The 69,994-nt window shown below is 44.1% G+C and overlaps 15 protein-coding genes across 15 annotated transcripts; 8 read left to right on the top strand and 7 right to left on the bottom strand.

The window, feature by feature from the left end:
• Positions 1–10,977: 10,977 nt before the first annotated feature.
• On the top strand, positions 10,978–11,605 carry LMH87_004913 (uncharacterized protein; the record flags this gene model as incomplete). Its single annotated transcript, XM_056202539.1, has 2 exons — positions 10,978–11,460; positions 11,507–11,605. The coding sequence occupies 2 exons, from the start codon at positions 10,978–10,980 to the stop codon at positions 11,603–11,605; spliced, it is 582 nt and encodes a 193-aa protein (XP_056058084.1).
• Positions 11,606–18,802: 7,197 nt separating this feature from the next.
• On the top strand, positions 18,803–19,360 carry LMH87_004914 (uncharacterized protein; the record flags this gene model as incomplete). The annotated part of the gene is made up of 1 exon (XM_056202540.1): positions 18,803–19,360. The coding sequence occupies one exon, from the start codon at positions 18,803–18,805 to the stop codon at positions 19,358–19,360; it is 558 nt and encodes a 185-aa protein (XP_056058085.1).
• Positions 19,361–22,726: 3,366 nt separating this feature from the next.
• On the bottom strand, positions 22,727–34,922 carry LMH87_004915 (uncharacterized protein; the record flags this gene model as incomplete). The annotated part of the gene is made up of 2 exons (XM_056202542.1): positions 22,727–30,427; positions 30,513–34,922. The coding sequence occupies 2 exons, from the start codon at positions 34,920–34,922 to the stop codon at positions 22,727–22,729; spliced, it is 12,111 nt and encodes a 4,036-aa protein (XP_056058086.1).
• Positions 34,923–35,941: 1,019 nt separating this feature from the next.
• LMH87_004916 (uncharacterized protein) lies at positions 35,942–37,553 on the top strand (the record flags this gene model as incomplete). The annotated part of the gene is made up of 2 exons (XM_056202543.1): positions 35,942–36,502; positions 36,609–37,553. The coding sequence occupies 2 exons, from the start codon at positions 35,942–35,944 to the stop codon at positions 37,551–37,553; spliced, it is 1,506 nt and encodes a 501-aa protein (XP_056058087.1).
• Positions 37,554–38,061: 508 nt separating this feature from the next.
• On the bottom strand, positions 38,062–40,016 carry LMH87_004917 (uncharacterized protein; the record flags this gene model as incomplete). Its single annotated transcript, XM_056202544.1, has 8 exons — positions 38,062–38,420; positions 38,482–38,710; positions 38,772–38,843; positions 38,905–39,087; positions 39,147–39,393; positions 39,479–39,524; positions 39,602–39,732; positions 39,823–40,016. The coding sequence occupies 8 exons, from the start codon at positions 40,014–40,016 to the stop codon at positions 38,062–38,064; spliced, it is 1,461 nt and encodes a 486-aa protein (XP_056058088.1).
• A 661-nt stretch (positions 40,017–40,677) lies between these two features.
• LMH87_004918 (uncharacterized protein) lies at positions 40,678–41,872 on the top strand (the record flags this gene model as incomplete). The annotated part of the gene is made up of 2 exons (XM_056202545.1): positions 40,678–41,255; positions 41,338–41,872. 2 exons carry the CDS (start codon positions 40,678–40,680, stop codon positions 41,870–41,872), a joined length of 1,113 nt encoding a protein of 370 aa, XP_056058089.1.
• A 527-nt stretch (positions 41,873–42,399) lies between these two features.
• Positions 42,400–44,239, top strand: LMH87_004919 (uncharacterized protein; the record flags this gene model as incomplete). Its single annotated transcript, XM_056202546.1, has 5 exons — positions 42,400–42,548; positions 42,616–42,671; positions 42,752–43,148; positions 43,218–44,115; positions 44,195–44,239. 5 exons carry the CDS (start codon positions 42,400–42,402, stop codon positions 44,237–44,239), a joined length of 1,545 nt encoding a protein of 514 aa, XP_056058090.1.
• A 715-nt stretch (positions 44,240–44,954) lies between these two features.
• LMH87_004920 (uncharacterized protein) lies at positions 44,955–45,341 on the bottom strand (the record flags this gene model as incomplete). The annotated part of the gene is made up of 1 exon (XM_056202547.1): positions 44,955–45,341. The coding sequence occupies one exon, from the start codon at positions 45,339–45,341 to the stop codon at positions 44,955–44,957; it is 387 nt and encodes a 128-aa protein (XP_056058091.1).
• Positions 45,342–45,501: 160 nt separating this feature from the next.
• LMH87_004921 (uncharacterized protein) lies at positions 45,502–46,143 on the top strand (the record flags this gene model as incomplete). The annotated part of the gene is made up of 5 exons (XM_056202548.1): positions 45,502–45,560; positions 45,666–45,691; positions 45,758–45,775; positions 45,941–45,965; positions 46,029–46,143. The coding sequence occupies 5 exons, from the start codon at positions 45,502–45,504 to the stop codon at positions 46,141–46,143; spliced, it is 243 nt and encodes an 80-aa protein (XP_056058092.1).
• A 614-nt stretch (positions 46,144–46,757) lies between these two features.
• On the bottom strand, positions 46,758–48,330 carry LMH87_004922 (uncharacterized protein; the record flags this gene model as incomplete). The annotated part of the gene is made up of 5 exons (XM_056202549.1): positions 46,758–47,190; positions 47,249–47,351; positions 47,424–47,718; positions 47,776–47,981; positions 48,042–48,330. The coding sequence occupies 5 exons, from the start codon at positions 48,328–48,330 to the stop codon at positions 46,758–46,760; spliced, it is 1,326 nt and encodes a 441-aa protein (XP_056058093.1).
• Positions 48,331–48,721: 391 nt separating this feature from the next.
• LMH87_004923 (uncharacterized protein) lies at positions 48,722–50,191 on the top strand (the record flags this gene model as incomplete). The annotated part of the gene is made up of 3 exons (XM_056202550.1): positions 48,722–49,519; positions 49,594–49,902; positions 49,958–50,191. The coding sequence occupies 3 exons, from the start codon at positions 48,722–48,724 to the stop codon at positions 50,189–50,191; spliced, it is 1,341 nt and encodes a 446-aa protein (XP_056058094.1).
• Positions 50,192–50,330: 139 nt separating this feature from the next.
• On the bottom strand, positions 50,331–52,753 carry LMH87_004924 (uncharacterized protein; the record flags this gene model as incomplete). Its single annotated transcript, XM_056202551.1, has 6 exons — positions 50,331–51,150; positions 51,211–51,513; positions 51,561–52,171; positions 52,232–52,406; positions 52,465–52,531; positions 52,594–52,753. The coding sequence occupies 6 exons, from the start codon at positions 52,751–52,753 to the stop codon at positions 50,331–50,333; spliced, it is 2,136 nt and encodes a 711-aa protein (XP_056058095.1).
• A 10,918-nt stretch (positions 52,754–63,671) lies between these two features.
• Positions 63,672–64,136, bottom strand: LMH87_004925 (uncharacterized protein; the record flags this gene model as incomplete). The annotated part of the gene is made up of 1 exon (XM_056202553.1): positions 63,672–64,136. One exon carries the CDS (start codon positions 64,134–64,136, stop codon positions 63,672–63,674), a length of 465 nt encoding a protein of 154 aa, XP_056058096.1.
• Positions 64,137–64,841: 705 nt separating this feature from the next.
• On the bottom strand, positions 64,842–65,771 carry LMH87_004926 (uncharacterized protein; the record flags this gene model as incomplete). Its single annotated transcript, XM_056202554.1, has 1 exon — positions 64,842–65,771. The coding sequence occupies one exon, from the start codon at positions 65,769–65,771 to the stop codon at positions 64,842–64,844; it is 930 nt and encodes a 309-aa protein (XP_056058097.1).
• A 1,864-nt stretch (positions 65,772–67,635) lies between these two features.
• Positions 67,636–68,315, top strand: LMH87_004927 (uncharacterized protein; the record flags this gene model as incomplete). The annotated part of the gene is made up of 2 exons (XM_056202555.1): positions 67,636–68,225; positions 68,288–68,315. 2 exons carry the CDS (start codon positions 67,636–67,638, stop codon positions 68,313–68,315), a joined length of 618 nt encoding a protein of 205 aa, XP_056058098.1.
• Positions 68,316–69,994: the final 1,679 nt, after the last annotated feature.

Consider the following 69,994-nt stretch of genomic DNA (forward strand, 5'->3'; position numbering starts at 1 on the left):
CTGGGGATGAGTGGGAGTTGCTCCGGCCCTGCTGCCCCTTGGATCCTGACACCACGCAAGGCATAGCAAACAGATACTACACAGAGTATAATTGCATATCGAAATACTGTGCTACGTCAAACCAGACGCTCGCGGAAGGCTGGGAGGATTGTGCCAAGGCTGCGGTGCAATCAGGGGCGAAGAATTCGACGCCCATAACCGTCGACAGTAGGTGTGAATGGGTTGACTATGGCCTGGTGAAGAAAGGCCGAGAGGCGGAGGGCCAGGGCGCGAGCTTCCGGACTACAAAATCACGGGGCGTGGTGTTTTCGCTCGTGGTGGCTCTCGTGGCTTACATGGTATAAATGAAAGTGGATCCATCATAGTTAGGTCGTTGACGGAGCCCGCTCGTAGCGGCCCTGTACAACGACTACGAGCTGCCCTGTCTAGACTAGGAAGTAATACTACATACACATTCTAAAACCACTATTACTTCCCGGTAGAATAAGTCTTCTATCATACTCCTCACTTCTTCTTCATGACATCTTCCTGTGACCCATTTTGGGGTGAGATTTATTCACGATGCACCGAGATTCTGCGCCTGCATGGCGTGACACCAGCTCAGCAATCCACGCTTCCTCTTTTTCCACAGGCAAGAAACAACAATACTTCACGCCGTCTTCAGAAAAGGGACAAGTACCGGCGTCTCCAAGGCAGCAGCCTTATAGACCAAGGTACGCCGCCAAGTCTTTCATGGAGACTGGCACGTCACGCGTCATGCACGCCGCCAATAAAATATCATAGTGCTCGCACATAATGCAAACAAATTGGTTGGTTCTACCCTAATCGGCGCTAGCTGATGGTCGTCCAGACTTTATTGTAAGCCACTACGCCCATTTGCCTAAACCCACTTGCCTGAAATGTCAAGCTTACCTCTCTAGCCAGATAGACCAGACTTCACACTGGCGAAGCCAGGCAGTCTCTTGATGGCCCTCGACTAAAGCAGAGTTACTCGGGCGCTGGAGGAACGCCCCCAATACACTCGTCCTCTCCATCACCGTCCGGGTCCGGAGTGTTGCAAATAGACTTGTAGCTCGGATGTTGCTGATCCATTGGCTTCATCACTCCATCTTGCCACTCGTACCCTAGTATTGTTAGTATGAGCGTATAGAAAAGAGCATGAAGAATAAACAAGGACAAGAAAACGGAACGTACGCAGTGCCCACAGAGCAGAAGCCTCGCCGTCGACGAGGTAGGGCGAAATGCTGCACTTGTCTGTGAGAGTTTCGACATCGCCCTTGCAAGCCGGCACGCTTCCGCCTTTTCCGACAATCTGCAGTTCTGACTTCTTCTTGGAGATGGTGCCACAGCTTTCGATCAGTTTTGGGAAGAAGACCCATCGCGTCCACATCTCTGGGTCGGCCGCTGGATCAGCTGTGCGCTCGATGGACTCCATTTTAGCGGAACCATGGCTCCCTATACGCTGATAGTTAGTATGAAGCCCTCATCATGATTCGATAGGGGAGAAAGGCAGACTGACACTCATATGTAACACCTGCTCCGAACACTTCCTTGACCACACCTTCGAGACCGGCGGAGAAGCCTTGGCTGATAGACGTCTCTTTGCCCTTGGTCAAGGCCAGTGCCTGGCCTGGCGGCTGCGACTCTCCGGCCTCGCCAGGTGCCCGTGTCTCTGGTCCAAGCAGGCCGGTACGTTTCTGCTCGCAGAAGGTCTGGCACGAGTTCATGTTGGGCCGAATCGGACCGCAGGATCCGTCTTCGTTTAGCGTGATGCCCTCGGGCCTGGGACAATCGGTGCGCGACTTTCCAAAAAAGCTGACCGGGCAATCTGTTGCGGTCTCGTCGGCCCGGGCACCGAGAGGGCTGTCGCCCACAAACTCGAGCCAGCTTCCTCTGCCGCGTTTTCTCACCGAGCCTGGCGTGTCAGGTGGGTTCTTGCCGCCAGGTGGCTTGATGTTGATGCCGGCAAAGATCCCGTACGCGGCAAAGGTGAGGTTGTTGACCACGTGCACACCTGTGAACGTCCCAAGCTTGTTGCAGTCCTTGAATAGCTGGGCGATGCCACGCTTCACCTCACCCTGGGTAATAGTGCGGTTACGCGCGCTGCCGTTGCAGATGGACATGATGGTGGTGTTATGGCGCTTGTACGCGCATTCATTCATGGCCATGGGCAGTCCCGCTGGGGTAGCGGCCAGGTTCTCCTCCAAGAATCGACCGGCTTCATTGAGATCCTTCTGCTCCAGACTGTCGCTTGTAAGTTTGCATAACCGATTTTGTATCTGCTAGACGCTTGAAAATAACGCACCCTCTGTCTGCATAGCATTCGCTGTAAGAGTCGCTGTGGCGTGGTTCTGCAACAGAGCCACATACGACGGAGCTAAGTCCAAGAAGGACGAGAAAACCACGCATTTTAAGACCAAACAGGAGCGTTCGGTAGGAGAAATGCTATTACGCTGCTGATATGAAAGAGAAGCATAAGGGATTCCTCGTCTCTAGGTCAGCGCGGCGAGTATTTATACCTAGCTTTCACGATACTGTTGGCCTCTAATCGTATGTTGACAGCTATGAACCATTTCACTAACCTGATCTGTGTACTTACGCAGGAAAAAGTACCATGCTGACGGAGCATGCATGACTATATTTCGCGCGGTGGCTTTATGCAGCGGAAAGGCGTCGCCATCGTCGATTATTATGGTCATCTTGCAGGTTCTTTATCCCCGTCGTCGCTCGCGTAGTAGTATAAGCCACGTACACTGGGCCGGCTGGGGTTTTAGAGCGTACTCTACGGTGAGGTGGATCGTGGCAAGGCTGCTGGGATGGAGATGAACTTCGAGGACTTTCTTCGTGATCTGTGCTATTGGTGTACCTTGGCGCCACCAATGCGGCGCTAATGCCGCCAAGGCTCAGAATTTGTGTGAAGTGTGACCGTTGCCAGAGTGCGCTAGGCTGCGCAGCCTGATTTGGACCCATGGCGGCGTCCAGGAGGAGCAAGCCTGGCGGAGGCCGCCATTTATAGCGTATGGGGCTGAACGAACATAGCTCCGTCCGCCGCTCCGATGGCATGTCACCCAAGGGCATGTTGTGAGGCCGCAACGAGCGACTGGTCTACTACTACTTTATATGCGCGTATCCACAATCTACGCTCTGCTAATTTGTCACTTGTTTGAGGATATAGCGGCTTGCTGTTAGATTCCCTTTCTTTCTTAATTTTCCGAATCAACTGGTAGTGATAGAGTGCCCGTTGGAAGCGGCCCTCTATGAAGGGTCTTAGCTGGACTTCGTTGTCAAGTCGATGGTTGGCATGATATTTGCTATGCTTGAGGCTTATGCTAAACCACGGCCTGCCTTACTACTCGTAACTCGAAACCCTGTCCAAGTAGTGAGCCATTCCCTGCGCACGTACCCTCCTAATTAGATCCACACGGAAGAATATTACGATTAAATGTGTTACCGTGGGCGGATACCTCTTGGCAGGAAGACAATAGTTAAGAGTCCATGGTTGACTTGCTTTACATCGCTCGCTGCACGCTGCGAAGGATATCCCGCCTCTACCCGGGGCCACAGTGGAAGTCAGGCCAAGTTCACACGCAAGTGCCAGAAGACTGGCAGCCTCTCCCACCTGTGTTGAGGAAGACCGCGTCTGAATCTAGTACGGTCGGCCAAATAAGGCGCAAGTGAGGACACCGAAGCAATAGCAGGCGGCGACATTGTCGACATCACGTCCCCGTCAAACTAAACAAGAACCAGGTTACCAGGGCCGTTTGGCCAATTTTCCTTGCTCACCGCCTAGATAGCGGCGAATTTTAAATGGTCAGCTATGGGTATGCCTTGACGAAAGAGCAGATCCAGGATGCCGAGGAGGAAATCTCGCGGGAGGAATCCACATACAGATTCGCTAGACAAGTGGACAGGCCATCCATCGGGCGTCAGTTAACCAACTAAACAAAAGCCCGACCAATATCGGCCTCTCGTCGACGTAAGGGTTCGTTGGTTCCAACATCAGCTTAGTCGACTGGTCTGGGCGAGGTCACGGCGGCAGCGTCGGCCGCGTCGGCCGCGTCGGTAGTCGCGACGCCTCATGAACTTGTCACGCGGGAGTAGCGGTACATGGAAGTAGTATTAGCAAATCGTATGTTCTTCGCTCTATAGACTTGCGTCACTATTGTCGCTTTCAGCACCGGCAGTGCTGTTCCCACTGCTGCGCTCTATGTCTTCGTCTTCGTCCGCGCTCTCGTCACCCTCGTGTAGAGCCCTATCGTCAACATATCTATACGTCTGAGGTGCTTCTGCTTGGTCTAGAAATTCGAAAAGTAGCCGATCATCACCTGACCCGTTATGCATGCTCTTGATTTCTTCTAAGAGTCTAAGTTTGGTGATAATCAGGCTCCGTTTACCTGAAGGGTCCTCAAAGAGCTGCTCAATAACGTTAACAAATTCTTGGAGACGGCATAGCTCACCACGGGCTTGGGCAGACGGCGGTTCGGTGAGCAGAGGCATGGCACCAACGGCAGCTCGGCTGGCGTGCCGCAGAAAATTCAGGACAGGTAGTGTGGGCAGGATCACGGTCGGCGTCGCCCCCCCATGCGGCGAACCACTCTCGACCGGCACCTCCCACAGCTGAAGGTCGATCGAATCCGGATCATTGAAGTTCCAGAAGCCAGATGGTGGACTCCCTGGCAAGCTCAAGTGCCGAGGTCCGGCCACCCGCAAGAGACATGCAAAGCACCTTTGAAGATCACCAGCCAGGCGCACCACCGTATCCAATGGTTGGCGAGCTACCCAGCCTGTTGTTATGGACAGTCCGCGCACCGCGCGGAAACTTTGGACGAGCTCTGCATTTCTATAGTGAAGCGCCTGATATGCTCTTTTCCACTTCGGTGAAAGAGGGAAAGCCGTTTTTTTAATCTAGACGTTCGCGTCTTAGTATAATGCTGAATCTACTCATGACCATCTACGTACCTCGAACGTGTCCGCTAAGTACCGGTATGGGTTAATGAGGGGAGCCCAGAATTGTATGCGAAAGAATGTTGGCAGATGGTTATAGCAGCAGCTCCGTCCGTGGCTTACGCTCATCTCTTTCGTCCGGTCTGGATTGAACATGACGGTGATGTAGCGACCGATGGTGTCCCGAAACAGGTTGCCAAATGGGACCGCGTCCGGGTGGCGCGCTGCGTTGTATAGATCGCGTAGTCGCTCGTAGAAGACCCGGAACGCGTTCCCGGCCCATGTCACTTTGTTCGGCGTCTCGAACAGTGTGTCGAACACATTTCTGCTCCATAGCTGCTCTTTGGGAGCCCGTTTTGCCATCCAGTTTGGTAGGCCCGTAGGGAGGTGTGGTGTGCTGTCCGGCGTCCCTGCGAGCTGCCGAATCTCCCACGCCTCGTCCAGAATATCCAGTATAGTATGCGGGGTGACCATGCGCCCAGTAGGAGTTTGAATGGACTCGAGAGCTGTCGCGAGCGAGTTTGGTCCATTGGGATACTTACGCCGTATTTGGCTGTTCTTTACTTGGTCGTATTCCTCCAATGCCTTACGCCAATACAGCAACAGCTTGCTCAGCATGTGGAGCCCGTATTCTCTTGCCACCTCCTGCGCTGCAATGTGAACCGCCGTTTTTTCGTCCGTTATGGCTATGTGTAAGCTGGCTCGGTCGTGTTCGCGTAGATGTGCTGCTTTGAGCATTAGGTCTTCGATGATGTACGCAGCCGACACGTTACTACACGCAAAAGCCCGGACACTAGACTGGGCTGCCCATTCCGGGTGCAGAGGATTGCGAGGTATGTACAATTGCAGCAGCTTCGGAATGGACAGGTGACCGTGCATCCAATCGAGCTGGTCTAGTCTGAGCCAGAGAAGGCCTAAGTCGCAGACCGTTTCGCGTAGGCCGAGTCCACGTCGTGTGTACTGGACACGCCGTCCATCTTTGATCTGCTTCAACTGCCATTGGTTCTCCCATATCCATTTGTCGGCGAAGTAGTCCCTATCGCTATTTAAGGACGACACGAGCAGTCGCAGGAAAAGCTCGGCGGTATAGAAGCACACGAGTGACCGTGAGCTCCGCTTGGCATGGGAAGATGCCTCGTCTTTCTCGCCGCTGTTAGCGAAAATATAGTCGAGTGGTTTGACAAACCGGCGCGCCATGGTGCAGACAAAGTCATTCACGTCTGCTGTTGGCAACACCCAAAAAGGCTTATGCTCAAGATCTCCCACGGACGTACAAGAGGCACCACCTACAGTTTGGTGGTCTAAAGTCCCGTCCTGCTCCCCTCGGTTAAACTTACCACCATGAAGCATCGTGAGGATGGCGTCAAGCCGAAACGTGATCTCTTTGCGGACGGCGTACCCGTTCGTGGGCGCGTCGTGGTCTGCTACAGCATCAAGATGGCGTTTATTGGCTTCCCACGCCCCCACCAGCTTCCGCCTCTGTGGCGCCCCGGTAATGGCGCTGGCACGGTCATGGCCCGCAGTGAAAACATCTTTCATCATGGTGTCTGTCAGTGCCAGGGCTGCAAGCGAAGGCGCGGCAAAAGGCCGGTAATCACTGGCAATGACAGAGAATCGTTCTTTATCACAGTTGTACGCCTTCGCATGGACGACACCTAGTTTTGGACAGCTGGGGTGGCCAGGGTCGGTTGGTTGGGGCACACGCGCCGCCACACTTCGCACTTTGGCGTCGTAGGTAGCCGCATCACGAAGGTGGTACGTGCGAAAGTACTCGGACTGGAGCCCCATATCTAGCGAAATGTCTCGAAGATCAGCGTGAAATTTCTCTAGACATCGTTTCTTCCACAAAAGTGTGACGGGGACTTCGTCCCGACCCTCTGTGGTGGACGCCGTGGCCAGATCGCGGAGCCCGATATCCAACCAGCAGGACCGGAAGTCGAGGAACATCGGGTTGAGTGCGCGCATCACATTGCTCACAAAAAGGTCCAAGGACTGACCAAGAGTCGGCTGCGCAAAGCTGTTCTTGGTGTCATGGACCTGGAATAACAGTTTGGGGTTCTGGAAGTAGGCAAATGCAGATGCGCCGTTTATGACGGAAATCCTGATTTGAGCGCATCTTGCCTGGAAGGCCTGCCAAAATTCGCCAAGGTACTGCCCTGGAACGGTGTAGCGTAAGTGGGCGGCACGAGAGCTGTCGTCTGCCGACCAGCGGTCCGTCGCTGGTTTCTCCTGATAGGATTTGCACTTGGCATTGGCGATGGCAAATGTGGAAGGCATTTCTTGTCGAAACAAAGCCGGTAGCGTGGACTGGACGGCTGGCAAGATAGCACCGTTCACCAGTTCCTCCTGGCGCGCGAGCGACAGGGTGTAGGGAGACTTGGCGGCACGTTGCTGTCGTGCTCGCTGTGGCTTTACCGGCTTGCCATCGTTGGTGTTGGGGAAAAAGACAAACACGTCCATAGGAATGCCGCCGGCGACGAACGAACCGAGCAGCGTGTGTCGTGTGTGGCCCAGGTCGACGCCATGCGGCGCGATGATCTGATTCCCCGCGATGGACCGCGTATAGGGCGGGTTGAAGGAGAGCCGGAATGAGTTGTTGTCAGGCCGGATGGCGGCGAGGCTTGTGGGGCCGAGCCAAATACTGTCCACATCCCATGCTCTCGTGATGCGCACGTCGTGTATGCGGATGTCGCACTCCGACTTGGACAGCGACAGCGATGCTGGTGGTTGGGCAAGAAGTGACTGCCATTGTCGACCCTCGGTTCGCTCGTGCTGCGGTTCCAGTGCAGGCTCGAGCCTATCTCGGATCCACTGTGTCATTTCCTGTATGGAAAAGCAGTCCCGGTCTACATCAGGCGACTGCTGATGGGGCTCTTGACCTATATGCTCCGTCAGCTCTGCAGATATGTTGGTATGTAGAGGATACATACAAGCGCAGCGACCAGACAGCGTCTCTTGGAATATGCGCAGGTAGGCATCGGATTGACGTGAGAGAAAGGTACGACCGGCGGTAGACTCAGCCGACTCAATGGCGGCAACAATCTCATCAAGAGGATGGGGAGCAACGGATGATGCTGACCCAGCTTCAGTGGGTAGTGCGTGCTGAGGTCCGTCTGGAGAGGACAAAGTCTCGACGCACGGCGTAGAATCGTCCCCAACATACCCCTCCACACTGAGATCCCAACTCTCATCCGACACAAACAAGCCGGACTCATCTCTCGCACTGCATTCTGGCTCAGAATGGTTGTCTTGGTGCTCACCCGCGCAGTCGCTGACCGTCTCGTTCACGTTTTTCGTCTCGTCGGCGGCGGACGGGTGGTCGCGTTCTTCCTCGTCATTCTCTGCGGTGGTACCAAAAAAGGTCTCGCCCGTCGACACAACAATCACCGATCGTACAAGCGTGGCGTCCGCTCCATTAGCTTCCTCTGCAGTGTGCTCATCGCCCGGGTCGGGCGGGTCGGCCGCTGTGGGGAAGGTCGCACTTGTCGATTCGACTGGCGGTTCAATCGGAGCGGGTGACAGGATACGCACTTGACTCTGGGGTGTGTTTGCCTCGTCGATGTGCTCCTGCCAGCGCGTAATGCGCTGCCTGGCCCTGTGTTGCTGGACTCGACGGGTGGAGGAAGATGTTTTGGTCGCCGACAGTGTAGGTGGAGCGTCTTCACCTCGCTTATCCGGGATAGAGACACTGCCAGTAGCAGGCCGTAGAGCAAGGCAAACAGGTGCGCTCTTCACCGTTGTTTTCTCGTGCTCTCTTGAGACTTTCGTTGTTTGGTCTGAGAGGAAGGCGTTCGGCGTAGGGCTCTTGCGCTCACGGAGGTTGTATCGTTGCTCGGGTGCTGTCAGACATGGTGGACTCTGCCTCGTCAAGTCAGTTGTTTCAACGCGGCCCAAAGCAGCACTATGAAGACCATATGTCTCGCATGACTTTTGAAGTTCGTTCTTCGAACGGCTTTGTTGGTCTTGCCGTTGACCATCGTCGGTGTCTGGGACATTGTCTTGTCCGGCATGTGTTGACGCCGCGTTGTCTCTGATCTGCTCTTCAGCATGATCGACTGTGTTTATAATGCTGATGGCAGGTTCTTGCGCCACATCGGCAATGGTTTGGTCTCGTCTTGCTTGTGCAGCGGCTTGTCGTCGACGGAATGACCGCTGTCTCTCCAATTCCCGCCGAAGTTGTTGCTCTTCGGAGGTGAGACTCACTTTTCGCCGCGTCATGACAATCCTTCAAGTCACGTAGTTGGGTACCTGTATACACGTTTTATTTTCCAACTTGGTTATTATTATAGCAAGAGAGGATAGAGATGGCTGTGTTGGGTCCTATTGCAACCGCATCCTTTTATCTAGGGTAGTGCCCCCGGGCGCAGACAGGAAAGAATGTGCGACGACACCACCGCTTGGCCATTGTTGTCTCTTTCCACCCCCTATTCTGCGCCTGTGCACTCGCCGTAAAAAGAACGAGCGGGTGCAGTGTGATAACGCGTCGCAGTTGAACAGATCATCTCTTCTTTGTTTACACATGGCCGTCACAATCACACGAGGCTGAGCTATGGACAAGGGGTCCGACCAAGCATTTCGACCAACGGGAGGTACTGTGGCTTTGACAGGGGTACCGACCATCCATTTCCATGGTCTGCATTGGCTGCCTTGCCCTCGGTGGGGAAAACGCGCTCGCCAGAAGCCGGGATGTGTAACGCTGCGGCCCGTGCCGTATCGCAGCTTGACATCTGCGTCGTCTCGAGTCAGATCTGCTTCTGCTCCATCCTACCGCACGTTAACAGGAAGATGGCATGCGCAATCCGGAATACCACTGATTTGCAGTCTAAAATCTTCGTAGAGCCGACCAAAATGTCCATTACAGCCTGCTGCAGTCAGCTATCAACTTTTAAGAGCGTGCATCTTTACCGCCCGTTCGCTGTTCCCACCTCTTGCTCTTACTCTTGCTAGTCACTTCACTTTTTTTTCTGCCAAGTTTTTTTCTATTTGCTATCTAACTGTCTAACCCGACCCCAAACCGCCCTCTAATGTAACCCTTTTTCAGGAGTGGGAGGAGACTGCCAATGTCGGCGGCCGTGGTTGTGGCAGCGAAAAAGACGAAGGCAGGGGCAGTAATCTTCATGGTGCTGCAGTAAACTGAACGGTGTTTTGAAAGATGGTCTGGAATGTGGTCGTTTTTGCGATGCTGTTGAGACTCGACAGAACAATCGGCCATTGAGCTACTCTTATAGTTTGGTCTCGTTCCGGCGCTTGCGGTTTCAGTCTTTGATGCAGGAATTGTGATATGAAAATGCTGAACGGACATGATTCAAGGAGGAATGTTGTGTAAATCGCTCGCCGACGCCATCAGGGCCGATTTGAAGATAGCAGGGTAATGTCGTTGCCAGACAAGTTATTGTTAGCGTTCTAAGTTTTAGGCTCGCACTCGCCGGTATGCTAGGAATTTTTTCTGTCTGAGCAGAGACGTTGCTGCTCAGACATTGGCAAATATTGAGCCGCGACATTGTCTCCGCCTAGATAGGAAAGGGAGAGCCCTCGGCGCGAGTGGCGGTTCCAACGCGCTGGCAACGAGAACTGTCTCTATTTAACATTCAAGGTCTTGATCCAGGAATTGCGGCGCTGTAGCAAGGTCAACTGTTGTGCAGCGAGTTCTCGGTTGATGTGTTGGCCACCAGTCCAATATACTTGAATGAGGCAGCTGTGCCGACCATTTAGTGTCGCTATTAGACTAAAGCTTTATGCGACCGTAGAGAGAATTAGCATTAAAGAAATCAATTTTTTTTCTGTAAATTGTCGAGAAAGTCTGCGAGGCTAATCACGTACGGTTTGCCGCCGGTTCACGCTCGGATTATTAGCAATTCTCCGAGCTTGTTTATTTTCCGAACCTCGGACACCACGGTGCCGGAGAATTCCAATTTCCTGAACCAAGTTCGGACATTATTTATTACCAACCTGCTCTCGCGAATTTCGCCAATCTCTCCCGGGCGTATGATGGCAAATTCAAAAGCCTCGTGAAATTATTTCAGACTGGAAGAAATGTCTTCTGAGCCGCCGGAGCAGCATGGCTCCAAGAGGCGCCGCCGCCCGGCCAAGAGCTGCGACGCCTGCCGGGCGCGCAAGGTGCGGTGCGACCAGAAGACGCCGTGCGGCCCTTGCACGAAATCCCGTTCGGCCCCGAAGTGCGTCTACGGGCCAGAGACTGTCCGTTTGTTGTCGCCGGACCCGACTCCCGAGGAGAGTGGCCCAGTCGTCGGTGCAGTGTCTCATCTCTCCGACGCACACCGTCAACCCGCATCAACAGCATCAGACACCGCAGACTTGGAGGATCTTCGAAGACAGCTTACCTACTTGCAACGTCGTATAGATAATCTCGAGTCCAAAGTAGAAGTTAGGGCGGCGAATATCATCTCTGCGCCGGCCCCTGGTCTTCGTGTCGCGCCTTTAGCGCCGAAGCTGCGGCAGACGGCAGACAAGAACAGGCTTTTTGGCGCGAACCACTGGATTCACACTGTAAAGCATGTAAGCACCACCTCATGAGACTCGTTATCCTCAGCTGACGGCCAAGATTTATGCCGGACATATTGGCGCAAAAGATGTCGAGTTGACCTTTAAAACACCTAAAGTTAACTTTACGAAGATACGGCAAGATATGACTAAGCTCTAGCTAATAATTAAGCAATTTAAGATACCTACTCTTAACAACCCCGTGCTAGATATCTCTAGCATAATTCCTTCATGGGCAGAGTGTGATGTGCTCGTATATATCTATATATCCACTTATAAGCGTATATACCGCGTGCTATACACACCCACATTCTATTAAGAGTGTTGGAATCACAAGGGATTCGATTCGTACGAGACGTATCGTGAGGGTCTGGTGGTGGTGGTTGAAAGCTGCTTGATTTGGTGAAGTGATCGCTATCTGTAGTGGAAGATCTAGGCTAGCTAATAAGTGGGTCTATTATGGATTTGGGCTAATGGGAGCCCTGCATTTAGTGACTGTAGCTAGTGGCTGTAATACTAGTAGTTTTCTTTTCTAGAGGCTAAAAATTATTAAAAACGCTAAAAACGTAATAAAAATAAATCTCTTTAGATGTGTATATATCTAGTATATCCTTTTTCTATTCTATTAGTTATAATATATATCTTATATATTGTTAGCTTTATGCCTTTATGCTAGCTTTATGCCTAGGTCCTCTACTAGTCTTATTATCAGTTCTTTAGGTTATCTTATACGACCTATCCTTATATTTAAATATTAACCTTATTCGTATTAATAAGATTCTTAAGTGCTAGGTTTAGTGATGCCTTTATTATAGTATTAGTTAGGTTATAACTGCTATTAATCTATCTAATCTTATATACTTCCCTTTACTTATACTATTAATAAAGTGCTATAATATTAATTATAAGTCTCTTTTCCTTTATAGTGTCTAGTTTAACTAGGTATTTATATAGCGAAAAAGAATCTATTAATAAGATTATTAGTATCTTAGGAAGCCTAAGTCTCTTAGTAATTATTATAAGTGTTAAATTAAGGGCGTACGTAATGTCTACTCCCTATACTATACTATATAATTCGTTTACTAGTACACTTTATGTTACTCTCTTTAATTTAGTTAAGCTATAGGCGATAATATTGCCTTTTAAGAGGCTCTAAGTGTTATCTTCTCCTTTGCTCTTAGTATCTAAGACGATAATATATCCTAGCTAGGAACTTAAATCTTTATTATTAGCGAAAAAGCTATTAATAAAGATAAATAGCTTTACTTTAGATAGGTTAAGAGGAATATATTAGAGCCCTCTTTCTATATTATTTATCTACTATTAGAGACGATCTATAAGTTATTTAAAGTTATTATCGCTAGGTTCTTTCTACTAGGCTGTAATAGAGAGATTATAGGAGGCTTTAGGTTAATAGACGCTTAAGAGATACACGCTATAAGCTCGCTATTCTATATACTCTTACTTTATCTTTAATAGGCCAAGTCTTTTAGCCTGCCCTTTCTAGGTGACTATAATATAATTATTAGCGGCGAGAGAGATATGGCAGCTATTAAAAAGTAATAGTATATCCTAGGCGAGGAATTCCTTTAGCTTTATAGTAAATCTAGTAGTAGCTAGCTTATTATCTTTAAGCTTTAAGAAGCTCTTATTACTAAGGCTAATTATATTATTTATCTATATTCCTATAAGTCTGAATTTATTACTAGTAGAAATTAGGAGGTATAGATTAAAGGTTGACGTTATTATGCCTAGTTAATTATAATAGTGTCTTAAATAGGTTACCTACTAATAGGTGCCTGCCTTAGGTATGCTATATAACGGCTTAATAACTCTTATAATTATACTATCTAGGTATTTATTATAGAGTTATTATGGTAGCTTTGTGAGGATAGTGTGTTAGAGAGGCGTTTATAACTATATATACACCTATATAATATCTCTTATCTAAAGTGTGATATCTCTTTAAGTAAGAGAAGGAGTTAGTGCTATAATAAGCCTTTAGCTATTCCTTTAGATTATTAGCGACTCTATTAATATAACAAATTTGCCTTAATTGTTATATCTATAGATTATAAGGTGTGACTTTTTATAGGGCTTATTAGTGCCCTTCTCTTTAACTTCTTAAACTATTTATGCCTTAAAGAGGCGATAGTTACTATACTTCTTCTTATTATAAACTTTAAATTAGAAGACGTCCCTATTTAGTAACTACTTTATCTCTTTAAGGTTAGACTCCTTAAATAGCTAACCTAGAGTAGTTATAACGCCTTTCTTTTAGAGCTTAATAGCTAGCTTTTAGTCAACCTACTCCTTTATAGTAAGGAAAGCTTCGTTAAAGAAGACCTTATTTATAGATATTACTTTAAGGAACTTATTAAGCTCTTTACTAAAAAAGGCTTCTTCTAGGAAGTCAGCTAAAGTGGAGGCTTTAAATGTTATTAATGTCTTATTATGCTTATTCTTACTACGGTTAGCTTAAGTCGATCTTTATGGAGATAGTGGTGCTATTAGCGGCTATGCTTCTCTTACCTCCCCTTTAATAATATTAGCATTCTTACTAGTTTCCTTATTAGTAGTAATAGGAGCCTTTTTAGTAAGATCTCCTTCTTAGAGGTATAGTTTAACTATAGTTGTTTAGAAGTTAGCTAGGCTATAAGGCATATCTAGGGTGTAGGTCTTGCCTTTTATAATAAGAAGTTTATATAGTCCCTACTAACCTCCTTTTTCTTAGAATATATATATATCTAACTATAAAGGAAGAGTATAAAGGTAAGAGGTAATTAGGCTATTCCTTATATTAAGGGTATCCCTAATCTGCCACTTAGTAAGAAGCTTCCTAACTTTATTAGTTACCTCTTAGATAGCTTTAGCGCGGCGAGTAATAAAAGTATTTAGCGGAGAGTTATTAGTTAAGTAAGGGTATACTCTAAAGACTAACAGTATTAACATAATTCCGTTAGGTCTAGTAGTATTATTAACAGCTTTAATAGCCACTTATAACTTCTAGTTAGAAGTTATATTATTACCTGTCTCCTTATTAAGAATTTTATAAGCATAGCGGAGAACTACGTGATATTTTTCGACCTTTCTAATACTATTATAAGCCTTAACAGGGACCTTATAAGTCTAGATATTTAGAGACTTTATATATTCCTTAAATTTAATAGAGGTAAAGTTTCTACTAGTATTATAAACAATATAGTCTAGCGGGCTAATATAGGTATCTATCTAGTATTCCTTAATAGCGTTAAAGATATTATAAGCCTTTTAGCTAGTAGCTTTAAGGAATTAGGCTGCCTAGAAGGCTATAGTAGAGTTAACTATATAGAGAACTAGGCGGCCTTAGATATAAAAGATATCTATAATAACTTTAAAGTTAAACTTAAGATTATCTTTTAGGGAGAACTTAAACCTACTTAGTGCCTTTATATTTATTTAGTAATAATAGTAGACTTTATTAAGCCTTTTAAGTAAGCTAGTGTTAAATTCTTTATTAGCTTATTTAAGAATTTAGCTAAGTCGCTTAATAGAAGGGTAGCTAAAGTGGTGATATAGTTATTAGAGCTAGGTCTTAGAGAGCATAAAAGCTATATTCTTAGTGGTATTAATATACTACTAAGGATAACCCTATTATCTAATAACTAGCACCTACTTATCGCCCTAAATTAGTATATTCTCTAGGTTATTAAGTTTTACTCTTATATTATCTATATTAGTTATAGAGAATAGGAAAGGTGTTAGTATTATTACAATACTAAAGGTGATAGTCCTGAAGCTTATTAGCACATAGATACGGCTAGCAGAGCTTATAGAGCTAGTACTAAAGTTAATAATAGACGCTAGTATATCTTTAATCTAAAGATACGGTATAATTTTTAGTAGTGCTTTAACTTAAGGTATCCCTGCTGTTAAAGATCTAGCAGCGCCTATATTAGGTATAATGCCTTAGAAGACCTGTTCGTAATATCTTAAGGCGGAGATATAGATGTTATTAAGTATAAAGAGATCTTTTAAGATAATTTCTTTAGGTGTGCCTACTAATATCGCGTATTAAGTAGCCTTATTAGTAAGGAAGGTAGTAACTTTATGTAGTACTGGCGTGTTAGCTGTGAGGAAGTTATTAGTTACAGTTATTAATAACGCGAAGAAGTTCTTAGCTTCTATCTCTAGTTCCTTATTACTCTTAAAGAGATTAGCAGAATATATCTACTCTAGTAGGTTATTATCCTTATTAGGAAGTATATCTTTGCTTTTATACTTAGTTAGGAAAGACTAGAATCTCCTCTCTATTAGTGCCGACCTATGGTTCTTCTTTTTAAACCAGGCATTACGAGAGGTAGTACGCTTTATATTAGTGTGCCTAGTTAACTAACAGCTAGGCTTTCCGTATATATAACACTTCTTTATATAGTTTCTAAAGTTACTAGAGGCGCCTAAGGTGCTAGAAGAGGCCAGCTAGTAGCGTCTATTATAAGCTAGTTAGTAATAATACTCTTAGTTGGTGATAAAGACGCTTAGTTGCCTAGCCGCCTTATTCCTCTTATATAGGTTAGCTGCCTACTTAAGTTTAGCGGCAAGTCTGTTAAATGTTAGATCTAACTTAAGTAGTACTATTAAGTATCTTTTAATATTAAGAATAGCGCTATATAGGACGTCTCTTTTCTTACTATTACTGTTACTTTTCTCTTAGTTAAGGCCGTAATAGAGCTTTTAGATCTAGTTAACTAAGAGATTAATACACTTAGTTAGAGGCTTCTTAGGGTTCTTATTTATCGTTTTATAGAGGTTAAGAGTATACCACTTTACACAGTACCCCTCTATTATAATTAGTGACTTAAAGTGTTATTCTAGCCTATAAATAAGGCTATTATAGTTAATTTTAAGAGAGGAAAGCTATATCACGTAATACTTAATAGCAGCACCTATAAGTATAACTAGGAGAGTACACGTTTATACTGTTAATAGAACCTTAAGGTGATCGTATTTATCGCGGAAAATATTAAGCTTAAGCTAAATAAACTCGTCTCTCTTATCTATATACTTTTTATATTTTAAATAGCTCTTTATAAGCTACTTAAGCTTCTAGGGAATATTAATAATTAGGACTTAATTAGGCGCTAAAGACTGGAAGTATTGCTGTTAGGCGGTTAGTGTGCCTTTACTATTAGTGGCGGCCTTAGTAGTTCTTCACTTAAAGAGGACTCTAAGTAGTTATTTGTTTAGCTCCTAATCTAGGATTCTCTTATATTAACGAAGCTTAAATAGAGTTTTAGTAATAGAGTATCTTTATTATCTAATTATCTAGATCCCGTGTTCGTAAAGCTAGTCTCTAAACTAGTAGACGACTTATAATAAGGCTTTAGTGAAGGTTACTTAGGTCTAAAGGGCGAAATCTTTAATAAAGTATAGAAACAGGCCTTTTAGGTCTATATCTTTATTTAGGCTAATAAAATTAATAATAGTGTTATTAAGATAAATAGGGGGAGTATTGCCTAGATTAATCTTTAATAATAACACCTTTTACTAGTTATCTAAGATATATTTCTAGTACTTAATAAGGTATAGTGGGAATTTAGGAAGACTGTAATCTTCTAACTCTATGTTTTCTAAGGGATTAGAAGGAGGAGAGGCTATAATAGTAATAGTAATTCGGTTTCTCATGATAGAGCGAGACGATTAGATCCTTTAGGAATTAGTAGCAAAGCACTAGATCTTTATTAGAAAGAGGTCGTATTTAAGGAGGCTTTTTAGGGGAGTAGTGTGTTTATAGCTAGACCTATTAAGTTAACTCGTTTATTAGCACGGGGTGTGTTTTATATTTAAATAAAAGTCCGTCTCTTCTAATAAATCCTATCTGTCTATGGTTTTATAACTACTAATTAGTGTTAGAATTATAAGGGATTCGATTTATACGATATATATCGCGAGGGTCTGGTGGTGGTGGTTGAAAGCTGCTTGATTTGGTGAAGTGATCGCTATCTGCAGTGGAAGATCTAGGCTAGCTAATAAGTGGGTCTATCGTGGATTTGGGCCAATGGGAGCCCTGCATTCAGTGACTGCAGCTGGTGGCTGCAACAAAGAGTATAAAGCTTTCTAGCAGGACTAAGTAGCGAGTAGTATATTGTTAAAGATAAGGCTAGTACTTATTCTAGCGCTTAGCTTAACTCTTAGTAAGGATACTAGGGAGTGTGCGCTTATAGATAGGCAAGTTAGGACGTGGACCTACACTATATAGTAGTGGCTGACTAGGCTGATAGAGAAATCGACATTTAACCTTAGTGGTATATAGGTGGCCTGTCTTCTATAGCTAACAAGATAAATAATAGCTGTTAGACGAGTGTGGATTAGCTCCGGCTCGTTACTATAGATAGCGTTTTCAATCGGCCTCCACTATAACCTAAGCTACTTCCCGTCTATATCGCCACTATAGACGTATATATAACGTTAGCTATAGTGTTACGAACTAAGAATGAACAGAAGTGGGCGTAGAAGCGGCCTAAGGCAGCGGCCCTATAGGCGCCTATAGGTCGCCTAATTAGGATACTAGGTTATATAACTAGATTACTGTGGATTATAGTAAGTTAGTAGTAATATAAGGTAGTATCTATAATAATAGATTACTTAGGATTACTAGTAATCTAAGTAATCTAAGGAATATAATAGAAAGGTAGATAGGTACTTAAGAAAGAAGTATCCTAGTAGTTAGGTAGTTTAGATCTCTATTAATTAATCTAAATAATAGTTTTACTATTAAAAGTTCTACTCTTAATAAACGCCTATAATACTACTTAACGTGCTACCTTATAGCTTTAAGCCTGACTTACTCTCTAAGAAACAGACCTATTATGACTTAGTAAAAAGTTATTATTATATATAGGCAACCGTACTAGAGCTGTGTCTTTTATTAGCGATAGATAGCTTAATATAAGTTTATATGGAAATTAAGGCGTGCGATACTAAGACGCCAGAGAACATTAATAATAAGGATATAACTTCTACTATAGAAAATATGACTATTAGTAAGCTAGACGGGGACCTTATAAACGCATCCTTATAGCGGCTCCTCTATAAGAGTTTTCCCGCTCGACTTCAAGCAGTGCAAAGTCTTCATTATAGCTGTGACCTCATCTATTCAGACATTATTCGTATCGCTAATACACTTAAAGCCGCCTACATAGAAGTATCGCAATTCTTTGACACCTATTCCATATTACCGCTTATCAGCAGCTTCCACCACAGTTTTCTTAACATCTATATACGACTACACATCCTTCGCATCCATCGCCAGTTCCTACTCTAACAGCCCGACAAGTCAAGTTTCTTCCTCTCCCGCAAGGCTTGCTTCGACGCCGCTATGGTCATTGCCTCGTACACCTCGCACACGTCCTCTGCCGACGTGAATCTCCGCCGCCTCTCCCAGCTCTTCCTCAACACCACCGGCACCATGCGGGCTTCACTCTCTCTAGAGACCGTCACCATGCTTGGCCTCGAGCTCCGCCTACAGCTGTCCGAGGATGACAGCCAGGGCAGTGGTCCCGCCGGCCGGATCGCGCACGCCGCGAGACGGCCCATATTTGCCGCCCTCGAGCGCATCCGGGACGAGTTCCTGCGCCGCATCGAGCATGGCAGCCCACGGTGCAACACATTTAGACTAACATCGTTTATCATTGCGCAGCTTCGCGCCACGGAGCGCCGGGAGAGCCCCGCGCAGGCGCTGAGCAACGCAGTAGCCGAGAAGCTGGCGGACGTGCAGGGCTATCTCGAGAGTATTGTTGAGAGGCTGTCGTTGAGCAGCGTAGGCGCCGAGGCGGGGATGGATTTTGACTTGGACGTACTGCTGGCCATGGATTTCAGCTGTGATTCTGGAGGTTTCAACTTTGGCGGTTTCGAGATGGGCGACGCAATGTGGTAGACAAAGACCATGAATTCAACAAATGTATTTTGTACAGTGGTTTACTCTAGGCTTTCTTCTCTACAACAGGCAGTTTCCCGCGCGGCGTATCAACGCCATAGATGATATCAACCACCGAGCGGAACGCTTCCAGCGTCGGCTCATAAACCACAACTACATTCTTGACCGCGGCCTCCTCCAAAAAGTCATATGGCGCACACATTAATAAATCATCATCATCATCATCATCATCATCATGCATTTGCCTCCATTATTCCCTACAGTTACCTCCATCATTACCTTCAAAGACCTCCGTTCTTTCCTTGCTTCAGCACTGTTTTGACCCCCAATTAACCCGATCTTACCATTGCACTGATCGCCCTCTTCTTGCCACCTGCCTTGACCCTTTTTTTGTTCATCCCTTCTTTCAGGTCCTGGCTTGCTCATAGAAACACTCCCCAGCTCAGCGAAGGCTACCGATAAACGTCATCGTCCACTTGCGATACCTCTCACTGTCGATGGAGCATGGTCCCTTATTGACGTTACGTCCAGGCGTTTGAAATCGTGCCAGCTCCTCACTGTGCGCGAACAGAGAAAGGTATCACACGCGCTAGGGGTCTTGAAAGCGTTGCCGGCTGAGATAGGTCCTCCCAACTAGCTGCGTTCTCCAAACATGCAGAAACGCTAGAAATTCTACGACTTTCTCCGTATGGTGCTTCAAAGCTGTGGCCCCTATGGTGTACTCGTCGTTGTTATCAGTTTGACCCAGACAACTGTGAGCGGAATGACAAATAACCACCGCGACGCCCTTTGTGAGAAACTGGCGAGCCACAAAGTCGGGAAGCTGCCGACTAATCCGCATCTTCAGTCTTTTGTGGCCCAGCTCCGAGATCTCAAGCCCATGGGTGGTCCCTTCTCGCGCCAAGGTGCTGACAGCCGTGGTGACCGGCCAGGGATGCCAGGGACTCAGGAGAAGCGGGACACTGGGCGCCCAAGTACAATGAGTACGCGACAGATCATGTGGGTAGGCATACCTACCGGGTCTGAAACGATGAAGCACAACCCTTAACTTCATGCCCGAGAGTGCGGGAAGAGATTTTACAAACCCCGACCTTGTGCTCCTTTCTCAGGTGTCGGACAATGCTCCCGCCAGTGGAGGCGATGAAGGTATAATGTCTAGCGTTTATCTTCTTGCGAAGGAAGCATCCCTCGCAGATCCACATGATCTTGTAAGGCCGAGCGCTGTGGTCCTTCATTTTTAACCCAAATTGCCACCACCATGTCCGCTCCCGAGAAGGGTCATGACATGTTGTGAAGCCTGGAAACCTCTCGAATCTGTCAGCCGTCCATGCCTCATAGTTGGGAAACCCGCCTGATGCATGTTTAGTGGAGGTGGACGAGGTTGACAGTTCGGAAGGTAGTATCGATGTCACAGTCGGAATTGGTCAGGGAGGTGCATTTAAAGACAGCGTGTAGTACTTGATTTTCTATCTAGAAGATGGGCCTAATGGCCTCTAGATATAGTTGACTAATAGGCAGCCATGTTGCAGTAGGCAACAGTGTTGTAGTAGGCAGAAGGGTCCTTATACTGTGACAGTATGACATAGCCTGGGCTCCTGGAGCCAATCCCACTCAGGACCAGCCGTGTGCCATCATGATGGAGTTTGACAAATACACCGGACCGGCATTCCTGACTACCACGGATGGCAGAAAGATTGTCCCGATTCTGCCGGTCGGCAGAGACTTCTTGATTGGAACGACACTCTGCACTCGCACGCAATTACCCTTGATTGTGTGTTACGCCATTACGGTTCACAAGTCGCAGAGTATCACGGAAGACATGATTGTGAAGGATCTGTCCTGCCGTGACTTTCAAACTGGGTTGAGCTACATAGCCGTATCTCGTGTGAAAACATTGCAGGGCTTGATGCTGGATGCACCATTTGACCGCAATCATCTTACGTATGTGTCACCACCGGAGGGAATCAAGATGAAAATGAGGGATCAGCAACTGCGAAAGCGGCAGGTTCTGACCAGCAATTCGTATAGAACACACCACCACCCTGCAACCCTCCACTCGGCACCAACGCAGCAAGCACAAATGTTTCGAAGTAAATAATCCGATGAATGCCTAGTCGTAGATTTTCGATTGTACTGTGACTATTTGACTACCTAGACGCTGAGAGAGGCCCATAGACTCGCAGCCTTCGGCTGATTGTACGCCTTGCACCATTGGCCCCTGTGCAAGGTGTGACGTAGTATTTTAAAGATATATAACTATAAAGATAAGCTAGAGAAGTTTATTAATAGAAACCTATATAAGATAGTAGTAAGTTTACTTTTATAGTAGGCTAGAGAGGAATAATAGATAGAATATCTACAGCTATATAAAATAGCTATTAATATACTCTCTATCCTACCTATATTAGATAAGGCTAAATATATATTCTCTAAGGCTTACTATACTATTTCATTTAATTGTATACGTCTTAGGGTAGACATAATAGAGAAGATAGAATATCTTGGAAAGTAGAATAAGAATAATCTTATTTAAACGGTATATATACTAGGAGAGGGTGATTACTAGGGCTATATTTACTAGTGGTAGTGTAGTTAGGTTATACTATAGTATAGTTACACCACGTTATGTGATTTACTAATATAGTAATCAATTAGTATCAGTATGGGCCTTATCAATCAGTACTGCTTGTTGAGAAGTCTGGGCCATGGGATGGGTGACCTGCCTACCATTTTGCGGATAATTGTCTAACCTTAGCTTTTCGGACGCTGTGACCTACCTGCCAGCTTGTGGACAATTGTCTAACTCTAGCCTTGTAGACGCGAGTGACCTATTGCCCATTTGCGGACTGAAATTGTCCAAGTCGAGCCGCACGGCCACTTGCGCCCTACCGGCCGTCGGCGTACTGATGTGCACGGGTTTTTAGACTGTCGTCAACTTGTTCGCAACGGGGCACCTGCGAGGCCACATGCGGCCACTGACCGTGCGATGGATTGCCATTTTAGCGTACACCGCCATTTGGTTGGGTGCCACTTTAACCCTAACGTAGGTTACCTCACAGTTTCGCAGCAGTTTTTGCATGTGGAATTTGGATAACCAGTGACGTTTGTCTATCGATTCCTTTATCATGTACCGTACATGAAAATCTGCAAAATGAATAAATTACCCAATATTAACAACGAAGTAAATGAAGAAAAAGACAGATGCAAGACTCAAAATATCAATAATAAGCATCAACAATGAATATCAACAACAAACATCCAAAATAACAAAAATAAAAGAACAGAAAGAAAAACAAAACGCGAAAAGGAGAGAAATACCAACAAGAACAACAAACGACAATAATTAAGAAAGCCACAGGATACAGACTATTGCTCTCCCAGGTAAGGAAATTGCAATGTTGTACCCGTCTCCAATAAGCTCAGAAGATAGACGCTAATCATTTCATCCAAGCCAGCCTCGGTCGCTTTGGGAATCCATTCGCGAATATCTAGTCTTTCCAATGTGCAGTTGTACATGCGCTCCATGTGCTTTTGCATACCATCAATAGATACCTTTTCCCCGCCTGAGTGATGGCGATAACGCACACTGCTCGTGACGCCTGCATAAGATGAAATCATTTCCATGGCGGCAGAGGCAATATCACCTGCCACTTGCTCTACCGGCTTAAGATCGAGGTACCCGCCCATGTTTTCGTAGTATGGGATGGTGCTGATGGCTCTTGAGAATCGGAGAATATTATTGAGGGCATCCGAGCTTGGTGCGTCGTCTCCAATGACAATGCAAGGTCGATGAATTTGAACATCAAGGCCAAAATCTTGGCCACTGTGACCAAAGTGAACCAGTTTCTCTAGCAGCTGCTCGCTAGCCCATTTGGACGCCGTAAAGCCCTCCTCTCCTGTAGTAGGCGGGTGGTGCGCGGCAACAGACACTGGAGGCAGAGAATTGTTGCCGGAGAGGAGCGTTACTCGGTTGGACGACACGAAGAGTAGTGGCACTTGTGCCGCCACAGCTAAAGACGCTAGGAATCGCGTCGACTGTACATTTCCTGCACGTACCGACGAGTAGTTGTTCAGACAGTGGCCATTGGCACCAGCATGTATCACAACATCTACAGTGTTCTGTAGATCTGCTCGCTGCGCGTTGTCCAGTCCCAGTGTTGGTAATGAAAGGCTGCCCGCGTATGTCACAACCTTATCATTCGAACTTGGTACCTTGTCTACTTCGTCGGGCAGGATAGCAATGCAATACACACCTGCAACAGCCTCATTCTTGACCAGAGTATCCAATATGGCAGTACCCAGGAAACTGTTGGCTCCCGTCAGTAAAATGTGTGCTCCAGAGTTGTCGCCAGTCTTGGCCTCTCTGTGAGATACCAATTGGCTCAATTCATGCAGCTGAGTCTGTTTCCAAGACGTCTCCTCTTCCCAATTGATTTCCTCGTCGTGTTCTTGGCTGCCTTTCTGGGATTGAATGACTGCCGACATGTCGCGAAGCGTACAGGCTCGATACAACTTCTGCGTCGGCACCAATACTCCCATACTTTCTCTGATGGCATGCTGCAGTTTAATGAGCTGGATAGAATTGCCTCCAGCTAGGAAGAAATCCGAGTCTGGTGACAAACCCTGCTTGTGCACAAGTATCTTGTCCCATAGCAAGCGCAGTTCACCTTCTTGTAAGTTGAACTTGCTGCTACCGCGAGCTTCCGACGATGTCGTCTCGGCAGGCAGTGGTAGCTCAGCCGCAGCCTTGCGGTCCACCTTGCCGTTTGATGTCATGGGGAGTTGATCAACAAGGAAGATTTGTGAAGGTCGCATATACTGTGGAAGGGGAAGCTCCTGCAGGAGAGTTTGAGACTTTGTGTGGTTAATCTCCCGTCCTGACGCTGCTGTGGCGTGCGCTACGAGAGCGTCTCCGCGAACAGTAACCACAACATTCACCAATTGACCATCAAATACGTTCATCACCGCCTCTTCAATTTCCGTCAATTCCATACGAATTCCGCCAAGCTTGATTTGAGTGTTGCCATCCAAACGGCCCATCAACACCAAGCTTCCGTCTTGCTCCAATCGGCCCATATCACCCGTGCGATATACTCGTCCCTCTCGAAAGGGGCTTTTGATAAACTTGGAGTTTGTTTGCTCGGCAGAATCCAAGTATCCCAGTGCTAAACCAGAGCCCCCAATGCAGATCTCACCTGCGAATCCAGGTGGCATAGGGCGACCCTGGTTATCTAGAATGTAGACTTGGTAGTTTGGTAGTGCTTTACCAACTATGCTTTCACCCGGCACACCTTTTGTTTCCACAGCCGATACAGTGTGGAAAGCAGCTGCGGCTGTAATCTCAGTTGGTCCATAACAATTGGTTAGAGTCAACCGATCGCAGCCCAATGATGAGAATCGACGGACAAGCTGTCCAGTAATAGGCTCGCCACCAAGGCAAGCATGTCGCCATTGGTTGGCTTGAGATAGTGTCTCACCGTACTCTAACCAAAGCTTGTACTCTGAAGGAGTCGCAATGGTAAGAGTCACATTGTCTCGGAGAATGGCATTGGTGATATAACTAGGATCCCATCGAGACTCATGTGGTATAATCACGAGCGTGCCTCCATTGCCCAGAGCGCAGAAGATCTGCACCAAGGACATATCGAAGCCCAAGGAACTTTGCTGGAGAACATTCTCTCTCTCTTCCTTGAGATCAAGTCTGTTACTCTTGAGTGCAATATGGTTGATGAAATTGGCTTGCGAGAGCATGACTCCCTTGGGTGTTCCGGTCGAGCCACTGGTAAAGAGAATAAAGGCAGCCGACTTTGGATCGGATGCAACTGGCTTTGTTGATTGCGAGTCATCATGGCCAATGTCGTCAATATTCAACAGACCCAGAGGAAGATGCTTGGCAAGGCTTTTGGCAGGTGCATGTGTCGCTTTATGACAGATAACAAGTGATGGCTTGCAGGTCTTGACCATGGTCTCGTGTCGTGGCAAAGGCAGACTAACATCCAAAGGAATGTAAATACCACCGATATGCAGAATGGCCAGTAGCGACGTAATGAAATCTACTGATGGCTCACAAAGCACAACAATTCGAGAACCTGCGACGCATACGACTTTTTGTAACTCGGCAGCTAAAGAAGCGACACGGCCGCGCAATTCGCCGTAAGTAAAGGAAGCAGTTCCTTGTCTAATGGCTGGCTGATCCTTCCAACGTGTAGCCATATCCAAGAATCTTTCAGGCAGCGTAGAAGGCCAATCAAACTCAACTTGTGGGCCTTGGCCCAAAGCTACAGCTTTCGAGACGCCTTCTGGGCTGTAAAAGTCGTTGTCGTTAACGAAGCCGCTAGGATTGGACGAGAAAGCTTCGACTAGGCGCATATACGAGTCGAGGATTTCCTGGCAAGCAGGCTCGTCGTAAAGCGACCCTTGGAAGGTCACTTCAACCATGGACTGGTCTTGGCTTGCCTCAACAATACCAAAACTGATATCATAAGGGTTCTTGGCATCTTGTGCATCCCTCATCACCATGACTGTATTGCCCAGAGGAATATCTCTAACAGCGCCATTGCGGTAGTTCACAGCGACTTGGAACAGAGGCGTGTGCGAAGCCGATCGAGCTACCTTGAGATCGTTCAGGATAGCATCAAAAGATACTGCTGAGTTCTCCAAGGCAGTGAATACCTTTCTACTCGTGCTTTGCATCATCCGAGAGAAACGGGCTTTCCTGATCAACGGTAGACGCACAGGAAGCATGTTCATGAAGAAGCCGACAGTCTCTGAGTAATGGCTGGTAATGCGATTGGAGTCTGCTACGCCAATACAGATTTCGTTCGCTGATAAAGACAGACTAAAGAAAGCCTGAATCACCGCAAGGTGGAAATGGAATGGCGTAGTCTTGGTTATCTGGCATGCAGACTTGATTTTGGCAGACAGCTTCTCGTTAATCTCGCGCCAAGCATAGTGTGTTTTGGTGGATTGAGTGTTTGGTCGCAGGCGAGTCTTTGCAGTGGAAAGGAGTGGCATAACTTGCGGAGCCGAAGCGAATTCCTTCCGCCAGTATTTCAATTGCGTCTGGTAGTACTCCGACTTTGCCTCTTTTAATTGGTGCTGTGTATAATCGATGCAAGTGAGGCCTCGAGTCTTCAATGGACGCATATTATACGCCGCATTCAAATCCGTTAAAAAGATTCGCCAACTGACGGCGTCCATAATGATATGGTGGTACGCAAAAATAATGCCGTGTTTCGTAGCGGCGCTGTCTTCATGAGACAAAACCGTTACGGACATGGTGTCCCCTCGCTCAATGTCCCAGTGTCTTGATTTGGCTGCTTCCCACTCTTTCGAAACACAGTCGTCATCAGTGGCTTGAATGTGTTTGAATGTGGTGATGGGGGAAAATAAAACAGCTTGCATTGGCTGGGCGTCTTCGTCTCGGGAGTAAAAACAGGTTCGGAATGACTGATGATGCTGCATGGTAAGCATCAGGGCGCTTCGGAATCGGTTGACGTCAAGATCGCCTGCCACCTCAAACAAGAATGCCAGGTTGTATGTAGTGGGATCCGAGAGATATTTGGAAAGGACCCAAATACGGGATTGCGCCGTTGTCATGTTGCTTTCGTGCGAGACGGCATGACGCTGAAGGTCTTTCACACCCGCTCTAGGCTTTCCTTGCGAGATTTCGTCTTCAGATGTTAGCTGATCAGTGTCTTTGTCAAGGCTTGAGATAGATTCTGACTTTACTATCTGTTCGCTGTCACTTGTGGAATCGTCGGCAAGGCCTAGCGCGGTGTTTGTTGTCGCAAGTGAAGAGCCCAGGCTTTCAGGACTTTCTTGACCGGGTGAATCTTGATGCTCTGAGTTGCCGCTAGACGATATGTTATCACTGTCGACGGCGTTGATGTGTGGGATATCGTTTTGTGAGTCATCGGTCTTCTGCGAGATAGCAAGACGTTTGGCCAAAAGCTGCTGGGCCGCAATGACACAGATTGTTGCGACGGAGTGACCTCCAAGGATCTTAAGCACAGGAATGTCACTGCCGAGCTCTTTGAGGAACCACGTTCGAATCTCCACAGCTACCAGTGAATCGATACCAATGTCAATCATTGAGCGATCGACATCAACGCTTCCTTCAGGCAACTGCATCATGGATTCTAGCTTGGCACAGCAGGCGTCTCGAAGAGTGGGTAGGGCTTCCTCCTCAGTATGAGCGGACTCCATCTGGCCTCGAAGATTATGCGAAGAAGCTGCGTTTTCAGAGCGCTGCTGTGTTTGAACCTTGACAGTGGACGTCAAGTGAGAGCAGCGAGGGTCGTTCAACCATGCAGGTCGCTCTCCCTCCTCGAGAAACTTCTTGATGCGGCTGATGCCGACTATGACTTCAAAGCTTCGAGTGCTGTCTTTCCTACCAGCGAAAATTGCCTCAGCAAAGGCATAGTGCACATCAGTCTCAGAGATCAAAGGAACCTGCAAGGCCTGGAAAGCCGCCTTGTGACCAGCTGATTGGCGACTGACATAGCCAATGTCCATGACAGCTCCAATGTGAATGATGGAAGCTGCTTGTCCTTGTTGGCGACGTTGGCCGGCCAGGGCAACCATGAACTCGTTGGCCGCATGGTAGTTGGACTGTCCAGGGTTTCCAACAATACTGGCTCCAGATCCAAGAAGAATGAAGAAGTCGAGGGCGACGTTCGCAAAGGCAGTGTGTAAATTCCACGAACCATCCACTTTGGGTCTCAAACATCTATTCATGCTGTCGGCATCCATGTCCATGAAAAGACTATCATGCAAGACCATGGCTGCATTACAGATACCTGCAACTGGGGGCATGATGGTGCAGACATTATCAACGACGTACTGAACGGATGCTTTATCAGTAGCATCCATCTTGACCACCTGCACATTGGCACCTAGATTCTTAGCTTCCTGTAGCCATTCGGGCGAGATCTGGGGGTTGCGACTGGCAATGATGAGATTCTTGGCTCCTTGACGCAAAGCCCATCCACAAATAGAGAGACCTAGACCTCCAGCCATACCACTCATAAGGTATGTCTTGTTAGGGTGGAACAATGCTGTGCGGTCGGCAGGCTGTTGTGCCAAGACGTAGGGAACCGAAGACTTCCAAGATGTGATGATCGATTCGCTCAAAGTGGAATCCTCGCGTCCAACAATGTCATTGGCCTCGACAACTAGATGAGAAGGTGCAGCGTCTGCAAAAATCTTGAGAGAGCCTTTGATACTGTCGTAAACATCCTTGAGTGAAAGGTCGTGGTATGCAGCGGCAAGATGTTGCTGGAAGACCACGTCTTCAGTAGTCTTGCATCCAACTGAAAGACTATTGTAGAGCGAGGTGGAGTTTCGAATAGGAATATCAGAGCAGTTTACAAATAGCGCAACCTGGCGTGGAATAAGGGCTCGCATAGCACGGACAGAGCTGTTTGCTGGCAGGCGGATCCAGTCTGTAGGAGTGGATGAGCTGGATGAGGCAAAGAAGACCTGCTTTTCTTGTCGTTGGAACTCTTCTTGGATGATGTTTGATCTTGTTCCAGCTGGGATATTGTAGAACAATGCTGCCTCATGGTGTTGAACATCGCAAGAAGCCTCGCGAGCGATGATGTGCGCTGCAACGGCCTCGATTGTGCTAATGCTGACGTCGGCTGACGAGATTGAGATGAGCTTCTGCTCGAGTACGCGGATCATGGATCCATTGACCTCAGACAGGGCAATAACAGCCTGTTGAGTATCTGCATTGTGTCCAACGCAGATGTAAACTCTCGCCATACTTAGCAATGGGGCCTGGAGGGAGTACTCGACGTTGACTTGTACCGTTGTCTTGTCGTCAGTGTAGCCTGTAACTTCCGGCTCAACCAGGACCAGTTTACGCCGTTGAGATACTACTTGAGCCGCAGTATCGGCACTAGATGCTGTGTTGTTGACATAGCGATACTTTGCGTTGTGTCTTTCGTTGATGCCCTGGTCCGGGATGACTCGAGGAATGAGCATGTGGTCGGCACTGGCAATGAGCTCTGACTCTTGCAACCACAGCAGTGGCTCCTCGTCATGTTCATGCTCGGAGATGATACGAAGGCGCATAAACGTTTCCATAATAGTTCGAGCTGCCGAAGGCGCATTGGCAATGCGTTCCAAGTCGACCATTTGCGCATTCATCTGTGGAAGTTCCTGCTTCAATGCGCGCATGATACCCAGCATCATGTTGCAGCGAGGGTTGCCTGCCAGTCTGTTCTGCGTGACCCAAATGATGTTCTTAGTCTGCAAAAATAAGCGCTGCAGGGCACTAAGCGCAGAAGCAGAAATGTCAGATGAGAAAAGTGGCTTGTCGAGCTCTTGGAGACAGATGACATCCACGCCGCGGGAGAGACTGCTGAGGTTGACTGCCTCCACAGTAGCGGCCTTCTTGATATTCTTGTAACCGATGGATCGCAAAACATCTTTAATGGACTGTAAGACCTTGGAAGCGGTCAATGTCTTGCCACCAATGAGGAGACATGTGCTTTGCTTTTTAGGTGAGATGTTGACGCTGAGTGGGTTTCGTAGCTGGACAACGGTGTCATTTACAGCTTGCGTAACCATCAGTGACACCAAATGCTTCTCGTAATCGGGTGAGTCATAAAATACACTGTCAACGCCAGAAAAGCCAACTTCAGTCAGACGCTCATTCCATCCTTCAGTGGAAAGACCTGGATGCAGGCGTCGTCCATCGTCAGCGCCAAGATACCAACCAGGCATACCGGCCATGACGAAACGTGATCTCATGATGCTGATACCAGATGTCTCAACAAGCACCAAGTAGCCTCCAGGCTTCAGTAGCGATCTGGTGTTAGCAAGAGTAGTGTTGAGCTCAGGAGTCGCGTGCAGCACATTGGTGGCAACGATGATGTCGTACGTGCCCTTCTCATAGCCTTGGGGCTCAGGGTCAGCGCTGACATCCAAAGCTTTGAAGATCATCTTGTCCTTGTAGTCAGCAAACTTGTTGGCGGCTGCCTCGAAAAAGCCAGTAGAAATATCGGTATAAGTGTAGGTTCCAATGGCGTCACTGATGGTTTGGAACAGCGTCCAAGTCTATATCATTTAAGCATTGAAATTAGTAATGCAGCGTTCCAAAAAAAAAAAAACCATTCTTTAGTAGGAATTGGCAGATTCTTACCGTGCCTCCTGTACCGGCTCCAATCTCGAGGATATTGGCTCTTGGAAACTTGTGCGCGAGCTGCTTCAGGGTACTGACAAGTGCCTCGATAATGATGACCCAGCCGCAGGCTTCCATGTACACACGTTCAAGAATGTTGTTCTCCATCATCAGTTCGAGGATTTGGATTTCACCTCGAACGACAGCTAACATATTCTCTCCTACTCGTTGACAGGCAATCATGTCAATAACGTCAGGGTGCTTTGCGATAAGCGCATCGAGAATTTCTCGATCGTCATCGAGCCACTCAGGTGAGGCGTACGCATGTTGGCCACTTCGCGCTTCCTCCACCATCTGTTCAAACGCCTCCAACATGCACTGATGATGCCACGCAAGCTTGGGTCTCTCACTGACATCAATCGCTTTGAGGACATACTGTACATAATAGAGCGTGACTCTTTCAACATCGTAAGCCAGTACAGTCTCACGTTCATCCAGTTTCGAGTTTCGATCCAGTTCTGTAAGGCGCCAAGAAGGATCAGCGTAAAGACTGACACTGGAGAAGATGTCGCTGTCTTGCTCAGCGGTGGGCTCAGCGACGGGATTGACTGCCAAGGTTTCAACCTGCAGAATGGCGTCACCAGAGTTGGCATCGTAAATGTGCAAGTCTCCGTCAAGGTACGAGCCGTCCTGCTTGGTAATGAAAGATTCTATGGCCAAATCAATGCTGTTAGAGCTAGCACTAGCCCATGAAACATTGGGGTCCAAAGCCAAGCGCTTGATATGGACAGGTAGGGGAGTCGCATAGACGTGGCTAACATCTGGGCTGGATCGGGCGATGAACAGACTCTGGAAGCAGACATCTAGAACAGCGGGGTGAGCAACGTAGCTGTCACTGAACTCGGAGATTTCCCAAGAAGCATCAGACACAGCATAACCGAGCTTGCGCTTGGCCTGCTGCAGACGCTTGAAGAGACCAGTATAGTTGAGCCCAGTTTCTTTCAGAAGCTCGTACATGCTCTTAGTATTGACTGGCAAGAGGTCATCTGAAGATGCTGTAGATCCCTGTACTTCAGCTCGGCTAGGGAGCTGTGGCTGCTGCTCGCTCCCATCACCGAGATGGATCAGTAGTCGACCATCACAAGTATTAACCAGAGATCCGATGCGCTCATCGGGGCAGTAGTGGTATACGAAACTGACTTCTAAAGTATCAGCATCACTCGAGCCCAGTATATGAGTGGTGAAGATGGTCTCGATGCCCTCTTTAGTAGTGGGCACGACGATAGGGCGATGGATGTTCATGTCTTGAATCTCCAGTAGTGTGATGCGTCGCTTCGCTGCGGAGGCCATGGCAATGCGCATAGCTGCCTCAAACGCTAAAGAAACATAGGCAGCACCAGGCAAAAGAACCTCGCCAAGGATCTCGTGGCCAGCTACCCATGGCAGTTCACTGGCCTTTAGAACATTGCGCCAGCGCATCTCTCGATCAGTATCATCAGCCGAGCGACGGCCCAGCAGTTCGTGAGCATAATCCTGACCTTGGCGGAACTTCCTGGAGATTCTTGACTCGCGCCAGTAGACTTTGTCGTGATCCCAGCAGTAGGAGGGAAGTTTGGCGAGGACGCTGGGGTTGGGAGGAGCAGAAGCAAACGACTTGCGGAGCCCCTCAAATTCTACAAACGAGGGACCCAGTTGCGCCCAATAGTTGCCAATAGCACTGAAAAGCTCTTGCACATCATTACCACCACGCTTGAGCACTCCGGTATACGCAGGAGCGGAACCAAAAGCTGACTTGAGCGTTTGTTCGGTGGGACCCTTGAGGGCAGGGTGAGGTCCAACTTCAACACCCAGATCAAAGGGACCTCCATGCCAGATGGAAGACTTGACGGCTTGCTGGAAGAGAACTGGCTGGACCATGTTCTGAACCCAGTAAGTACCCTTGAGAGACGACAAGTCGCCGTACAAGAGCTCAGTATCACCGCGAACACTCGAGTTCCAGACACAGCCAGGGCGAGGTTGGCTGACTTGGATATTGCAAGCCGTGAGAGAGTCGAGATACTTGGAAGCACAGCTCTGCATGTGGTGAGAGTGATAGGCAGTGTCTACTTGCAAGAGTCGAGCAAACTGCTTCTTCTCATCCAGCTCCTCCTTAGCTTCGGCAATAGCATCAGCGTCTCCAGACAAGGTGACACTTTGAGGTCCATTGCTAGCAGCTACGCCTAAGCGGCCCTGATATTTAGGAGATGCGCAGAACTCCTCGGCTTCCTCAAGCGTCATACCAGCTGCCATCATGGCACCTTTACCACTAGCATTAGGTCCATGTGCCAGCTTGGCCCATTTGCCTCGATAAAAGGCAATCTGGATGGCGCCTTCAAGAGTGATGATACCGCAGGAATAAACAGCTGCGATTTCACCAGAGGAGTGGCCAACAACAGCAGAAAACTCAACGCCGGCGGCTTGCAGCATATCAACCAGACCGATTTGGACGGCTGTGCAAAGGGGTTGCGAGATCTCGGCCTGACCAACTCGCGAGGTGGATGCATCGGCCTCGAGCTCTGCAATCAAGGACCACTGAGGTCCATCAAAGAGAGCCTTGAGAAAAGCATCACATCTCTCCAGCGCCTGTCGGAACACTGGGGATCGCTTCAGCAGACCACGGCCCATGGATGGCCACTGGGCACCCTGGCCTGTGAAGACTCCGAGGATACCTGGCTCCTCGCTGGAGTTGACAGGCTTGGGGCAGATACCGACATCTTCCCTGGAGCTGATGGCCTTAGACGCAGTGAGGAACTCTTCAAGTCGCTCGATGAGCTGCTCTCGGTCATCGGCCACAAAGTGAGCCTTGACTCGGTGTGAGGAACGTCGAGTCTGCAGCGCCCAGGCAACATCATCCAGATTTAGGCTAAGATCGTCCTTTACCAACTGGAGCAGAGCGCCTAGATTTCCGAGGAGTGACGCGCTCGAGAATCCGGACACAACGAACGGGCCGACTGGATGACCTGCGACCTGGGTGGCATTACCTACCTGTGATTGACCTTCGGCACTACCGCTGTCCTTTTTGTAGCTTTCGAGAATGGCGTGAGCGTTGGTACCACCAAATCCGAAGCTGTTGACACTGGCCCGGAGTGGCTGCTCAGATGCAACTGCTGGCCAGGGTCGGGCTTCCGCAGCAATCTGCAATTGACCGTAATAGTCTTTGATCTCGGGGTTGAGTTCGGAGAAGAGCATGTTGGGAGGAATGGTGCGGTTTTCAATGGCGAGGGCTGCCTTGATCAGACCAGCCAGACCAGCACAGCCTTCCAAATGGCCAATCACCGTCTTTACTGAGCCAACATACATTGGCTCTTGCTCATTATCCTGCTGTGCTTGAGAAGTTACCTCCTCAGCATCTTCCTCGTCGTCACTCTTCTGCTCAATAAAGGCCTCAAAGATGGCGCGAGCTTCCACTGGATCACCTGCCTTGGTTCCAGTGCCATGGCATTCGAAGTATTGAGGACGATCGCTAATAGGATCGAGTCCAGCTCTTCTATATGTGCTGCGAATCAACTCTGCCTGGGCGCTAGCCTTAGGCATGGTAATACCCTGGCTGTGGCCGTCAGAGTTAACACCAGTGCCGCGGATGAGGCCTCTGATATCGTCGTTATCTTGAATGGCTTCGCTAAGTGGCTTGAGCATCATAGCAGCCACTCCCTCGCCTCTAGCATAACCATTGGCATCACTGCTCCACATGCGTGACTGAGAATCAGGCGACAACATATGAAGCTTGGATTCCATAATATACATAGAGGGATCCAGGATCAAGTTAACACCGCCGACAATAGCAGCCTTGCAATCACCAGACTGCATGGCCTGGATGGCTTGATGAACGGCAACCAGTGAACTAGAGCAAGCAGTATCAATGGTGATAGAAGGGCCGTTCAAGTCAAAGACATAAGAGATACGGTTAGAAAGGATACTGCGGCCAGTTCCAGTGGCAGTGTACTGGGGCACTGTTTCCATATCGCGCATCTGAATATCCGAGTAATCGTTGGTCATGACACCAACGTGGACTGAAGTGTTGGAACTACGCATCTGTTCCAATGTGTAGCCTGCAGCCTCGAATGTTTCATAGACGGCCTCGAGCAGAATACGCTGCTGAGGGTCCATGCCGTCGGCCTCGAGAGGACTGATTCCAAAAAAGGCCGGGTCGAAAAGTCGACTATCTTCAGTCAGGAGATAGCCTTGACCCTTTACATCAGTAGCTCCGTGAGTAGATCCGTCTTTGTTGTAGAAACGCCCCAGATTGAGGCGCTCTGGGCCAAATTCCTGACGAACGTCTCTGGGCTCACAAAGAAGCTCCCATAGTTTGGAGGGCGAGTTGGATTGACCGGGGAACCGACAAGACCAACCAACAATAGCGATGGGTTCGCTTTGAGCAGGTAGTGGTGACATGACGTAATAGAGTGGATAATTGATAATTGAGAGTGGTGATATGTCAAGATTGCAAGATGAAGATGGCAAGATGGCAAGATGCTCTGTGTCCCTTTACTAGCTGATGCTATATGACAAGCTTTGTAAGTAAGTAGTTCAATATGTTGTATGATTCATACAAATAACTGACAATGCTTTCAATGGGTATACTGCTAAAGATGTATTGTTTGCAGTATAGGCGGTCGACACAATATGGTAACAAGAGACCAAAGGCAGCAATAATCACTAAAGTTGAATAGGAAAGTAGGCAAATATATGTTGAAGGCTGTGTCGTCCTGGCGTCGAACTGATGATTTCTTTACACAAGTACATAATACCGTACTCTATCTATATAGACTACTCTAAAGAAACCCGGTAACAGACAAGGCGCTAGTTTCCTCTGGGCTGACTATGCAATATCCACGTGGTTTTGCGTTCCTTCGCTACGTTTTACCGCAGCATAGATACGACTTCGTTAACTTTCTGCAGTGTAACTCGGCCTGGAAAATTGTCTTGGCTTAATTACCGTTAGTTATTCCGTTTCTTCATTCTAGAAAGACTGGAGACCATGGAATTGCCCGAAACGAACGATACCGGTGTCAGAGCACGGCTTACCCAAAGCTGATCAGCAACAAGGAAATGTGGAGGCTAATTTTCCGGTACTCTTTTTCATACGTCCGGAATTCGGAACAGTGAAATGGCGGATAACTTTCTACTCGGGAATTCATAGTCTGTAATTTTCCGATGACTTGGGTGATTGGTAATTGATGGGTTATGTTAACGTCAGCATGCGTAAGCCAAGTATGATAGAATAAAACGATTCATATCAGCCAGCAGTTAAGACGGATAGTCCAAGCCAATGTGACTGTTAACAGCCCTTTTGCTCTTCTCACCTGGTTTCATTTCCTACTTAATTTGTTCCGTAAATATATTCGGAAAATTGTCTTGAAAACACCCGCAGAGCTATAGGCTAACTACTCAGCCCAAAACGCACGACAGCCATGGAAAACTTGCTGGCGGTAGGCATTTACGTCTTGGTGGTTGGAGTAGTTTTCAAGAATGCCATCCGATATATCACTGATGAGAAAAAGAGGAAGGCCCTTGGTGCCGGCAAAATACCTGCGTACCCTCAATGGGATCCCATCTTTGGACTCGACATGGCATGGAGTCAGATGAGAGCGCTTAAGGGCCATTATTACATCCCTTGGTTACGCGACATTCACGCAGGTCAACCCAAGACATTCTCTATCAAGTTTCTTAACACTCGTCAAATTTACACCACGGAACCCGAAAACCTCAAGGCCATGACTGCGGTCGTCTGGAAGGACTTTGGTATTAGCCCTCTGCGCCGGTTCAAGAACATCGGCCATCCATTTGGTGATAAGGGAGTCAACACCACGGACGGTGACGATTGGGTCTTTTCCCGCTTTCTTATCAAGCCATTCTTCAATCGTGAAGTATACACTAGCAGCGAAAGACTGCGAGGGTATACTGATCACTTCCTGCGCATCTTGCCCCCAGATGGTCAGACTCTGAATGTTCAGCCATACTTCCAGCGATGGGTAAGCCTCTCCTTGATTTTATTGCTATTACCCCTTCTACATTACAGCTTGATGCAGAAAATGCCTTCTTCTTGTCATTAGATTATGCTAATCCGGACATCCTTAGTTCCTTGACGTTACGACTGACTTCATTTTCGGTGAGCCCATGGACGCACTTACACACCCGGACAGAGCAAGAATTACCTGGGCCATGTTGGATGTGCTTCGCGGTATCCGTCTCAAGATTCAACTCTGGAAAGCTCATAAGCTCTTTGACTGGACCTGGTGGAACTCGGCTGTTCACAAGGTACACAAGTACACCGATGCGCATATTGACCGTGCCTACAAGGAAATCAAGGAACGCAAGAGAGCCAGTGAGGCAGGTGAAGATGTTGGACCCGAACGTACTGATTTACTATGGTTCATGGCCTCCAATCTTGACGATCGCGAGGAGCTTCGCTCTCAGCTCTGCCTGCTTCTCGTGCCCAACAATGACACTACTTCCATCTTCATCAGCAACTGCATCTGGCATTTGGCTCGCAACCCTGATGCATGGGAAAAGTGTCGCCAAGAGGTACTGGCCCACGGTGATGCGCCATTGACCTTTGAATCACTCCGTGGCATGAAGTACGTACAGGGTATCCTCAACGAGACCCATCGCCTCAACCCCAACAATGTCACTCAGGTACGCGCCTGTGTCAAGGACACGACACTTCCTCTTGGTGGTGGCAAAGATGGCAAGTCGCCCATCTTTGTCCGCAAGGGTGACATGGTACAGGTGACCAAGACGGTGTTACAGCGTGATCCCGACTATTTTGATAGTCACAACGTCGATGATTTTGTGCCTGATCGCTGGTTGGATTCCCGTCACTACTGGAACTTTGTTCCATTTGGTGGAGGCCCAAGACGCTGTCCCGCTCAGATGATGGTCATGACCGAGACGGCTTACATGGTTGCTCGTCTTGCTCAGACTTACCGCAAAATTGAGGCTAGAGATGACAACGAGTACACAGCTGTTATGCGAGTCGGCCCTTCCAACAAGACTGGTGTTCTAGTAGCTTTTACAAAATAATTGGCGCAGGCCAAATTGACTTGAAGCGTAGATTGCATCAAGTACTTGAGGTATAGCTATTGGTTTCATAGCTTAATATTCAATCGACTTTATTATCATTGATATATGATCTGAGATGTTTGCCTGGGCCATAAAAAATACTTTAGTCACGTTGTTATTTCATTTTGAATTGAACATGTATAGCAGTGGCCATGCTCCAAGACACCAAACCATACAAACTGGTCTTTGTCAGCGAATACGGGAATACTTTGTCTACAATATTTCCGTATGTCCAGCCGGATTGATAAGCTATAAATTATGGCAAACTAAAACGCATATCTAAGATATTGAAGCATCACACTGTCCATCTACGCCGTGTTGAGAAGCTGTAACTAATCCTTAATTCCAACAAACAGAATTGGACCGGATTGGAGTAACAATTGACTTAGACGGAAATGTGAATATAGCATGCTTAGAATGGAAAACTAATTTCTGAAAACATCTATTAACTAATGGATAAACTCAACACTTACAGTTTAGTGAGCTTGATGTTGGTACTACTGCCTTCCTTACCCAGCGCCGGGAAGGGCAAAGAGAGAGAGAACTTCTCAAGAATGCCAATCACCATCATCTTGAATAGAACGTCGGCGGCATTTTTGCCAAGGCATCGACCAGAGGCTGCTCCAGCACCAAATTTCATGAAGCCGCAGCGTAGTTTCTCTGAAGGGATCTTGGAGAATCTGCTGGGATCGAAGACGTCAGTGTCGGCCCCGAAAGTGTACGAGGCATTATTGAGACGGCGTGTATCAATAACTACTGGAGTATTGGCAGGAATCAGATAACCACCAATGGTCTTGTCAACAGATGTGCATTGAGGCAAAGAGAACCCTAGAAAAGAAGTGTCAGTAATGGTTGTGCAAGTGTAGGAATAATGAAACATGGCACTTACAGAAAGCTGGAGACACCCGCATGCTCTCCATAACGACTCGGTTCAGTAACGTGTCTTGTTTAGCAAAGTACTTTGCCTCCTCACTGGGTTTGGTATTGCGATCTTTGATCTCGGCGCGCAATTCCTCCTGAAGAGCTGGCTGTTGGGCTAAATTGACAAACAGTGTCGAGAGAACCTTGGAGCTCACCTCCACGTTGGTAAAGAGAATCTCATCCAGAGTGGATGTAACCTATTCAGATGGTTAGAGTTGATGTATCAAGATATTAAAGGCTTGGTGGCAGGGAACGTACCTCCTTTTCAGTCAGTTCCTTGGTTGTGTCGACGGCTCGGTAAATGACCTCGACAGGACATTTCCAGTTACCCTGTTAGCGAATTAGTCATGTGCTTGGTAGTATGTCGGAAGTACAATGTAGCAAAACGTACTCCTCGGGCGTGGTCAACAGTGATACGGTTAAACTCCTTCCACTGGGTCAAGTAATTGGCCAAAGTCTTGCCACTACTTGTTGGTAACCAGTTGTAGAGCCCGGAGTCTGGCAATGTAGGGGATGACAGTACTCGAACAATATTCTGATGCATTTCGTCCAACTCCAGCATACGCCAGTAAACCTATATCTGTGTAAGTAAATGGATGGTACGCCTCAAGCAGAAACATTTTGGGGACTCACTCGGTCATCAAAGCCGTCCTCGTAAAGATGAAGGGCCAGGGCGCGAAAGGTGAAATATTTGAAAGCGGTTGTAGGGTCAATTTCATAACTATTATTTTCAACCAGCCCTTCAATCAATTGTTGCACCTCAATGTCGAACCGTTGTTTGTTTTGCATGACCGAATGGAATGAGAAGACGGGATCGAAATGTTTGCGAATTCGCTTCCAATTATCTCCATACTGCATGCCAACAGCAGCTCCAGCCCAACTATGAGTTATATTGTTAGTCCTCATCCAGCTCAAAGATATCATACACTATGAAAACGCGGCACGAGGAGTGGACATATGCTTACCGGCCAAATAGAACACCAAAGTTGCGATTTTGGGGTTTGGTATGATCTAAAAGGTGTAAGTCTTCTGGTACTTTTTGAACCAATCCAGTATAGTATGTAGCGGAAGCGAGAATCTTCTCATACCTTTCGCATCGTTCTTGTAAAACTCCTGGATGTGCGATGGCTGACTGATAACCAGCTCTTGGTATGGTCCGCTTTGAATCAAGTAAGGGTCATCCGCTGCAATTTCTTGTCCGTTCTTGGAAAGCTCTGCACTGTCCATCAAGCAACAAAAAAAAACTGTTAGTAATGTGCCCAAAGAGAGGCAAAAGATCATTGCGATGGTTGAAGCTGCGGGAGCCTACCTGCGTAGAAATTTAGCGAGACGAGCATCGCATGTAACTTGCTTGATTCGCTGGCCAGCCTTGTTCACATAGGCCCCCTTTGGCAGACGCCTAGCACCAAAGAATCGAGACACTGTGAAAAAGATGACAGCGGTACCAGCAAGCCAGAACCAGATGCCCATGTGGTTGATGTATTTGTCACCGTAAAGATGCATCTTGCCGGTATTGCAAAGTGTCCCAGTAGTAAACTCAAATCGAATGAAACCTATTAGGACCTCTTTTAGGAACTATCAGCATGCAGCATTAACGTTGTCGCTTATAATACTTTTGATCCCACGTGGAGTTGTCTTTTCGTCGCAACTATCCTAATTCGGAACAACGGCAATACCTCAGTACATATGCACTTAATACTGATGGTGACATGGCCATACAGGGGATTTTCCCGCGTGTCTTATCTTGGGACTGATAGTCGGAGTAAGATTGAATTTTCCGAAGCGCTCTTCAACGAACTAGTCTTCATCGTTCAGCCCACCTACCACCACGAGGCAATGCACATCATGCAGCATGGCCTCTGGGAGCCTCGGAATATTCTCCGGTGTTTCTCGAATGTTGGATTCAAACGTCGGCATTATTCTCAACTAGATGTAACCTTCAAGAATGCTTTCCAGAAAAGGGTAAAGGACTCGGAATATGGGAATATATACTCCATGGACCGCAACAGAACAAGGCTGAGACCCAAGAGAGCTTAATGCCGCCTCAGCCAGCTGTATCTAGGTGTAAAAATAGCCACCATCCTTGACGACTACAATAAGACACAGCAAACTTGGTTTGCTTACAGAAACATTGCACTGTTGAATTTATCTCTCTCCATACGCAATGACGGCTCTCTCTCAGTCTCGTCTTCCTACCACCCACTCGGCCATCAAGGTCGAGTCTCAAGGGCAAGTCACAGTCGCAGAGTCCGAGCCTCTTCCAACGTTAGGTCCATTGGATGTTCTTGTTCATAATGTCTGTGTTGGGCTCAACCCCTACGACAGCAAGTCGGTAGACATGTCGCCTAGCCAAGGAGCTACCATCGGAGGTGACTTTGCCGGCGAGATCGTGGCCCTTGGCGCCGATGTGCCCTCTGGTCGCTTCACAATCGGACAGCGCGTTTTTGGCTGCGTCTTTGGTAACAATCCCGATCGCCGTGACAATGGTGCCTTTTCCGAGTATGTGGCTGCTCCCGCCGATTTCGTTGTCAGAATACCAGATGGTATGTCGTTTCAACAAGCCGCAACTCTTGGTATTGGTTTGGCCACAACTGGAATGGCACTGTTCAAGAATTTAGAACTGCCCATGCCTAATGCCCAAAACGCCGGTCAAGCCAAATCTGCAAACAAAAAACCAGTTACGGTTTTGGTATATGGCGGCGGTACAGCTACGGCGGCTCTGGCCATTCAGGTGCTACGACGGTAAGTTGATTTACAATACAAACATTACAATGCACCTTTCACAGTGTATTATTTGCACATTTTAAGTGGCTAACAGTTAAAGATCTGGATTTAAACCCGTCACTACTTGCTCACCACATAACTTTGACCATGTCAAGGAATTGGGTGCCGAAGAAGCTTTTAACTACAAGTCGCCCACCTGTGGCTCCGAGATCAAGGAGTATACCAAGGACAAATTGGGGTTTGTCTTGGATTGTATTACTACATCCGACTCCATGAAGGCTTGCTATGAAGCCATCGGTTCCAAGGGTGGTCGATATGTGTCGCTGGATCCTTTCCCCTTGCACGGTCACACACGCCGCAGTGTTCAACCCGATTGGCTGTTCCTCTTCACGCAGTTTGGCGAGGCAGTCAATTGGCAGCGCCCATACAACTTTGATGTGAGACCCAGAGACAAGGGTGTCGCTACCCGGTGGTACCGCGTTGCAGAACAAATGCTGCTCAAGGGCGACATCACGCCTCACCATCACCAGGAACAAGAAGGAGGACTCGCCGCGGTAATTGATGGCATGGATGCCGTGCGCAAGGGTGAAGTTTCTGGATACAAACTTGTATACCCCATCCGCAATGCAGCTTGACTGCATGCTATTGCAGAATTCTTTTGGTCAATGTATGCAGATTTTGGGAAGTTTAGGACTGGATTAGATAGCTTCTGTAGATTACAGAAAAGGATTTCAATGTAAATTTGAATCGGCACATTTGAATAAACCTGTTCCTTTGATTTATTTCAACATCATCAACAAGAAGTCCCAAGACTAAAGACAGTGCATTGTGCTGCCAGACTCGGAGTTTAATATGCATTTCATGATACACGATTATTGCCGTGTTAATAAGCGTCGGAAAATTTATTTCATTTTCCGGACTGGTCAACTGTAATCCGACAGATCGGTGCTATGTCGGTAAGACCTATTTACGTTTCTACGATAGCCTTATTGGTTCGTTTGACAATAAAATGACTGACCGTCCGCAATGACCCTGCTTTAAGCCCACTCTTAGCAACATTCAAGCAAGATCTTCGTTGTTCCACCATTTACCTTGCGCAATATCACTATTGGGCGTTAATCTTTTTTTCTTTTTTTCAATCTGTTTTGATCCAGATTTCAATATGAGTATCGACGACATTCCGCTCGAGCAACTTTCGGAAAGCCATGTCCTGATTCTTGGAGCTGGGCCTGTCGGGCTTGTGCTGGCTCTCGTTCTAGCTCGTCATGGCATACCTAGTGTTTTGCTCGAGAAGAACACTTCCATCACGCGGTAAGAAATGAATATGTATCAGTTGGCGAAATTATCTTCGCGCATATTAATAACATCAACGGGACAGCTTCCCCAAGATGGATCTTACTCTGGCACGATCCATGGAGATTTTCCGACAGTTGGGTATCGCCGATGCAATTAGAGAAAATGGCACGATGCAAAATGTTTTCTTTGAAATCATTCATTACTAATTCCATAAATAGGAGTTCCTTCAGATGAACCTTTCAATGTTCGTTTCTCCAGTGGCCTCGGCTCCAACACACCCCCTCTTTCGACTTGGAGTCTGCCCAGCGTAGATGAATACAGAAAAACAATTTCCGCCAAGGATGATGGCTCCATGCCTAGAGAGCCCTGGCAGAGAATCACTGGTGATGCTTTGGAACGGCTGTTTAGAGCAGAATGCGAGGCCAGTCCTCTTGTAGACGCCCGGTACAGTTGGCTCGTTACCGATGCTCTTGAAGATCAAACAGGAGTCGAAGTAACTGCTCAAGGACCAAACGGAAAGCCTGCCAAAATCCGAGCTGGATATACTGTTGGTTGTGAAGGCGCTAACAGCGTGTTACGAAACAAACTTGGAATTATCCTTGACGGCGGCGCTTTGTACGTCATATCAACATTCTTCTGAGAGGCAGGTTTATCTTTTGCCTATAACTAACTTTTTTTTTTCAGAACACATGCAGCCCATCTTATCCATTTCAAATCCCGCGACCTGATCAAGCTACACGCTCAGGGTAACTTTTGGCATACCTTCTTCCCCAGCAATCCCGAGAAGCACCAGGGCTCGCTTGGGGGAGCCATTATTGCTCAGGATGCCAAAGAAGTCTGGACTATTCATGACTACCTAACTGCTGGGGCCGATTTGTCGGAGGAAAATGCTCAAGAGACCATTATGAGAGTTCTGGGCGGCATGGGCGAAGCATACTCGATCCAAGTGGACGAGATCCTCGCCCAGTCTACTTTCAAGCCGACAGTTGCATTGGCCCAGACTTGGGTTGGCAAGCACCAGCGTGCCATCTTGGCTGGAGATTCAGCTCATCAGACGGTTCCTTCTGGTGGTTACGGTATGAACATGGGCTTCATTGATGCTTGGGCTCTGGGCTGGCGTCTAGCTGGGCGGATTCAAGGCTGGGGTGGCCCGCAGCTCTTGTCTACATATGAGGTGGAACGTCGCTCTGTAGCTGAACTGAAGCAGCATTGGGGCAAGACACACGGAATGAGGCTCATGGGCTTATCTCGAGTAGTAACTCTGGACCCCAACGTCGTCAACGCATCCACAGACGAAGCGCGAGACCTGAGAGCTCGAATTGATGAGTATATTCAAAAGAACGACGACCATAACCAGTCCCTCGGCGTTGAGATGGGATACCGTTACGAATCCAGTCTGTGTGTTGACAATCCTCTTAACAAGCAGCTTCCTCCTCCGCAATTTGATCATCGCCACTACATCCCAACAACACATCCCGGCTATCGAGCCCCTCACGTGTTTTTGAAGGATGGAAGTTCTATTTTCGATAGCTATGGTGTCGGATACACTCTTGTCGCGTTCAAGGACTCTGAGGGAATGCATGTATTCCAAGCTGTTGCAAAGGAGAGCTCACTCCCACTAAAAGTTCTTTTGCTCTTTGATGAGAGTCATGCTGCTGCAGTCTGGGCAGCAGATTTGGTTTTGGTTCGACCAGATGGACATGTAGCTTGGAGAGGTAATGGTTCAGTCTCTCAACTGGATGCATCTATGGTTCTTCATCAAGCCACTGGTTATGTAGTATAAAAGGTGGCGGCTTTTGATGGAAGGTGCCTATATGCAACCTATAAACATATAAGAGTCTAGTTGTAATCCATCTAGTTGTAATCCAAGGAGTATAAATGAATACAATCGTGAATTTCGGGATTGTTAAATGATATATGAACAGCTCAACCTGTCACAGCATGAATGCCTCCTCATAGAGTTGATGCCGTGATCCATTTTGCCAAGGGAAAGCGCTGAATGCCATGGTATAAAGTTAATTATGAAGGATGAGACATGTAATGTTATTGTTTTCTAAAATTGACAAGAAATTTACAGATGAATGTAAACAAAGTGCAGATAACAAATGCAGGCAAACAACCCATCCGCACATAATTAACAGCAGTACATAACCAATAGATCATTGAGCCGTACCTTGGGCCTTGTTCTCTCCATGGATGCTCAATTCGTCTGAAATGGATTCAATACCCACGGATTTATACTCATCCGACATTTCCTGCCACAGCTTATTTTTCGCATTGAACCCGTCTTTCTTGTACATAAAAGGCGGATACCTATTCAAACATGAATTAGTAAAATTACGAACATTACATGAACCACGCCGCGGAGAAGTCCACCGAGAGGTCCACGGAGTGACCCGCGGATGCTTCCGAGGAAGGTACCTACGGCTTGATATTTCCTTCATTGATCAGTCCACCGTGACTTGCTTTTGAAAGTACGACAGCAGCAGTAACTATCGCATTTGCTCCTCTCGTGGCAGTCTTTCCCATCAACGCCAGAGCAAGCTTCATGTACCATGTATCATGGGGCGGGCGAATAAATGCTGTTCCTTTGCAGAGTCCAGGCATGGCCATGTTGACAATTACATGGTCGGCCGAGACTTGTGTGGCGAGCTTCTCGACAAACCAGGCCAAATAGAACTTGGCCATGACGTACTGTTCAAAGCCACCAGAGAATGTGGATGGCTCATCAAAACTGCCAATCAGTGATCTCGTCAAGGGGTCGCGCAAGTTCTTCTCGGAATGGTAGATGGTGTCGGAGCCAACCATTGTAAGTCGTCCGGGTTCTGGGCTCTGACTAGTTGGACGCAAAAGTCGAATGAGTTTGAGGGCGAGGAAAGCAGTAGATAGAAAATTGACCTGCAGAGCTGTTTCGCGCTGTTTTTCGCCAATGCACACGAACTCGTCGAGTACAAGACCGGCGTTGAGAATGGCAATGTCAATTCGAGGCAAGCCTCCACAGCGTTCAACAAAGGCGCTGATGGACTTGTAAGACGCCATGTCTACTATCCAAACTTGAATCTCAGCCTTTGGGTATTGTCGGCGCAATTCTGACGCAGCTTCATCACCTTTGCTTTGTGAACGAACCGCCAGAATCAAGCGGTCAAGCTTTCTCGAGAGTAGGTGTCGCGCCGACTCAAACCCCAATCCAACATTGGATCCTGTAATGACAGCTGTTTTACCAGACAAATCCAGTGATGCTGGTAATGGCGGAGCCAATTCACTAAACTGTCTTGACCAAAAGGCGAAGGTTCGAGCCTCACGAGCTGCAGATAACTGCATTCCTTGAGACATCTCGTCTTCGTTCGTTGTGGACGGTTCCTGACAGAGAACGGTAGTTTAAAGTTGGTTTTTTTATGCGCTTCTAGAAAGCTTTATTTGGCTTGCATGTTTGTAAGAAAACAATGTCCATGCAATCATGTCGTGTGGTTCAATTGTCTGCTTACACATTTACAGGGTTGTATTTTCCGGTACCAATCGTCTCGGACTCGGAAAATGGCGCCGCGAGATCTCCCTCATTAAGTGGGCTTTTGCTCAGTTTTCCGAGACTAGAGTAAGGTATTCAAGATAATCAGATTCAATTTAATTGCCAAAGAGCCGGACATAGCCTTTATGGGACATCGGCCAAAAGCAATTCATTCCGCCTAAAAAGTAGCATATTCTCTATCAGGGAACGCGGCTAGTACGAAGAAGGTAAAGGGATAGATAGTTATAAATACACTATATAATAGCTAACAAGGCAATAATAGTAACTTCATTAATTACTAGGGAAGAAAAGGTTCCTCCCTAGCTCTCTCCGCCGGCTTCTCGCCCTTAAATAGCTATTCTCTAGCGCCGGGATCCACCGGTCCGTGACATTCACTAAGCACCGGACATAACGCTTCTCGCCAGCTAAGCAACTTACAGCGTATAATTTAAGATACGAATATGCTAAGATACTTATGGGATTTTCGATTCGACCTTTAACGATTTGTGCATATTTGTTGGCGGTTGTGTCTCGTCTGTAAACGGTGATGAGTCTTACAATTTCTATTAGTGCTATCTAGAGCAGAGGGCAATCGTGTATAATTACAAAATATAACAATTCAACAAAAAGACAGTTGAGGTGACCCAGTAAAGAAAAACTACTTTTATTGATGATCCATCCTATTTCCAGTGCGTGACATAACGGGAGTAGAATCTCGATTAGCCCTTGGTGTTCAATTTCCACCCGACCATGCGGCCTCTAAGCCAGACCATGAAAGCAAACGCAACCAAGTAATTCAGGCCACTAAATAGAGCAGCATAGTCATAAACTTTGTCTGAAGTCTTGTCCACAATAGCACCACCGATAGGAGGACTAGTCAGGCAGCCTATTCCGGCGATGGCAAAGATCGTGCCCATGCGATAACCAACCTCCTTAATTGGCGAAATTGACATGATGAGCACAGGACCAAGACCAATACAAGCTCCAGAGCCAATACCAAACAGTACAGCAAAGGCGTAAGAGGCCCCTGCGCTGTGGCCAGGCAGCCAGATTCCAAGTACAACGACGGCACTGAACAGGATCATGAGAATCGTGACGTTGAAGCGGCCGTACTTGTCAGCAGCCACATTTGGTACAGTGCGTCCGATAAAACTTTACCACGGTTAGCTTGTATTTAAATGAGGATATCGGCAAGACTATGACTTCTTACCTAGCTCCGTTCAAAATAGGGATGAGATTGAATGCATCCTTGGGCGTCATTCCATACCGGATACCGGCCGAAACAATGTAGTCAAATGGCACAAACATGGCCCCTATTTTAATGATTAGCAATTTTCCAAAAATAGAAAAACTCTAACGGAGAACGAGCCAGTAGATAGACTTACAGTAAAGGAAGAAACTGGCAAAGCACATGATGATATAGTTGGTTTCACGCATCGGGCGAAGATGCTTAGCAAGGTCAAATGGTTTGCGAACGTGGTTCAGGTTAGATGAAATTGTCAGATTGGTAATTACCAAAAGGAACAAAATCAGGAAAGCGCTTGTGCGAATGGCCCAGGCGAAACCAATGGAAGGGATGAGATGAGTGACCATGATGGGAAAGATGACGCCTCCAAGTGACGAGCCAGCAATGGTCAGTCCACCGGCGATGGCACGCTTCTTCTTGAAATACGTCATGGGCTAAAATCGAACAAGTTAGAAATTGTTGGTAATAGTATTTCGACTTGATACACCTACAGCAGTCATGGATGGAGTGAAGACGAGTGAGGCGCCAATACCTGAGCAGACAGACTGGCTGAGGGCAAATTGGTAATATTCTTTCGACAGGCTAGTCATCATGAGTCCAAAAACATGTAGAATTGTTCCGATAAAGACAGGAAGACGAGGGCCATAGTTGTCGAAGAGCCAGCCAGCCAAGGGGGACATGAAGAGCATAAAGAAGACTGCGAGACGTTGATGGTCAGTATTGTGAATAGGGCGAAATGATCAGCTAGATGACTTACATTCCATAGATGTAATCCAAGACACAGTCGACTTGTTGTAGTTCTTGAGCTGGTCTCGCTCGTACTCAGCCTGGAACAGTGCGATGCAGTTGACCCAGCCAAACGACACAAACATGGCGCAAGAAGCACCAATCAGACTCAGCCAAGCCTTGGTACCACCCTCAGGGGCTTCGTCTTCTGGTGCCTGCTCATCTTTAGGAGAACTCGAGGAATTATCAAGTGTGTTGGAGTTGGGCTCAAGTGCCTTTTCCAAGGCAGAGCTGGACGAGGTTTCGGTCGCCGTAGTCATTGTGTAGCAAGTGAATAGCAAGGTGCCTTTTTAGAGTTGAATCTGCTGATGCGTAAGAATTGAACAATGTGGTGGGAGGCTGAAATGGCATATAAATAATATTTCCAGGGTCTGAGATCAATCGGAAAACTTGTTCGGTGAATTCGGCGACGGACTTAAGGAATGAAAGGTTCACAAGATGTAAGTCACGAACTCCGCCGCGGAGCCCTCCGTGGACCCTTCCGCGGCACCCTCCGTGGAGGCGCATGCGGAAGATGGACCTTACCGCAAACGCGGTACGTCATTGCTCAACATATTATCTGAACTAGATCTTTTAAAATATTTTTTTTTCCCTTTTAATCGTTTCAAACACCTAGTTCTTCAAATCTAATCTTGTCCCAACTCTTGCAACATGACCGACGCCATCGAGTTCTATCGCAAAGCCTTGAGTGCCATGCTGGGCCTCACGCTTACACGCACCGTACAGCAGGTTCAAGCAGTGGGCCACCGATGGATGTACAGAGCGACTGAAAACACCAAAAACGTCGTCGTCATTGGCGGCTCCTACGCTGGGCTGTGGCTAGCTCGACGCTTGAGCGAGACGCTACCTACAGGCTACAAGGCTGTCCTGGTCGAGCGCAACAGCCACTTTAACCATCTGTTTGCCTTCCCGCGCTACGGCGTGGTTCCTGGTATCGAGCATCAAGCCTTTATCCCTTACGATAATATCTCTACATTTGGTCCACCTGGAATCCTGCAGCACATTCGCGGCTCTGCTGTCAGCATCTCGTCGAACCAGGTTCGCTTCCAATCTGGTGAGACCCTTGACTACGAGTACCTAGCCATCGCCACTGGTTCTTGGCAGCCACCCCCATCCAAGGCTGTGTCTTTGGATAAGGAGGGTGCTTGCGCGGAATTGCAAAGCTCGCAACAGAAAATTCAGGATGCCAATCGCATTGCCATTGTGGGAGGCGGACCTGTAGGAATCCAAATTGCAACCGACATCGCGGCGTACTTTCCGGGGAAGAATGTTACTCTAGTTCATTCTCGCCCTCAGTTGCTGAACAACTTTGGACCAAAACTGCATGAAAACGTTGTCGAGGCCATGTCACGCCTAAACATCAATGTCGTTTTGGGTGAAAGACCGCAAGTCGGCCAAGGTGGTGAACTGGCGTTCAAAGACGGAAAGAAGTCGCAGTACGATCTAGTGGTACGTATTCGTATACTTATTGAACGTTACTTACGAGCACTGCAAATACTGACCAATCCCTCCGTGGTTGTTAGATCCCATGCACTGGACAACGCCCCAACTCGGCCATTCTCGAACAGCTTGTGCCATCGGCCGTCTGCCCCACGACAAAACAAATCAAGGTAAAGCCCACGATGCAAATCCAAGACGAGACACACAAATACGAAAACATCTTTGCTGTGGGGGATGTCGCGAAGACGGGTGGCCCACGAATGGCGCGCGCAGCTCGTGCTCAGGCAGATATCATCACATCCAACATTCTTTCCATGATCAATGAGCAAAAGCCATCGACCTTCTACAGCCCCCAAATTTACGAGGGTGTCATTAAATTGACACTTGGAAAGGTAAGAGAGCATCCATTCTTCATATGAACCGCATCGGAAACTGACACACGTACAGGGTAACTACATCTACTATGGAAACGACGAGGGTGGCAAGGAGGTTTGGATCAACGGCACTGACAAGAGTGACGACCTCAACATTGGTCATGCATGGGAGGGCCTCAATACGAAGCTTCAACCATCTGTACCATCATCCCCATCGTACGCGCCTTCGCAGAGTCGTAATCCGACTCACGGCCAGCCGACAAAGTCTCAGCGACGTGTTGGCAGACAGGGAAAATTGCGAGATTAATTACAGCACTTGTAAGATGGAGTGGTAATGTTTCTTTTTGATAGATTTCCGGCTTTGTTTTTGTGTTATTCACATAGCTGCAGTTTTTAATTATGAATTAGTAGCCAATTCATACTTTGTTACAAAAGGAAGTGCAGTGTCAACCCATATTGGCGCCAACGTCCGAAAAGAAAATATCCCAATCCGTATCGTTGAAAGTTGATCCAACAGAAAAAAAGTCGTCCCAGAGCTTATCAAGTACGATATCAGGTGGTGTATTGACGTCTGCAGCTTCTTCTTCAATTACTGGCATCTCATCCGCTGCATTTCCATGCCCGCCAGTGCCTGTGAATGGTTCTGAAGGCGGCAGATTTCCAACGTTAGATGTTGACATGGATGATCTAGATCGTGTAGCCATTCGTCTCTGCTGGAGTGACGGTGGCACTACAAGAGGACCTATGTCTTGAGCAGATGAGTTGGTGTTGTCGGTATCGTCTTCGCGCACATGGTTCTTCAAAGTACTGCGGAGGTTGCGCACCGCGTTCTGAAACGACTGCACCATAGATTGACCACTGGACATGTCCTCATCAGACGTGCCATTGACTGGTACTAGCTTGGCGTTCAAATCATGCTCCAGAGCGCGACAAGCTCTAAGAACCTCTTGCTTGCGACGGGGCGCGTGTACCTTGTCGGGGTTGAAGCATGCATCCATGGCCAAGATGATGGCGGCATTTAGAAAATGCTGCATAACATACGTAAACGATCCGACACTGTGGTTGTACATGACGCGGTTTCTAATGTGCACGACTATTTCCGCCGACTGAATGCATTGAAGGCGCGATTCTCCATACTCTGGCTGTCTCGAGCCTCGTATTAAAAACGGTCGATGAAGGCGTGCTAGCTGCGTATGAAGCACGAAGTTGATGAGGTACCGTTGCCATTCCAGATGTGGCATCTCACGAATAAGTGCAGCGTGAGCCCTTTCATCCTCGATGGTTAATTGGAAGAATGGTGGCAGAGACTCGATGAAGCGTTTGTACTTTTGATTCATTACCTTGACATTTTCGTACAGCTCGGCGCAGCTCTCCAGGGCCGGCGAGGAGAAGAATGACACTGGTAGGTTATCGACAACTTCTCGTGCCAAAGTCGCAGACTGAATGCGATGAATAAAGTACGTCATGGATGTAGGTTTGGTGAGAGGTAGCGCGTAGGATTCTTCCGTGAGAAATGTTGTACCTTGAGGTATATTTGTGTCTTCAACATTGCTTGGATGATCCGTCTCCATTTGCTGAGGATGTAGCAAATACGTCCCCTCGTTTGGTCCGCTGTTATACGACATGAGCCTTGGAAGGGTTAGCAGAAACAGCAGCTACGAATACGAGGTACATACCAGTCAGAGGCAGCCATATGCCACCAAATACGCCTTTTCACCTCTACATCCACCATGTCGGCGCCATTCTTGCGTCGTTCTTCACGGCTCGGGCGTGAATCCAAGCGATGGAGCTTCATAACCCGCGCCATTTGAATGCCATATGCACTCAATACATTGAAGTTTTTGCGAAGACCTTCCATCTGCGTGCATAAGTGAGCCAGGCTAACAATTGTCTGCAACGCCGGGACAGAGGGAGGCGCTGGGGGGTCCGTAAGTAGTTGCACAGCTTGTTGAGCCCAGATTTCGGCTAGAGCTTGCTGGGAGTGGCCATGCAGCGAAGGCGATTCGAACTGAAAGTCATGTTTCGATACGTATACACTTCCAGCAAAGATGCACAAGAAAAAGGCCAGTTGTGTGGCTGAAGGCGTGCGGCCTGCGTTCAGGTCATGATACAGCGCGTCAAGCATATTCCATGCTGTAGGCCTATGCAGTATGCGGTAGGTGGCGTCGACAGACTGTGTGTAATGATCCAAAAGTGCAGTGGCGTCGTCAAAGACTGGGAAGTCGCGTATGATATTGTCCATGTCTACATTCATGGAGGCTGGCGTTGAGCTTGCGCCTGGGACATCCTGTGAGAGTACAGTCAGTAGACTTGATTCAACAAATGGGGCAGCCTCGCAATAACGTACTTCTGTCAAGAGCCCTTCAAGCCACTGCGACGTTTTTTGCTGCTCCTCGTCATGATTTACTGTGCGGAAGCTGGTGTGATGAGTTGGTTGGGCAGTTCTTGAGACAGGCTCCCGTTGGGAAAATACGGCACGTTCCAGCCTCGCCACACGCTCTGCCAGATCTAGATTGTCCCGTCTGTGACGATCTATCAGACAAATTGCATATCCAAAGGATTGGGTAATAATAGGCTTACGTTGGATGCGGGCTGTCACCAATCAGTGACGGTACTGAAACTGCTGGGGCAGGGGCGTGTCCTCGGTCTGCCTGACGTGGTTAATGATGTTTGGCGCGCGTTGGGGGGAGGCTGTCCGCATTCACCCACCAGCTCCGTAGATGCAGTCTTTGTTGCGAGATCGACAGTTGAAACATGATGGGCGGCCACGATCGCATTTTAATTTCCGCGACCGACAAAACTGGCATGATACTGGTTGTTGAACGTACGGCCTATCGTCGAACGGTGTGGATGGGGCCGACCTTTTCATCTTGACATGCGCAAGGGAAAGGCGAAGTCGTTGGTTGACATTTGCCAACTGCCTCCCTGTACTTTCAATACGATGTAGCAGATGAAACAAGTTGGGCGTGTCATTTTCAGCCCCCATGCAGTGGGCCGGGAGGCTGCCTGAGCCACAGCACGTGTTCAGCTGTGGCAACAGCGCCAGGCTTCTGCGGTAACGTCGGCCACCCACTTCTTGGCCCTACCCACATCTCGGCGCGACACGCGTCTTTAACACCACTTTCTAAATGACACATAATAAATCTAAAAAACATTATAATAACATAATAAATACACTATTAGATATAAAATTAACTAAATAATCACTCTATAGCTTTAATTCTTAGAATATTATATATAACCCCTATTAGTTATATCTTAAACTAGCTATATATATTTTTAATATCTATAATTTTAATAAAGATAGAATTAGGGTTAGAATTAACTTTCTTCTATTATTTTTATAGTAATAGCTTTTTTACTATATAGAGTTTTATATTCTCTTATTTTAAGAAGAGTATTTAGGGTTATTAGGTATAAAATTACTTTATAATCTTATATTATATTAGTTATAAAATATACTAGCTAATTAAAGGATATATATTATTAGAAAGAAGGTATTAGAGTTAATATATATTAATAGGTATTTTAATTTCTAGTAGGGCTTCTATAAGTACTAATTTTAGCTCTAAAGGAGGTGCTTTTAGTGTTATTAGGAGTGGATTAATAAATAACTTACTTATTAGTAGCTTTACTATATTAACTAGCTATAAACTAGCTTTTTACTATCTAGTATAAATATTTTAATTTAATAAACTAGTTATTTTAGTAATAAAGTAACTTTTAAGAAAAATTCTTTTTCTAATAGGTAAGGAATTATTATTATTAGGCTAGTTATTAATCTCCTTATAATAATAGGCTTTAATTAAGCTAAATACTATTATATTAAGAGATTAAAGAATATAAGAGTTATAAGCTAATAAGAATAGAAGGTATATATTATAGTAATAATATTTATATAAAAATTCTATTATATAATAGTTTCTATAACTATTAATAATAAAGAGATAATACTAGTCTAAAAGTAGTCTTATTTTTAGAATAAAGATAGTTTATAACTAATAGAGAGTAATTTTATTATTAGTCTAACTTTAAGCTATTATTTTAAACTTCTAGCCTTTAAAAGGGCCTAATTCCTTAAGAAACCACTACTTTTAAACACTCTTACTATTAAATAGTACTAATAAAGTAAGACTTTTACTTAATATTAAGATATACTTAAAGATTATACTCTAATAGTATATTTTAGACTATTTTTTTAAAGTAATTCTCTTTTATAATAACCTATAAGGTGCTATTAGTAAAGAACTTTAGTTACTAGATAATCCTTAGGTTTTTAAAATAATAGTAGAATTATTACTACCTCCTTACTACTCCCTTATTAATAGCCTATAACTATATAGTAGTTTCTTTATATATAATACCTCTAGTTACTTATAACCTCCTACTAACTAATATACCCTATAGGTATCCTAATAGGCTGCCCTTCCTTCTTATATACCGTCCTAGTATAAAGCCTTCTTTCTTTTTACTTCCTTATAGATATATAGCTAGTATACTATTACTCTATACTACTTCTATCTTAAAGGTTTGCCTCTTATATAGTTATAAGGCTAGGGTTTATTTTATAATTTACTTTTCTCTTAATAATATTATTACTACTTATATATTATTACTTATATATTATAAAGTTAAAGCTTTTTTATAATAAGTTTATTATTTATTTAACTTAGTTTTAATACCTTTTAGCCTTTTTTATAATAAGCTTTACTTTATTCTTATATTATATACTATTTATCTTATATTATAGTATTAGTCTATACCTTTACTATATACTTTATATATATATATAATAACTTACTTTTATATTATTACTTCCTTTTTATTTTTAAGTTTAGCTACCTTTTACCTTTATTCTTACCTTTTTAGCTATCTTACTAGCCCTAATAAGCTCTTATAATAATAAATAGCTACTAAAAACTTAATTTCTTATTTTTTCTTTCTTTCTTCTTTTAATAACCTTAAATTATATATTTTAATATTATCTTTATATTTACTTTATATATTATTATCTTATTTACTATTAACTTAATTTCTAAATTACTAAGTTTAGCTACCTTATTATTACTATTTCTTTTATATATTTACTTATTATTTAGTTTAGTAAGATTATAGCTAATTTATATATAGAATTAAATAACTTTTTTTTTAAAAGAAATTATTATATAGGTTTATTACTTTCTTACTAGGTCCTTACTAACTTTTTATAGGTCTATTATTCCTACTATAACTCTCTTTTTACTTATATAAGTCTATATAAGTTTAAAATAGGTTTATAGCTAACTTACTACTTAGTACTATATAGTTCTATATAAGTAAGAATAAAAAGGGTCTATATATTATTAGCTTATAAGTGCTTCCTTATTATATTACTTTTATTACTAACTTATATTAAAGTTAAGATACTAAATATTACTACTATTTTAAGTAGTTTATTAATAAAGGTACCCCTTATTAATATTTATAGACTAATAGTAAGTACCTTTTTTTTTATTAGTTCTTTATAACCTAACTATAAGCTAGATAAGTTATAAAAGTGTTTTTACTATTAAAATAATAGTAAACCTTATATTATACTTACTATAAGTAAATAGTAAGTTTTTAACTTACTTTAAGCTACCTATTATTATAGTAATTTAGTAAGTAGTTCCTTTTCTCTCTTTACCCTTATTACTAACTTACTATTAGGGCCTTATTCTTAAAAGTCTTTTAACTTAGACTTAGAAGGTATTATATTATACTAATAAGGTTATTATAACCTTATAAGGTCTAAAGTGTTATACTAATACTACTATAAACTAGGGCGTTTATACTAATACTACTATATATATATAGATTTTCTATATAAGAATAGCTTACTACTAAGACGTTATTACTACTATTATAGCTATAAGTTTACTACTTTCTTATAGTATCTTTAAAGCTAACTTATATATAGGTAGATTTTAATATTAAGGTCCTATTAGTACTAGCCTTACTAGATTTTAGTTAAGATAATAAGGAAAAGGAGGAAAAATAGGCACTATATCTTTATTATATTATTATTAACTTTTAGGTAAAAGTGTTTTTAAGAAAAATAAAGTTTTAATACTATAAGTTTAATATAAGTTTAAACTATCTTTATAGTATATTTATAGTAATAAATTTATTAATAAAAGTCACTATTTTTCCCTATTTCTTTTATACTTCTCTTTTACCTTTTCTACTCTATAAACTTAATTTATAGTTAAAGTTATAGCTTTAACTTATACTCTTTAAGTAGTATTAGATTTATAAAATTATTATACTTAACTTAAAAGTTTTCTATATTATTATAACTCTTTTATTTTATTTTAAAGAGTTTTTATTTACTATTATATTTATATCTTATAATTTCTTTAACTATATACTTATTATTATTCTTAAATAAAGCTTATATATCTAATACTATACTCTTATAGTAATTATATAGTTTAAAGTTAGATATATTAAATATATTATAAATTCTTAAACTTTAAAATAGGTTTAGTTTATATACTTATTTAGCTATCTTAATTACTAAAATAATCTAAAAAGGTCTTATATACTTCTTTATAAGTTTATAGGTAAGTTATATTAGTTTTAGATTCTTTATTAATAGTAATACCTAGTTTTTTACCTTATATTTTTTAAGCTATTTTTTATTATTATAATATTTTATATACTATTTATTAGTTTCTTATATATATTTTATAGTGTTTTTATATATAATAAGTATTTCTTTTATATATTCTTAGACTTATATATTACTTATATTTAAGGTAGATACTAAAAGATAGGTAGGTATATAGTTTAGTAATAACTTTATAGGTATATTATAGATTACTACTTACTAACTTATATTATAAGTAAATTATATTATAAATAGTTTTTTAACCTAATTAGTCTATTTAGTATTATAAAATATATATAGATAGTATTTTAATACCTAATTTATATATTCTATTAGGCTATTTATTTATAGATAGAATATAATATTAAGTTACTATTTATATATTATAAGGTAGTAAAAGCTTCTCTAAAAGCTAGATATAAAGATACTATCTTAATTTAAGATAATACCTTTAAGTACTCTATATATTATAATAATTTTCTTATAGAAGATTTCTATAAGTTTATTATTAGATAAGTATATATTTATAATAATATAAATATTATATTATATTACTTTATCTATTATTACTAGTATTATATTATATTTACTATATTACCCTTATTATTTTAGTAATTTAGTAATAAGGTCTATTAATATTTCTTTAAATAGATAAGATAATAGTAATAATAGTATAAAAAGACTATAAGGTTAATATATTTTAAGTTTTATTATTTAATATATATAATAGTATTTTATATATATATTAATATTATATTTTATTCCCTATTAGAAAAAAGATATAGCTACTTTATATAGTATCTAGTAAGTTCCCTAATATCTTATAATAAGGTTATTATAGTATAGGTATAAAATCTCTACCCTCTTTTTAAGTAATATATAGATTCTCCCCTTATTTACTAAAAGGCCTACTATATTTACTACCTAATAGACTCTTTAGATTCTTAGGTCTTTCTTATTACTATTATATAATACTTTCCTAGTTTGTTTAATAAAAACGTCTCCTTATTAGGCTATTAGTAGCTACTCTTATAGTATTTTCTTACTTAGTATATTATTTATATTATTACTATTTCTTTATAGTGTATTTTTTAGCTACTTATTATTCTTAGCTACCTAGGTGCTCTTTTAACTCGCCTTAATATAGTAATATTATATCTATTATTTTTTATTTATATAAAATAGTTTAAGAATTATAATAATAGTTATTTTATATATAGCTTATTTATATCTATTTTATAGTCTACTTAATATAATAAAGTATCTATAAGGTTATACTTACTTAATTTAAAAATAATTCTAAAGTTATATAAAAATAGTTTATTTATTACTACTACTTACTTATATAATAGTATCTTTTTTTTTATAAGATAGTTATAATTTAAGTAGTTTATAATAATATTAATAGTTACTATTAGGTAGACTAGGTAGTATCTCTACTAATAGAATACTACTAAAATTACTAGTATCTTTATATCTAATATTTAGTAATTTAGTTTAGCTCTTTATAACTTCCTTAATAAAAACACTATAAGATATTAATAAGTTTCTTATAATTATAATAATATTACTTTAATTATAAAGTCTAATATATCTATTTCTATATATATATAGGCTTTTAGATTAAACTATATAAGTATAAGCGCTTTTTTAAATAATAGCTTAAAGTACTAAAATACCTATAATTTATAGATATTTAGTGTAAATTTTATTAGTATACCTCTTTTTATTTTTTCTATTAGAGGTACTATAATCTTACTAAAGTTCTTAATAAATTACTTATAAACATTTATAAACCCTATAAATACCTAGATTTCTTTAATAATAGTAAGTTATAGTTAGTTTATTACTTTTTTAATATATTCTAAATCTATTTTAATTTTACCTAGTTTAATAATAAAGCTAAGGAATTTAACTATATTTATATTAAACTTATACTTTTTTAAGTTTAAAAATAGTCTAGCCTTATATAGCTTTATAAAGACCTAATAAATATACTATAAATAGTCTATAAGGTCCCTATTAAAGACTAAAATATTATTTAGATATATAATATAGATATAATTAATATCCTTATATAAAGTAGTATTAATATATTTTTAAAATAATATAGGCACTTTAATTAGCTTAAATAGTAATACTAAGTATTTAAAGTATTTAAATTAATAGTAAAATACTATTTTTTACTTACTACTTTTATAGATTCTTAGCTATCTATATATATCTTTTATATCTAGCTTAATATAGAACTTAGTGTCTTATAATTAATTAATTATTTTTATAATTAGAGGTAGTAGCGCCTTATTTTTCTTAGTAATTTAATTAAGGCCTTAATAATTAACGTATAAGTAGAGTTTCCCCTCTTCTTTAATATAAATAAGATAAGAGCTCCTACTAAGTTAGTAGATCTTCTAATTTATCTTTATTTTAGCCTTTTATTAATAAAGTTATATAGTTTATATAGCTCTCTTATTATAAAAAGGTAAATAGGTCTTTATAGTAGTATCTTATTATTTTCTAGTTTAATAGTATATATAAGCTTATATAATAGTAGTAACTTTATAGCTTTTTTAGGTAAAAAGAGCTCTATAAATTCCTAGTATTTTTATAGTAACCTTATATATATTCCTTTTATAGTTATAATAAGTAGGTCTAGCTAGCCTCTTATTAGTATTATCTTAAATTTAGTATTCTTTATAGCCCTTTAAGCTTCTTTTAAGTTTAATACTATCTTAATATTTTTTATATTAATATTATAGTTCTAATAGTTTAGGCTACTATAAATTAAAATATTTTATTCTCTAATCTATTACTAACTAAAAATAAAGTCCTTTAAAAATATTATAACTAAAAAAAGAACTTATATCTCCTTTTTATACTTAAAGTTATTTATAACTTATAGTGTTTTTATAACTTTTCTATTTACTTAAACTCCTTTTTTAGTTAAAAAATATATTAATATAGTTAGTTTAAAGAAGTTATAAACTTTTAATCTTTTAACTATATACTTATTAATAATATTTAGATTACTTTTTATATTAATTATTATTATTACTTTTTTTTAGCTATATCTTATTTATACTTTTACTATAATTTTATATTAAAGGTAGATTTAATAGTAAACCTTATCTTATTATATCTCCTTTATATAGTAGTTTTTAATTAGGCTATTATTTAAGTATATTACTATATCTTTACTCTAAGCTACCTACTTTACTTTAGTAATTTTTAACTAATCCTTATACTTATTAGTAGTATAACTTTCTCTTTTATAAATAGTATAATTATCTATAAAGTAGTTTTTTTATAAATAGTTACCTTTATATTTAAAATATCTTATAAAGAAGTCTTTACTAATATATAGTATATTTATAGTATTTTAATTATTTTATAACTTATTTTTATTTAATATAGTAAGTTAAGACTTTAAGATTATTTTAGCTTATAAAGTTATACTTATTACTCTTTTAATATTCTTTATATAAAACTCTAACTCTTTTTATATTATAAGATTATTATTATTACTTATTACTATTTAAAGCTTATAATTAAGTCTTTTTAAAGCTATTATAATTTAAAAGCTAAAAGGTAAAAAATCTAATAGTTCTATTATAGTATTCTCTATTTAATATAAATACTTCTTTACTAGCTTATTAGTATTATATTTATACTTTAAAAGATTATAAATTACTTATTATACCTTAATATTTTTATCTTTTAGTTCTTTTTTATACTAAATATTAAAGTCTTTTTAAGTAACTTTTTTATAAGTTCCTTATAAAGTTATAATAAAATAGTAGGCCTATTATATCTATACCTCTCCTTATAAATACTATACTATATATATTACCTTATTAAGGTTATCTATATAGTCTTCTATATACACCTAGAAGTGTGTTTATAAGGTAACTATAAAGCTTATATACTCTTAGAATAATTATCTAGTAAATACTATATTAGGGAGTTTTATTATTACTATATATTTCCTATAAATTAGTTCCTTTAAAAGGTTTTTTAATTTTAAAGTTACTATAATTAGCTACTCTTTTATTAGCTACTTATAATATACTACTAGTTATACTTATTTCTATTCCTTTACTACTTTCTAGATACTAACTTATATCTCCTTTATTATTATTAAGCTAATAGTTATACTTACTATACTATCTAGTAGGTTAGACTAAACTAATAATATTATTTATTATACTCTTATAATAGTCTTTTTATTTACTTATAGTAAGGTAATAATTTATTTAGTTATAGTATTATAAGTAGTTTAGTATCTTATATACTAGGTAGTAATAATAATCCTATAAGGTACTATTAGTAAAGAGTTTTAGTTACTAGATAATCCTTAGGTTTTTAGAATAATAGTGGAATTATCGCTATCTCCTTACTACTCCCTTATTAGCAGCCTATAGCTATATAGTAGCTTTTTTACACGTAATACCTCTAGTTGCCTATAACCTCCTACTAACCAATATGCCCTATAAGTGCCCTAATATAACCTTAATACTAGGCTATTCTCTTAGAGACCTATTATAAGCTTAATCTTATTTATATTATATTAGTTACTTAAAAGTATCTTATTAATAGTACTAATTATTAAAAGCTTAAAGAAACTCTATATAATATAAGTTAAGATACTATTAGCCCTTTTAAAATTAAGTCTCTTATCTCTTAAAGTCTTAATTTTTAGGTTTCTCTTAATAAAGCCCTATATTTAGTTCTTATTAACTAGTTCTATATTACTATAAACTCTAACTAACTTACCTACTATCTATTAGATCTACTTATAGGTTAGTAGGTTACTTAGAGTGTCCTAAATTAATATCTAGCCTTTTAAATCTACTTTCTATATTAATAGAAGCTTTTATATACCCTTAAAGGCCTCTTTATATAATATTCTACCCTTTAATTATTCTTATATTATTAACTATAGTACTTCTTACTATTATATAGTAATATAGAGTTTTATACCGCTAATTATATCCTAAATAGTATTTTAAAGGGCCTATTTAGTATATTTAGGAGGTATTATTATATATATAAAAGTTAATATTAAGATAATTATAATTACACAAGAAAACACGGTTCTAGTAATATAGGTTTAGTGTTAAAGTGGGTGGCCGACGTTATGGCGCTAGCGCTGGCGACGTGCAGCAATGCGACACCTCCGTAAGCCCTAACTCCTTGGATGGCCCGCAGAGAGTCAGGCTCGCTATCCGAAAGCCGAGTCTGGCATGTGGCGCCAGTAGCTGAGTTCATGAGTTGCGTCCCTCCTCCCAACCCAGCTCCAGTCCAGCTTATCAAGCTCTGCGCTCAACCCCTCCCACCGAAACTCACGACAGAGACACTCGAACACAAACTTTTTATCTTTTAGGATAACGTGCATGGATCGATACGGCAGCGATAGTTTGCTAAGGCGTCCCACCCGGCTGCCATGTAATATGCACAGCAGAACAAGGCTACCAGTCAGATTTGAGCATTTGCATTACAGGACACACTGTGGATGAACCACTGCTGGCTTGGCACAACGGGCGGTTGGCGTTACAGGAACGGCTGCATGGTTCAGCTGGTTATGGCGTAATTGAGAACGGAAGTGGGTCGGACCGCCACCGCTCACTTCGGGGTCAAAGGAGCTGGATAGTGCCGCCACAACGGTTTGTTATATATAGTGACATGAGAGATACCCGGAGCAAAAAGGTGTAGGGGAGTTTGTATAAGGGTTTTGCTTAGAGCGCTTATAAGTAGCTAGGAAGATTCCTAAGAAAGGTTTCTTAGATAATCTTTATTATTAACGTGGTTAATAAGCGAGCGGCGCAGATAAGCGAGCGGCGCACCTCTACCAACCCTTTAACCTTAAATTATTAATAATTTAACTATAATATAAAAAAACATCTAAAACTAATTAAAATCCTCTTCCTTACTAGTTTTTATATTTATAATATAAATATATATATTATATCTAGTCTAACTATATATACTATATTACTAATTATATATTTTAACTCTTACTTTATAATAATTATAAGCTTATATTTTATCTTTTACTTAATTATTTATATCTATTTACTTTTTTAAATCTTTTATATTTAGGGTTAGAAAAAGATCTTTTAGTTTATAGCCTTATTTTTTTAGCCTACTAGTACTTACTAATTAGCTTATTTATAGCTTTAAGGCCTTATACTTAAGTATAGAAAAATATAACCTTATATATAATAGCTATTATACCTTTTTTAAAACTATTAAGTATATTAAGACTTTTAATTAGAGAGCTATTAGGGTAATTAATAATTTATTTATTTTTATAATTAAAGACTATAAAACTACCTTATTTACTATATTTAGTATCTAAGAGACCTAAGATCTAGCTAATCCTAAATATAAGTTTAGAGGACTTAGTATTATAAACTTAAGTTCTAAGGCAGAAATGACCTTTTTAGGATTAAAAGGGGTAATTCTAGCGCCTTAAAAACCACCTTAGTGTTACGAATAATAGGAAAGTGACGCAAGGCCCCCAGGGAAGTGGCCTAAGACGACAACCTTATAGCGCCTATAGGTGTTACGAATTAGAATACACGTAAGGTAGACTAGGGAAGCGGCCTAAGGAGCGACTAGGCGGGCGCCTATAGGTCGCCTAATTAGGATGCTAGGTTATATAACTAGATCACTGTAGATTATAGTGAGCTAGTAGTAATCTAAGGTAGTATCTATAATATTATATCACTTAGGATTACTAGTAATCTAAGTGATCTAAAGGATATAATAGGGAAATAGATAAATACTTAAAGAAGAAGTATTCTAGTAGCTAGGTAGTCTAGATCTCTATTAATCAATCTAAGTAATAGTTTCACTATTAAGAGTTCTACTCTTAATAAACGCCTATAATATTACTTAAATATACTACCCTATAGCTTTAAGCCTAACTTACTCTCTAAGAAACAGACCTACTATGACTTAGTAAATAAGCTATTATTACACTGAGCTCGTACCCTGCGGTTCGAGCTACTCTCTCTGCCTACTGCCTACCTCTAGCTCTGTAGCCTACCCCTAACCCCTCCCTACTGGTCTGGTTTGCACCGCACTATAACTTACACATAGAGTAAATTCGCACCACTACTTTTCATTTTTAATATAAAAAAGCTAAACTAATCTATACTAGACCCTTGTTCCCTTGCGTGGGTGGGAAAGCGTCCTGCTTTATATTATTCTTTTTGGCTAAAAGTATTACAGTCGTTTCAATCCCGAGCAGATCCGCATTGACCGGCTGGCATCGGAAGGACGGCGTGGTCGGGCTCAGCGCCGGCCGCGTGAGCACGACCGACCGTTGCACGGCGTCACCCTTCAGCAGCAGCTCCGGTCCTCTAAAGTATATGAGGCAGGCCTCGGAGCCACTGTGCAGCCGGCGCTCGTCAGGCGTGACGCCGTCGACACCGCTCGGCGCCAATGAAACGTCATACTGAATGATCGTATAGCGATGGTGGGCGTGCAAAAACACGCACCGCGCCGCCGCCTCGGCAGATGAGCCGAATGCTATTCTGAGATAGCATGCCTTGTTCAGCACGACCTTACGGGAGACGACGGCAAGCTCTGCCTCGGCGTCAACGATCACGTCCATCCCTCGGGCCAGCGTGGCCGGACAGCCGTCCAAGGAGATAAACGCCCAACTCTAGTGGGGTGTCTTCTTTCCAACGCACACGCGTCATATAATCTTTGATAGGCTCTCGAGTTACCCGCTCTTTCAACAAATTTTGACACCTCAAGTTTGGCCATTGTGCCTCTGCAGGACTTCAAACTCAAGTGTATCGCCGTACTGTTGCTTGCCTGCAGCTGCATCTATTTCCCAACTTGTTTCTAAATAGCTAGTAGAATGTCATATAGATAACCCCCGCCAACGCATTCCTCAACGTCATCGATTGCATTTTCCTCCGATAATTCCTCTTCAATGTCACAGTATCGGTTAGGCAATAGCAACATAACGTGGCTTGCAAATATTCTCTTCAATAGGACCATATTCCGTAAGTCAGGTCCATAAAAACCCTTATCGCTGTCCGCATTATTTAGAATAAAAAGCCATCGTCCAGCGCCGTTGGCGCTCATGAACTGTCGAAATAGCTCTCGAGCATCATCGTCCCGGTTTCCCGGAAGGTCAAGTGTCTGAACCAGCTCAGTGCATCCCTGTAAAGCCTGCCATTCTAAACGCAGGCAGCCAAACGACGCTACGTTCTGGCTCTGTATCGAGGAACGGTACCTGTCTACGACGAGCTCAATGTCTTCTAGTGGCAGCATATCGGGCGAGTGCAGTTGCTGGCCGCCAAATCGGTTAGTTGAATTGCTTGCTGTATTCCTTGCGATTTGCGAAGTTGCGGTAACCGGCGCGTTCGAAACCGCGTATCATCGCCAGGTTTGCAGTGTCGCAGTCACCCCTAATCACTTCGGCCCCGGCCCCGGTGAGGATCCGGGTGCCGCGCACGACAACTGACGCGGAGTAACCCTTGCCACGGTGCCGTGGTGATACCCCAACGAAACCGATGACGGCCACAGTCGGGTTGCGCGAGGGCAGCGAGACCGCCGCGGCGGTGCCGTCAGCGTCAAAACCAAGCTCAAACCAGGTATCCTCGTGCTCCATATCGAGGCAGTCCTTCCATATCTCCTCAGCGGCGCCACGCAGCCCAAATTTGTCCACTTCGGCCTGAAGCAGCGAGTCTTGGGTATCGGCCAATAGCTCGGTCAGCAGTGTCAGGAACGGTTCCGCGCCGAGCTCGGCCAGGTTGTGCCAGGTCAGCCTGTCGTCGGTTTCCAGGATCGGGTCGCCGGCGCGCCATTCCCAGCGCCGCCCGTCGCGGGTGACCGTGAAACCGTTGCGGGTCAGCAGCTCATGCTGGATTCTCAAGTGGGTTCGACGCTGCGGCGCCGCGTTGGGAACATCGACAACGTGTCCGAGCGCGTCGGCCCCGAGATCGCCCGCCACGGCCAGGGCATGGTCAAGCAGGGCCTGCCCAATTTCGGGGCTGCGTTCCCAGTCAGTGTCCAGCAGCACGAAATCAGTAGGTGTGTCGTGCCCCGGCCTGGTCCACAGCACGACGCTGCCGGCGACACGTCCGTGACTTTCAGCCAGGAAACACCACTCAGGCTTGACACATCCGACGTCGAGCAAACGCGTTAGAGACGCGGCGGTGTCGGCGTTGCGCTTGGCGTCGCCTGTAGAGTAAAGATCGGGGATCTCGTCAGGTCGGGCGGTGCGAATCATCATGCGTGTTCTTTACGGTGCGAATGATTGGCAAGCTCAAAGGTGAACAAGACGGCGAGGCGGCTTTCGCCAGAACGATGGATTATCAAGGGCTCTCAGCTGGTACTAGACCCTTCCACTGTCGGCTCGATGGGCGTACGTTTAGTCGGCTGTTTGGCTGACGTACTTTGAAGTGAAAGAAGGGGATATTAATTTGCCTACATTCAAAAGAGAAATAATTCATTTAACGAGGCATAGGGGTTCTGTGCCTGTATGACTCGATAGATTGTATGATGTTGCAATAGCCTGACAAGATCCTAAAACCCTCCAGCCTATACATAATAAATACATGTCGGGAATCATCAGTGACCAATTGCGGAAAAGCCATTGTGTGGAGTTTCGCTGTTTGGTGTAACTCACGCTGTTAAGAGGTACGTGGAGTTTTGCTCCTCGGTGTGACTCATATAATCAAGAACTACGCAGTGGCGCCAACACTCTGCAGCGCCTTAGCGAGGCGCTTCCAGTCGCCGAAGGGTAAAAAGTAGAGCGCCAGCCTAGTAGCCCCAATCAAAATGGCAAACGTTTTGGATTTTAGAACTTTAAAACATTAATACTATTAATATCACAACTACAATCTATACAAGTGATCAACGTGGTGTTTTAAATCTGCGACACATCTGACGGAGTTTCTCTCTCGCTATACCGACGCTTTAAGATGATTCAGACTGCATGGAGCTGCTTGGCCTGAGCTTTGATGACACCCAGGCAACCGCCACCTCACTTCTTCCAGATTCAGAGGACCAAGCAGCTTGAAAGAGCCGCCAAGCCCGTACCGCTCTCGGCCGAGCAGCACGCCGTACATGCTGAACATGTACTGCAACAGTATGCTCACGAAGGACGTATGGAGTCCGACGGAATGTCTGCCCATCTTGTCACAACAGAATCACCTCAAATGCACAGTACAGCGGAAGTGTCCTGCGCAGCGGAAGGTCTTAACCACTAGGAGACCTTTCAATCAATTATCTAGCTCTTCATTATCTCATTATTATTCCATAGAGGAATAAAGTACTACACCGTGTCTTTGAGGCTCAAATCTGGATGTTCCGGTATGGTATGGTTTGGAGGTCATGTAGTATGGGCTTTGCTTCTCAACGATGAGCGGCAAGCTAGAGCGTTCACTGTCTATATGTCCTACATAGCCTACGTGAGCCACCACGGCGTTGGCTCAGCTTAGGTGTGACACGACCATCGCACTAGGAGGGCCTGGATTTTGGCTCCCTACTCAGGCCCGCCCTGGCATAGCCTCGCTGAATGGAGGCTAAGGCACCAATCACGTGCGTCTAACTATGCTTAAAAACTATAAACCTTGTGAGCGGTAAAATTGTAAATCCAAGAATAATCTCAAATCAGCCCGAATAGGGCCTAGTTTATTTTCCGTCAACTTAAATTGTCTCTTACATTACACTGTCGGACTGCTGGAAGAGTCCGGCGAGGCGCTCAGGCATCGAACCGTCTTTCAGCTCACACCTCTTGGCGGCGAAAGGGTCCCTCGACAACAGGAATAAAGTACACCACGTAGCCTATTCACGTCGAAACTACGTTCAGCCCCGTTTGATTCTACAAGCGTCTAAATAATTGATTCTTCAATGTGACTCGCGAAAATGGCTTCCACTGTACGAATGATTAGATTTGCATTGTCGAGGATCCCGCTGCTACTCAGGACAGTCATCTACCACACCTTGTCACTGAGCCCGACGGCGCAGAAATGGGATCTCCGCACAGAGGCGGTCGTGACCATAGTTCGCGACTTTTTAAAGAATTCTCCTCCGTCTACCATTTCCGCGCAGCAAGTCATGTTTTTCTCAAGGACCCGGGCGTCAAAGGCAAGATGTGGGTGAGCAAGATTACGCTACCGCGGCCGCCAGAGGACGATGTGTGGCAGCATGTCTTTTCCGCAATTGCGGCTCTAGGGAATGGCAAGAAGGCATACATCAAACTGGCACTTGAACCGGTGGGAGCAGAGTGGCTTGGATACCGTGGCGGCGTATCTGATACTGAACCCGAACCATCGATGGCCGAACAGGAAAAATACGACAGCTTAATGGGAGAAGTCAAGAACAAGATTACAATTCTCTACTTTCACGGCGGCTCCAACTATCTCATAGACCCAGTGTCGACGCGACCAGTGGTAGCCAAATATGCGACAGTGGCGCAAGGACGAGTGCTTTCGGTTCGGTATCGCCTGGCCCCACAAGGGCCATTTTCAACTGCATTGGTTGATGCCCTGGTCGCGTATCTGTCGCTACTATATCCACACCGCCTGAAGCATTTCGTGAACCTGTCGGCGCGACTTCAATTGTCATGTGCGGAGATTCTCACGGCGGCAACGTTGCTACATCGCTGCTACAGCTACTGCTTCATATACATCGCGCCGCACCCGCAGAAGAAGCGCCAACGCTACGATTTCATGGAGCAGAGGTAGCAGTGCCGCTCCCTGCCGGTGTCACGCTCAACTCACATTCGCTCGATCTTACACGCAGCATGCAATGGACAACAGCGTACTCGTAGTTTGACTACCTTCCGCCGCCATCATTCTTCCCTGCCCAGTCACCGCCTTGCGACATCTGGCCGACGGATCCTCCTAGAGTAGATTTGTTCTGCGATGGAAGCGCACTCAGCCATCCGCTTGTGTCGCCATTATCGGCCAAGTCGTGGAAGGGCTCGCCACCCATATTTGTGGTTTGCGGTAAAGAGCTGTTAACGGACGAGTGTAAGACATTGGCCCAAAACGCGGCAGTGCAAGGGGTGCCTATTGTGTGGGAGCAGTACGAAGCCATGGCGCATTGCTTTGCGCTGTTTCTAAGTTGGATTCCTGGGTCGGATCTTCTTATGCAGGCTGGATGATTTTGTCGCCAAGACGGTAGAGGCTCTAGGGACTATTGAGACCAAGGGGGATTTCATCTTTGCAAAGACGCTGGAGAAGCGGGATGTGGATGTCAGCGCTCTATCATCCATGAGCGAGGAAGATGTGCTGGCGCAGATAGAGGAAGCCAGAGCGCGTCTTGTAAAGAGGTTTTCATAAGTGCATATGCCAGGCGAAGTTTCGAACAGTACAGCTCGAAGAAATAAAAGCATTTCAGCTCCATGGATTGTGCAAGTGCTTCGAATCAATTCGAGCCAAAGAGTGAATGTTCAAAGCCTGTGAACATCTGTCCGCCGAACCAGACGCCTGGAATAAGTTTTGGTGTAAATTAGGGGTGCCACCGATACAGTGGCGTTTGCGGACAGCAGGTATTGGCGCCACAAGCTGGCCCGACCGCTGGCAGGTATTGCAGGGCTCGACAGTGAGCCACCGCCCACTTTTATTAGCATAGGTTAAGCGGTAGTCTTTGCTGTATGCCCGGCGTGGCTGTGCTGAGCCTTAAACGGAGAGTGATAGGGGGTCGAATTGCAGGAAAGCGTCAACAGCGTCGTTCGGCGAGTGGCTGTTGCAAAACGCAGGCGAAATGTATGACAATTGATGGAGTCGACACGTATCAACTGCAGCTCCAGCGAGCGCCGATGCATTCTTGCAACCAACGGCGAGGGGGACGATTACAGGAGAGATCCAGATCTCTCCTCTTAGTTCTTCGATTCTTCCTCTATGCACTAAGGTTATTAGATGCGTCGAATGAATCTTTCCAAAACATTATATCGTTGATTTTCTCGACTCTATATTATGATATGTTACTGCATTTTGAAAATAAAGTATTGAAAATTAAGAGAAATCAAAATTCTCGCTAGATAACGTCGGCTAACTCTTAGCATGTCCTTATTACCTGCCAGTCCTTGAGATCTTCATCGTCGCACTATGGTCAAGATTGGCCATATAAAGAAGTGATATCACCTTAGGGGCAAGTAAGACGACCGTTGTTGTTAGAAACACAGTAATCTAGTAGAAATATAGGTCAATCCCAGTTCCAAGTATTGCAGTATATCCACATACTTACTGAGCGGAATTGTTGTTTTAATAGTGCCACTACTTGCGTTATAATAGTAGCATGTTAGAAAGTTGTTGGTTCTAAACACACATCTAGTATAACTCTCTATAAAGTTACTAAAGATAGAGTTAGTATAGCCTTAAGAATAGATAGGACAAATAAGACGTATATACCTAGGCACTGCGTAATAGTTAGTATAAGCTAGATACTTCGGAGATTACTAAGATATCTTACTTTAAGATTTCTATTTAATTTAGTGACACATTT

This window comes from Akanthomyces muscarius, chromosome 1 (assembly GCF_028009165.1).
Source record: "Akanthomyces muscarius strain Ve6 chromosome 1, whole genome shotgun sequence".
Classification (NCBI taxonomy): Eukaryota; Fungi; Ascomycota; class Sordariomycetes; order Hypocreales; family Cordycipitaceae; genus Akanthomyces; species Akanthomyces muscarius.